Here is a 72,089-nt window from a genome sequence, read left to right on the forward strand (position 1 = left end):
AGCATCACTCCTGATATGGTCAGTGTAAGCTTTTAGAAAAAAAAATTCTCTGAACTCTCAGGGACCAGAACTTGACCAGCATCATAATCTTGGGGTATTTTTTTTCTAATGACTGTCCTTGCTATACATCAAACAGTGTTAAAATTTGAATTAAAATCATGAATTAAAATTAGTGTAAAATTTCGTAAGAGACTTATACCAATAGCACACATACTTTGGGGAATTTATCTAAAATCTTGGAACCACACATGGCCTAGATATCACCTATGATCACGATCATAAATTTAAGTAAAATGATCGTAATTGCTAAAGATATCACACAAAACAAAACCAAAACAAAACAGTTGGAAACATCAAAAAAATATGAGGGTGTGGATTGGGGTTTACAGAATAGAGAATAACGGGAAAAAAATAAAGAATACGGAAAAATGGACCAAAAAATAAAGAATAGAGAATAATTGGCAAAATGTATAAAGAATATAGAAAAATTGCCCAAAAAGTTAAAAGAAAACAGAACTTGATGAAGGAACCCCATCGAGAACCTCAATTATGTATGCATTATAATCAAACATTGAGGAAATGAAACAATAGTGACCCCATATGATAATTACACATGTACGATCATGTACGAATGGTTACCCCAAACACCTTCAAATATGGTTTCTACCGTTATTAGAAATAGAATATACAGCACTGAAAATGAAAGGAAAGTACAAAAAAATCTATTAAGGGAGCTACCATTTGAATTTTATGGGGGGGGGGGGGGGATTTGAAAAAAATAGGCAGGACAGGAGTTTTGAGTAAAAAAAAGGCAGGATAAACACTTTGCAAAAAAAAAAAGGCAGGATGACAATTTATGTAAAAAAAAGTCAGTATAAACTAAAAAAAAGGCAGGACCGAATAGAGTGAAAAATAAAAAGGCAGGACAGAGATCACAAATAAAAAAAAATGCAGGACAACATTTTTCATCCTAGCCCCCCATAAATATCAAATGGTAGCTCCCTAAATGATACATTTATAATCATTTTGTAGATGTAAGGTTAATAACCATAATTAATCCAACATTAATCGTAAAAAACTACTTAATTAACCCTTAACGTAACCGTATTTAGTCTATTAATAGGTACTGTGACATTGACCTTAATATACTGAACAGATATATCATGTTAAGGAGGGGTATTTGCGAAAAATACCAGTCGAGGGAATGTTAAATTTCGCGAGCCGTAAGGCGAGGGAAATTCATTCTCAAGACTGGTATTTTTCTCAAATACCCCTCAAGAACATGCTATATCTGTTTAATTACACCGAATGTTAACTTTCAAAAACGCATTGGTGATCGTGACGTTACAAGCGTCCGGTCGGATAGAGTATTTTGAACAGATATATCATGTTAAGGAGGGGTATTTGCGAAAAATACCAGTCGAGAGAATGTTAAATTTCGCGAGCCGTAAGGCGAGGGAAATTCATTCTCAAGACTGGTATTTTTCGCAAATACCCCTCAAGAACATGCTATATCTGTTTAATTACACCGAATGTTAACGAAACGCATTGATGATCGTGACGTTACAAGCGTCCAGTCGGATAGAGTATTTTTTGGCAAATACCACGGCAGAGAGGGTAAAAAAGGCATATCCTTTTTGCATATACCCCGGCGGCGTTAAAAAATGAACGATAGAAAATGAAAGGATATGGAGAAAATGTACATGGGACAAAATCGCACACAATACATAGAAAACATAGAAAATTATCAATGAACAGGGCTTTTATTCCTGTTCTTCATCTTGACAGTTGATGTAGAGTCTTCAACAATGAACGAAACATTCATACCCTACAACAAGGTCAAGACGGCCCCTAGCGTCGACTTAAGCGGTACTATTGATAAAAATAACCACAGTGCACCTTCTTGCTCCCCACCCGCCTCGGAGTGCCAACTTGTGCGATGCGATATTCATTTGATAACAGTAAATTGGTGAAAAATACGATCGGCACTTAAAGTTAACCAGCGAGGGACGTTAACCACCGAGGGAAGTAATGAATATTCATCTTTACTGGATGATTGACATCGATGTAAATAAAAACATGAGTGTAAATGCCGGAAGTAGTTGCAATTACTGTGTGTCATCGTCAGAGCACATTAGTTTATTTTAATTGTTAGAAATCATGTTTTTGATGAAAATTGAAAAAACAAAAATGAAATTGAAATTGAAATTGAATTGAATTGAATTGAATTGAGCTATACAATACAGTAACAGTAGAAACTTAGCATATTTTGCATGATAAATCGTGCTTTGTGCATGCATATTTGGTTATACTATGTACTCATTGTTTCCATACTGTTTAATGTTCAAATAAGACCTATATGTGAAACATTTATACACGATTAATATAAAGAAATGAAGTGGGTTCATACAGGATCATACAGTTAACGATTTTATAATGTACGAAAGCTAATACTACAATACTGTTTATCAGTAATCAACTTTCAATTGCATGAGTCGTTTGCAACGAAAATCAAAATACATAATAAATGCTTATGCAACTGTTGACAAATCAGCGGAATGTTTAAACAATAAACATATTTATGTTTTAAGAAAAAATATTTTTTTTAATTACATTTTCAAAAATGATCTAAATTTGTTTGATATTTGATAACCGCGTCCACTCTGCACTTCATTTGCGCCTATTTTTTTTTCTTTGTGCCATTTGTTTTTCTTCATTTCATTTGCACCAATTAACAGGTAAACACAAGTCATGAGACATAGAAGATGTATAGAATTTATTGATAAAATAACAAAAATATCCCTACTGGCCTTCTGCCATCTGCCCCTTGTTAACCCGAAACGGGGAGGAGGAAGTGGAATTTTGAGCAGGATAAATTTATTGCAAAAGTTCTAAAACTGTATACATCACACTTAAAAAAGCAATTTATAAAATAAGATAGTAACAGTTTGACATCAAAGCATATTCACAAGTCTTCCCTTGTGATATCTTCTCTACAATATATCATATACTTTTTATTAAAAAAAGTCATTCTTTTCCCTTTTCATGTTATGTTACGGTTGCTGCCACGTTGAGAGATCTGATTATCATGTTTACATATATTAAATTAATGCCTAGATTTTCTTTATGACATCCATAAATTAAAGTAAATGTTCGGGTAACAGAAGTGTTTTATAATTAAATCAATGAGCTTAACATGTATCTATATACATGTATCTATAACATAGACATGTACTCATTGAACTGCTGCGTTTGGTTAACCTAAGTGAATGTAATTATCTAAAATGTATCAGATCTAAACTGTTTGAATTAATTTGGCGCAAATAAAAAATTGATAATTGGCGCAAATGAAAAATAAACTATGATATTTCGATATTTTCAAAATTGGCGCAATTGATATACGCACATAATTTACCGATCACACTTAATTGGTTAGATTAAAAATAATATGATATTTAGATTTAAAAGCACCTCAGGAAATTGATTGATTGTTGTTTGCCATCAGTCCAGCGGCAAATATTTCAGCCAAGTTCGGGGAGAGAACTAAACAATTAATACAATAGGGATATAATGTTCCTGTAATCGGTCAATCGGAGTGAAGTGAGATAAATACGGAAATTTGGACTGCCACTTGCTAATAGTTTGTTTGGATATATCTTTGGAATCGTCCCCCTTTTTTGGATTGACAAGAACTTTAGTCTTGCCGGAGGCGACCTCCGGATACCTCAACAATTTATTGATAGGGTTCTCTAATTGCGGATTTCATTGCACTCTCTCTACTCGAAGCTAACGATTAGACGTATCCCTTATTTAACGTGGATACGTATGTATACATCCTGTACAGCAAAAAGGACACCCCCCTTTGGAAATAATTTTACCAGCAAATTTGAAAATGCCGATTATTTTACTTTAATTTGGACACGTATGTATACATCCCGTACAGCCAAAAGGATATCCCCTTTGGAAATATTTTTACCAGCAAATTTAAAAACCCCGAGTATTCTAACTTTAATTTGGACTTTACCGTTTACAGATGGAAACCTGCATTTCAGCGTTAGGTAACAGTAACCTAAAATAAGACATCTCATGGATTTGAATAGAATTAAGAAACTAAAACAAATGAAACTGTTTATGAATATCGTAAAATTATATTTGTATTGTTAATACCTTTCGATGCAAAAGGAATTAGAATTGTTGAGTTTAAAATTAAATTATCGGTATTATTTTAAGTAGGTGCTTCTACATGAATTAAATTTCGATTAAATATAAGCAAGGGGTAGTTAATGCCAGATACTGTTTATAGACTGCATATTGGAGTACTTTATTGTATTGTATTATATCCGACGGTAAGCATAAACAGATACGACCATTTCACTCCATAAAATTTAGAACGTTTGTAAAAGTAGCCCTACTCTGACAAAAAATAGTGCTTTTGGTGTCATTGTTTACTTTAACTAACCAAATAAATTCCAGAAATGAACTTTTGGCGAAAGAAAGATAAATATATATATAGACTATTTTGAGCTAAAAGTTACTTGTCTATGAGTTTGTATCTAAAATTAGGGATTAATGTGCTCCTTAGATTCCAGAAAACATAGGGATTTAGGTGTACCAATACCACCAAATAATAGTACGTCACATCCGGTTGCATACGAAAATGGGTCGAAAAAAAATATTCCCTTGAATTTGACAGTTGTAGGTAATTGATCCTACATTTCATTGCAGTAAAACATTTCTGGGTCATAAACATATATCTTGGGTATTTCAAAGCACCATTATTTTTTTATTTGGAGTTTCTATAGAATATTTTTGAAACTTGAGGTTACATGGTTACTAAAGCTTGTACACAGGTTAAAAAAAGGGGGGGGGGGGGATTTGATTGGTTAACTTGCAGTGATGGTTATTTTCTTATATGCAATGAAATGTAATGTGAAATTTTTTCCATTCTACTGGACAGGATAAAACTTTACTCATCCCAAGTATTTCTTTATATTAAACAAAGATAAATTCTGCACAATTTTTTGAAAAGTGCAAATTTAACAAAGACTAATAGGGGAAAATCAATGGTGGTATTACACCTTTAGCTTCCTAAAGGCAGTTGATAGACTGTGTAATGGAGCACTGTATTGTATGTTAACCACCGACGGTAGGTATAGACAAATACTGTTGATATACGGTATATAGGAGTACTATATTGTATGTTAACCACCGACGGAAGGTATAGAAAAATACTTTGATAGATAGTGCATATGAGTACTATATTGTATGTTAACCACCGACGGTAGGTATAGACATATACTGTTGATAGACGGTATATAAGAGTACTATATGGTATGTTAACCACCGACGGTAGGTATAGAAAAATATTGTTGATAGACTGTGTAATGGAGCACTGTATTGTATGTTAACCACCGACGGTAGGTATAGACAAATACTGTTGATATACGGTATATAGGAGTACTATATTGTATGTTAACCACCGACGGTAGGTATAGAAAAATACTGTTGATAGATAGTGCATATGAGTACTATATTGTATGTTAACCACCGACGGTAGGTATAGACATATACTGTTGATAGACGGTATATAAGAGTACTATATGGTATGTTAACCACCGACGGTAGGTATAGACATATACTGTCGATAGACGGTATATAAGAGTACTATATGGTATGTTAACTACCGACGGTAGGTATAGACATATACTGTTGATAGACGGTATATAAGAGTACTATATGGTATGTTAACCACCGACGGTAGGTATAGAAAAATACTGTTGATAGACTGTGTAATGGAGCACTGTATTGTATGTTAACCACCGACGGTAGGTATAGACAAATACTGTTGATATACGGTATATAGGAGTACTATATTGTATGTTAACCACCGACGGTAGGTATAGAAAAATACTGTTGATAGATAGTGCATATGAGTACTATATTGTATGTTAACCACCGACGGTAGGTATAGACATATACTGTTGATAGACGGTATATAAGAGTACTATATGGTATGTTAACCACCGACGGTAGGCATAGACATATACTGTCGATAGACGGTATATAAGAGTACTATATGGTATGTTAACTACCGACGGTAGGTATAGACATATACTGTTGATAGACGGTATATAAGAGTACTATATGGTATGTTAACCACCGACGGTAGGTATAGAAAAATACTGTTGATAGACTGTGTAATGGAGCACTGTATTGTATGTTAACCACCGACGGTAGGTATAGACAAATACTGTTGATATACGGTATATAGGAGTACTATATTGTATGTTAACCACCGACGGAAGGTATAGAAAAATACTTTGATAGATAGTGCATATGAGTACTATATTGTATGTTAACCACCGACGGTAGGTATAGACATATACTGTTGATAGACGGTATATAAGAGTACTATATGGTATGTTAACCACCGACGGTAGGTATAGAAAAATATTGTTGATAGACTGTGTAATGGAGCACTGTATTGTATGTTAACCACCGACGGTAGGTATAGACAAATACTGTTGATATACGGTATATAGGAGTACTATATTGTATGTTAACCACCGACGGTAGGTATAGAAAAATACTGTTGATAGATAGTGCATATGAGTACCATATTGTATGTTAACCACCGACGGTAGGTATAGACATATACTGTTGATAGACGGTATATAAGAGTACTATATGGTATGTTAACCACCGACGGTAGGTATAGACATATACTGTTGATAGACGGTATATAAGAGTAATATATGGTATGTTAACCACCGACGGTAGGTATAGAAAAATACTGTTGATAGACTGTGTAATGGAGCACTGTATTGTATGTTAACCACCGACGGTAGGTATAGACAAATACTGTTGATATACGGTATATAGGAGTACTATATTGTATGTTAACCACCGACGGTAGGTATAGAAAAATACTGTTGATAGATAGTGCATATGAGTACTATATTGTATGTTAACCACCGACGGTAGGTATAGACATATACTGTTGATAGACGGTATATAAGAGTACTATATGGTATGTTAACCACCGACGGTAGGTATAGACATATACTGTCGATAGACGGTATATAAGAGTACTATATGGTATGTTAACTACCGACGGTAGGTATAGACATATACTGTTGATAGACGGTATATAAGAGTACTATATGGTATGTTAACCACCGACGGTAGGTATAGAAAAATACTGTTGATAGACTGTGTAATGGAGCACTGTATTGTATGTTAACCACCGACGGTAGGTATAGACAAATACTGTTGATATACGGTATATAGGAGTACTATATTGTATGTTAACCACCGACGGTAGGTATAGAAAAATACTGTTGATAGATAGTGCATATGAGTACTATATTGTATGTTAACCACCGACGGTAGGTATAGACATATACTGTTGATAGACGGTATATAAGAGTACTATATGGTATGTTAACCACCGACGGTAGGTATAGACATATACTGTCGATAGACGGTATATAAGAGTACTATATGGTATGTTAACTACCGACGGTAGGTATAGACATATACTGTTGATAGACGGTATATAAGAGTACTATATGGTATGTTAACCACCGACGGTAGGTATAGAAAAATACTGTTGATAGACTGTGTAATGGAGCACTGTATTGTATGTTAACCACCGACGGTAGGTATAGACAAATACTGTTGATATACGGTATATAGGAGTACTATATTGTATGTTAACCACCGACGGAAGGTATAGAAAAATACTTTGATAGATAGTGCATATGAGTACTATATTGTATGTTAACCACCGACGGTAGGTATAGACATATACTGTTGATAGACGGTATATAAGAGTACTATATGGTATGTTAACCACCGACGGTAGGTATAGAAAAATATTGTTGATAGACTGTGTAATGGAGCACTGTATTGTATGTTAACCACCGACGGTAGGTATAGACAAATACTGTTGATATACGGTATATAGGAGTACTATATTGTATGTTAACCACCGACGGTAGGTATAGAAAAATACTGTTGATAGATAGTGCATATGAGTACTATATTGTATGTTAACCACCGACGGTAGGTATAGACATATACTGTTGATAGACGGTATATAAGAGTACTATATGGTATGTTAACCACCGACGGTAGGTATAGACATATACTGTCGATAGACGGTATATAAGAGTACTATATGGTATGTTAACTACCGACGGTAGGTATAGACATATACTGTTGATAGACGGTATATAAGAGTACTATATGGTATGTTAACCACCGACGGTAGGTATAGAAAAATACTGTTGATAGACTGTGTAATGGAGCACTGTATTGTATGTTAACCACCGACGGTAGGTATAGACAAATACTGTTGATATACGGTATATAGGAGTACTATATTGTATGTTAACCACCGACGGTAGGTATAGAAAAATACTGTTGATAGATAGTGCATATGAGTACTATATTGTATGTTAACCACCGACGGTAGGTATAGACATATACTGTTGATAGACGGTATATAAGAGTACTATATGGTATGTTAACCACCGACGGTAGGCATAGACATATACTGTCGATAGACGGTATATAAGAGTACTATATGGTATGTTAACTACCGACGGTAGGTATAGACATATACTGTTGATAGACGGTATATAAGAGTACTATATGGTATGTTAACCACCGACGGTAGGTATAGAAAAATACTGTTGATAGACTGTGTAATGGAGCACTGTATTGTATGTTAACCACCGACGGTAGGTATAGACAAATACTGTTGATATACGGTATATAGGAGTACTATATTGTATGTTAACCACCGACGGAAGGTATAGAAAAATACTTTGATAGATAGTGCATATGAGTACTATATTGTATGTTAACCACCGACGGTAGGTATAGACATATACTGTTGATAGACGGTATATAAGAGTACTATATGGTATGTTAACCACCGACGGTAGGTATAGAAAAATATTGTTGATAGACTGTGTAATGGAGCACTGTATTGTATGTTAACCACCGACGGTAGGTATAGACAAATACTGTTGATATACGGTATATAGGAGTACTATATTGTATGTTAACCACCGACGGTAGGTATAGAAAAATACTGTTGATAGATAGTGCATATGAGTACCATATTGTATGTTAACCACCGACGGTAGGTATAGACATATACTGTTGATAGACGGTATATAAGAGTACTATATGGTATGTTAACCACCGACGGTAGGTATAGACATATACTGTTGATAGACGGTATATAAGAGTAATATATGGTATGTTAACCACCGACGGTAGGTATAGAAAAATACTGTTGATAGACTGTGTAATGGAGCACTGTATTGTATGTTAACCACCGACGGTAGGTATAGACAAATACTGTTGATATACGGTATATAGGAGTACTATATTGTATGTTAACCACCGACGGTAGGTATAGAAAAATACTGTTGATAGATAGTGCATATGAGTACTATATTGTATGTTAACCACCGACGGTAGGTATAGACATATACTGTTGATAGACGGTATATAAGAGTACTATATGGTATGTTAACCACCGACGGTAGGTATAGACATATACTGTCGATAGACGGTATATAAGAGTACTATATGGTATGTTAACTACCGACGGTAGGTATAGACATATACTGTTGATAGACGGTATATAAGAGTACTATATGGTATGTTAACCACCGACGGTAGGTATAGAAAAATACTGTTGATAGACTGTGTAATGGAGCACTGTATTGTATGTTAACCACCGACGGTAGGTATAGACAAATACTGTTGATATACGGTATATAGGAGTACTATATTGTATGTTAACCACCGACGGTAGGTATAGAAAAATACTGTTGATAGATAGTGCATATGAGTACTATATTGTATGTTAACCACCGACGGTAGGTATAGACATATACTGTTGATAGACGGTATATAAGAGTACTATATGGTATGTTAACCACCGACGGTAGGTATAGACATATACTGTCGATAGACGGTATATAAGAGTACTATATGGTATGTTAACTACCGACGGTAGGTATAGACATATACTGTTGATAGACGGTATATAAGAGTACTATATGGTATGTTAACCACCGACGGTAGGTATAGAAAAATACTGTTGATAGACTGTGTAATGGAGCACTGTATTGTATGTTAACCACCGACGGTAGGTATAGACAAATACTGTTGATATACGGTATATAGGAGTACTATATTGTATGTTAACCACCGACGGAAGGTATAGAAAAATACTTTGATAGATAGTGCATATGAGTACTATATTGTATGTTAACCACCGACGGTAGGTATAGACATATACTGTTGATAGACGGTATATAAGAGTACTATATGGTATGTTAACCACCGACGGTAGGTATAGAAAAATATTGTTGATAGACTGTGTAATGGAGCACTGTATTGTATGTTAACCACCGACGGTAGGTATAGACAAATACTGTTGATATACGGTATATAGGAGTACTATATTGTATGTTAACCACCGACGGTAGGTATAGAAAAATACTGTTGATAGATAGTGCATATGAGTACTATATTGTATGTTAACCACCGACGGTAGGTATAGACATATACTGTTGATAGACGGTATATAAGAGTACTATATGGTATGTTAACCACCGACGGTAGGTATAGACATATACTGTCGATAGACGGTATATAAGAGTACTATATGGTATGTTAACTACCGACGGTAGGTATAGACATATACTGTTGATAGACGGTATATAAGAGTACTATATGGTATGTTAACCACCGACGGTAGGTATAGAAAAATACTGTTGATAGACTGTGTAATGGAGCACTGTATTGTATGTTAACCACCGACGGTAGGTATAGACAAATACTGTTGATATACGGTATATAGGAGTACTATATTGTATGTTAACCACCGACGGTAGGTATAGAAAAATACTGTTGATAGATAGTGCATATGAGTACTATATTGTATGTTAACCACCGACGGTAGGTATAGACATATACTGTTGATAGACGGTATATAAGAGTACTATATGGTATGTTAACCACCGACGGTAGGCATAGACATATACTGTCGATAGACGGTATATAAGAGTACTATATGGTATGTTAACTACCGACGGTAGGTATAGACATATACTGTTGATAGACGGTATATAAGAGTACTATATGGTATGTTAACCACCGACGGTAGGTATAGAAAAATACTGTTGATAGACTGTGTAATGGAGCACTGTATTGTATGTTAACCACCGACGGTAGGTATAGACAAATACTGTTGATATACGGTATATAGGAGTACTATATTGTATGTTAACCACCGACGGAAGGTATAGAAAAATACTTTGATAGATAGTGCATATGAGTACTATATTGTATGTTAACCACCGACGGTAGGTATAGACATATACTGTTGATAGACGGTATATAAGAGTACTATATGGTATGTTAACCACCGACGGTAGGTATAGAAAAATATTGTTGATAGACTGTGTAATGGAGCACTGTATTGTATGTTAACCACCGACGGTAGGTATAGACAAATACTGTTGATATACGGTATATAGGAGTACTATATTGTATGTTAACCACCGACGGTAGGTATAGAAAAATACTGTTGATAGATAGTGCATATGAGTACCATATTGTATGTTAACCACCGACGGTAGGTATAGACATATACTGTTGATAGACGGTATATAAGAGTACTATATGGTATGTTAACCACCGACGGTAGGTATAGACATATACTGTTGATAGACGGTATATAAGAGTAATATATGGTATGTTAACCACCGACGGTAGGTATAGAAAAATACTGTTGATAGACTGTGTAATGGAGCACTGTATTGTATGTTAACCACCGACGGTAGGTATAGACAAATACTGTTGATATACGGTATATAGGAGTACAATATTGTATGTTAACCACCGACGGTAGGTATAGAAAAATACTGTTGATAGATAGTGCATATGAGTACTATATTGTATGTTAACCACCGACGGTAGGTATAGACATATACTGTTGATAGACGGTATATAAGAGTACTATATGGTATGTTAACCACCGACGGTAGGTATAGACATATACTGTCGATAGACGGTATATAAGAGTACTATATGGTATGTTAACTACCGACGGTAGGTATAGACATATACTGTTGATAGACGGTATATAAGAGTACTATATGGTATGTTAACCACCGACGGTAGGTATAGAAAAATACTGTTGATAGACTGTGTAATGGAGCACTGTATTGTATGTTAACCACCGACGGTAGGTATAGACAAATACTGTTGATATACGGTATATAGGAGTACTATATTGTATGTTAACCACCGACGGTAGGTATAGAAAAATACTGTTGATAGATAGTGCATATGAGTACTATATTGTATGTTAACCACCGACGGTAGGTATAGACATATACTGTTGATAGACGGTATATAAGAGTACTATATGGTATGTTAACCACCGACGGTAGGTATAGACATATACTGTCGATAGACGGTATATAAGAGTACTATATGGTATGTTAACTACCGACGGTAGGTATAGACATATACTGTTGATAGACGGTATATAAGAGTACTATATGGTATGTTAACCACCGACGGTAGGTATAGAAAAATACTGTTGATAGACTGTGTAATGGAGCACTGTATTGTATGTTAACCACCGACGGTAGGTATAGACAAATACTGTTGATATACGGTATATAGGAGTACTATATTGTATGTTAACCACCGACGGAAGGTATAGAAAAATACTTTGATAGATAGTGCATATGAGTACTATATTGTATGTTAACCACCGACGGTAGGTATAGACATATACTGTTGATAGACGGTATATAAGAGTACTATATGGTATGTTAACCACCGACGGTAGGTATAGAAAAATATTGTTGATAGACTGTGTAATGGAGCACTGTATTGTATGTTAACCACCGACGGTAGGTATAGACAAATACTGTTGATATACGGTATATAGGAGTACTATATTGTATGTTAACCACCGACGGTAGGTATAGAAAAATACTGTTGATAGATAGTGCATATGAGTACTATATTGTATGTTAACCACCGACGGTAGGTATAGACATATACTGTTGATAGACGGTATATAAGAGTACTATATGGTATGTTAACCACCGACGGTAGGTATAGACATATACTGTCGATAGACGGTATATAAGAGTACTATATGGTATGTTAACTACCGACGGTAGGTATAGACATATACTGTTGATAGACGGTATATAAGAGTACTATATGGTATGTTAACCACCGACGGTAGGTATAGAAAAATACTGTTGATAGACTGTGTAATGGAGCACTGTATTGTATGTTAACCACCGACGGTAGGTATAGACAAATACTGTTGATATACGGTATATAGGAGTACTATATTGTATGTTAACCACCGACGGTAGGTATAGAAAAATACTGTTGATAGATAGTGCATATGAGTACTATATTGTATGTTAACCACCGACGGTAGGTATAGACATATACTGTTGATAGACGGTATATAAGAGTACTATATGGTATGTTAACCACCGACGGTAGGCATAGACATATACTGTCGATAGACGGTATATAAGAGTACTATATGGTATGTTAACTACCGACGGTAGGTATAGACATATACTGTTGATAGACGGTATATAAGAGTACTATATGGTATGTTAACCACCGACGGTAGGTATAGAAAAATACTGTTGATAGACTGTGTAATGGAGCACTGTATTGTATGTTAACCACCGACGGTAGGTATAGACAAATACTGTTGATATACGGTATATAGGAGTACTATATTGTATGTTAACCACCGACGGAAGGTATAGAAAAATACTTTGATAGATAGTGCATATGAGTACTATATTGTATGTTAACCACCGACGGTAGGTATAGACATATACTGTTGATAGACGGTATATAAGAGTACTATATGGTATGTTAACCACCGACGGTAGGTATAGAAAAATATTGTTGATAGACTGTGTAATGGAGCACTGTATTGTATGTTAACCACCGACGGTAGGTATAGACAAATACTGTTGATATACGGTATATAGGAGTACTATATTGTATGTTAACCACCGACGGTAGGTATAGAAAAATACTGTTGATAGATAGTGCATATGAGTACCATATTGTATGTTAACCACCGACGGTAGGTATAGACATATACTGTTGATAGACGGTATATAAGAGTACTATATGGTATGTTAACCACCGACGGTAGGTATAGACATATACTGTTGATAGACGGTATATAAGAGTAATATATGGTATGTTAACCACCGACGGTAGGTATAGAAAAATACTGTTGATAGACTGTGTAATGGAGCACTGTATTGTATGTTAACCACCGACGGTAGGTATAGACAAATACTGTTGATATACGGTATATAGGAGTACTATATTGTATGTTAACCACCGACGGTAGGTATAGAAAAATACTGTTGATAGATAGTGCATATGAGTACTATATTGTATGTTAACCACCGACGGTAGGTATAGACATATACTGTTGATAGACGGTATATAAGAGTACTATATGGTATGTTAACCACCGACGGTAGGTATAGACATATACTGTCGATAGACGGTATATAAGAGTACTATATGGTATGTTAACTACCGACGGTAGGTATAGACATATACTGTTGATAGACGGTATATAAGAGTACTATATGGTATGTTAACCACCGACGGTAGGTATAGAAAAATACTGTTGATAGACTGTGTAATGGAGCACTGTATTGTATGTTAACCACCGACGGTAGGTATAGACAAATACTGTTGATATACGGTATATAGGAGTACTATATTGTATGTTAACCACCGACGGTAGGTATAGAAAAATACTGTTGATAGATAGTGCATATGAGTACTATATTGTATGTTAACCACCGACGGTAGGTATAGACATATACTGTTGATAGACGGTATATAAGAGTACTATATGGTATGTTAACCACCGACGGTAGGTATAGACATATACTGTCGATAGACGGTATATAAGAGTACTATATGGTATGTTAACTACCGACGGTAGGTATAGACATATACTGTTGATAGACGGTATATAAGAGTACTATATGGTATGTTAACCACCGACGGTAGGTATAGAAAAATACTGTTGATAGACTGTGTAATGGAGCACTGTATTGTATGTTAACCACCGACGGTAGGTATAGACAAATACTGTTGATATACGGTATATAGGAGTACTATATTGTATGTTAACCACCGACGGAAGGTATAGAAAAATACTTTGATAGATAGTGCATATGAGTACTATATTGTATGTTAACCACCGACGGTAGGTATAGACATATACTGTTGATAGACGGTATATAAGAGTACTATATGATATGTTAACCACCGACGGTAGGTATAGAAAAATATTGTTGATAGACTGTGTAATGGAGCACTGTATTGTATGTTAACCACCGACGGTAGGTATAGACAAATACTGTTGATATACGGTATATAGGAGTACTATATTGTATGTTAACCACCGACGGTAGGTATAGAAAAATACTGTTGATAGATAGTGCATATGAGTACTATATTGTATGTTAACCACCGACGGTAGGTATAGACATATACTGTTGATAGACGGTATATAAGAGTACTATATGGTATGTTAACCACCGACGGTAGGTATAGACATATACTGTCGATAGACGGTATATAAGAGTACTATATGGTATGTTAACTACCGACGGTAGGTATAGACATATACTGTTGATAGACGGTATATAAGAGTACTATATGGTATGTTAACCACCGACGGTAGGTATAGAAAAATACTGTTGATAGACTGTGTAATGGAGCACTGTATTGTATGTTAACCACCGACGGTAGGTATAGACAAATACTGTTGATATACGGTATATAGGAGTACTATATTGTATGTTAACCACCGACGGTAGGTATAGAAAAATACTGTTGATAGATAGTGCATATGAGTACTATATTGTATGTTAACCACCGACGGTAGGTATAGACATATACTGTTGATAGACGGTATATAAGAGTACTATATGGTATGTTAACCACCGACGGTAGGCATAGACATATACTGTCGATAGACGGTATATAAGAGTACTATATGGTATGTTAACTACCGACGGTAGGTATAGACATATACTGTTGATAGACGGTATATAAGAGTACTATATGGTATGTTAACCACCGACGGTAGGTATAGAAAAATACTGTTGATAGACTGTGTAATGGAGCACTGTATTGTATGTTAACCACCGACGGTAGGTATAGACAAATACTGTTGATATACGGTATATAGGAGTACTATATTGTATGTTAACCACCGACGGAAGGTATAGAAAAATACTTTGATAGATAGTGCATATGAGTACTATATTGTATGTTAACCACCGACGGTAGGTATAGACATATACTGTTGATAGACGGTATATAAGAGTACTATATGGTATGTTAACCACCGACGGTAGGTATAGAAAAATATTGTTGATAGACTGTGTAATGGAGCACTGTATTGTATGTTAACCACCGACGGTAGGTATAGACAAATACTGTTGATATACGGTATATAGGAGTACTATATTGTATGTTAACCACCGACGGTAGGTATAGAAAAATACTGTTGATAGATAGTGCATATGAGTACTATATTGTATGTTAACCACCGACGGTAGGTATAGACATATACTGTTGATAGACGGTATATAAGAGTACTATATGGTATGTTAACCACCGACGGTAGGTATAGACATATACTGTTGATAGACGGTATATAAGAGTACTATATGGTATGTTAACCACCGACGGTAGGTATAGAAAAATACTGTTGATAGACTGTGTAATGGAGCACTGTATTGTATGTTAACCACCGACGGTAGGTATAGACAAATACTGTTGATATACGGTATATAGGAGTACTATATTGTATGTTAACCACCGACGGTAGGTATAGAAAAATACTGTTGATAGATAGTGCATATGAGTACTATATTGTATGTTAACCACCGACGGTAGGTATAGACATATACTGTTGATAGACGGTATATAAGAGTACTATATGGTATGTTAACCACCGACGGTAGGTATAGACATATACTGTCGATAGACGGTATATAAGAGTACTATATGGTATGTTAACTACCGACGGTAGGTATAGACATATACTGTTGATAGACGGTATATAAGAGTACTATATGGTATGTTAACCACCGACGGTAGGTATAGAAAAATACTGTTGATAGACTGTGTAATGGAGCACTGTATTGTATGTTAACCACCGACGGTAGGTATAGACAAATACTGTTGATATACGGTATATAGGAGTACTATATTGTATGTTAACCACCGACGGAAGGTATAGAAAAATACTTTGATAGATAGTGCATATGAGTACTATATTGTATGTTAACCACCGACGGTAGGTATAGACATATACTGTTGATAGACGGTATATAAGAGTACTATATGGTATGTTAACCACCGACGGTAGGTATAGAAAAATATTGTTGATAGACTGTGTAATGGAGCACTGTATTGTATGTTAACCACCGACGGTAGGTATAGACAAATACTGTTGATATACGGTATATAGGAGTACTATATTGTATGTTAACCACCGACGGTAGGTATAGAAAAATACTGTTGATAGATAGTGCATATGAGTACTATATTGTATGTTAACCACCGACGGTAGGTATAGACATATACTGTTGATAGACGGTATATAAGAGTACTATATGGTATGTTAACCACCGACGGTAGGCATAGACATATACTGTCGATAGACGGTATATAAGAGTACTATATGGTATGTTAACTACCGACGGTAGGTATAGACATATACTGTTGATAGACGGTATATAAGAGTACTATATGGTATGTTAACCACCGACGGTAGGTATAGAAAAATACTGTTGATAGACTGTGTAATGGAGCACTGTATTGTATGTTAACCACCGACGGTAGGTATAGACAAATACTGTTGATATACGGTATATAGGAGTACTATATTGTATGTTAACCACCGACGGAAGGTATAGAAAAATACTTTGATAGATAGTGCATATGAGTACTATATTGTATGTTAACCACCGACGGTAGGTATAGACATATACTGTTGATAGACGGTATATAAGAGTACTATATGGTATGTTAACCACCGACGGTAGGTATAGAAAAATATTGTTGATAGACTGTGTAATGGAGCACTGTATTGTATGTTAACCACCGACGGTAGGTATAGACAAATACTGTTGATATACGGTATATAGGAGTACTATATTGTATGTTAACCACCGACGGTAGGTATAGAAAAATACTGTTGATAGATAGTGCATATGAGTACTATATTGTATGTTAACCACCGACGGTAGGTATAGACATATACTGTTGATAGACGGTATATAAGAGTACTATATGGTATGTTAACCACCGACGGTAGGTATAGACATATACTGTCGATAGACGGTATATAAGAGTACTATATGGTATGTTAACTACCGACGGTAGGTATAGACATATACTGTTGATAGACGGTATATAAGAGTACTATATGGTATGTTAACCACCGACGGTAGGTATAGAAAAATACTGTTGATAGACTGTGTAATGGAGCACTGTATTGTATGTTAACCACCGACGGTAGGTATAGACAAATACTGTTGATATACGGTATATAGGAGTACTATATTGTATGTTAACCACCGACGGTAGGTATAGAAAAATACTGTTGATAGATAGTGCATATGAGTACTATATTGTATGTTAACCACCGACGGTAGGTATAGACATATACTGTTGATAGACGGTATATAAGAGTACTATATGGTATGTTAACCACCGACGGTAGGCATAGACATATACTGTCGATAGACGGTATATAAGAGTACTATATGGTATGTTAACTACCGACGGTAGGTATAGACATATACTGTTGATAGACGGTATATAAGAGTACTATATGGTATGTTAACCACCGACGGTAGGTATAGAAAAATACTGTTGATAGACTGTGTAATGGAGCACTGTATTGTATGTTAACCACCGACGGTAGGTATAGACAAATACTGTTGATATACGGTATATAGGAGTACTATATTGTATGTTAACCACCGACGGAAGGTATAGAAAAATACTTTGATAGATAGTGCATATGAGTACTATATTGTATGTTAACCACCGACGGTAGGTATAGACATATACTGTTGATAGACGGTATATAAGAGTACTATATGGTATGTTAACCACCGACGGTAGGTATAGAAAAATATTGTTGATAGACTGTGTAATGGAGCACTGTATTGTATGTTAACCACCGACGGTAGGTATAGACAAATACTGTTGATATACGGTATATAGGAGTACTATATTGTATGTTAACCACCGACGGTAGGTATAGAAAAATACTGTTGATAGATAGTGCATATGAGTACCATATTGTATGTTAACCACCGACGGTAGGTATAGACATATACTGTTGATAGACGGTATATAAGAGTACTATATGGTATGTTAACCACCGACGGTAGGTATAGACATATACTGTTGATAGACGGTATATAAGAGTAATATATGGTATGTTAACCACCGACGGTAGGTATAGAAAAATACTGTTGATAGACTGTGTAATGGAGCACTGTATTGTATGTTAACCACCGACGGTAGGTATAGACAAATACTGTTGATATACGGTATATAGGAGTACTATATTGTATGTTAACCACCGACGGTAGGTATAGAAAAATACTGTTGATAGATAGTGCATATGAGTACTATATTGTATGTTAACCACCGACGGTAGGTATAGACATATACTGTTGATAGACGGTATATAAGAGTACTATATGGTATGTTAACCACCGACGGTAGGTATAGACATATACTGTCGATAGACGGTATATAAGAGTACTATATGGTATGTTAACTACCGACGGTAGGTATAGACATATACTGTTGATAGACGGTATATAAGAGTACTATATGGTATGTTAACCACCGACGGTAGGTATAGAAAAATACTGTTGATAGACTGTGTAATGGAGCACTGTATTGTATGTTAACCACCGACGGTAGGTATAGACAAATACTGTTGATATACGGTATATAGGAGTACTATATTGTATGTTAACCACCGACGGTAGGTATAGAAAAATACTGTTGATAGATAGTGCATATGAGTACTATATTGTATGTTAACCACCGACGGTAGGTATAGACATATACTGTTGATAGACGGTATATAAGAGTACTATATGGTATGTTAACCACCGACGGTAGGTATAGACATATACTGTCGATAGACGGTATATAAGAGTACTATATGGTATGTTAACTACCGACGGTAGGTATAGACATATACTGTTGATAGACGGTATATAAGAGTACTATATGGTATGTTAACCACCGACGGTAGGTATAGAAAAATACTGTTGATAGACTGTGTAATGGAGCACTGTATTGTATGTTAACCACCGACGGTAGGTATAGACAAATACTGTTGATATACGGTATATAGGAGTACTATATTGTATGTTAACCACCGACGGAAGGTATAGAAAAATACTTTGATAGATAGTGCATATGAGTACTATATTGTATGTTAACCACCGACGGTAGGTATAGACATATACTGTTGATAGACGGTATATAAGAGTACTATATGATATGTTAACTACCGACGGTAGGTATAGAAAAATATTGTTGATAGACTGTGTAATGGAGCACTGTATTGTATGTTAACCACCGACGGTAGGTATAGACAAATACTGTTGATATACGGTATATAGGAGTACTATATTGTATGTTAACCACCGACGGTAGGTATAGAAAAATACTGTTGATAGATAGTGCATATGAGTACTATATTGTATGTTAACCACCGACGGTAGGTATAGACATATACTGTTGATAGACGGTATATAAGAGTACTATATGGTATGTTAACCACCGACGGTAGGTATAGACATATACTGTCGATAGACGGTATATAAGAGTACTATATGGTATGTTAACTACCGACGGTAGGTATAGACATATACTGTTGATAGACGGTATATAAGAGTACTATATGGTATGTTAACCACCGACGGTAGGTATAGAAAAATACTGTTGATAGACTGTGTAATGGAGCACTGTATTGTATGTTAACCACCGACGGTAGGTATAGACAAATACTGTTGATATACGGTATATAGGAGTACTATATTGTATGTTAACCACCGACGGTAGGTATAGAAAAATACTGTTGATAGATAGTGCATATGAGTACTATATTGTATGTTAACCACCGACGGTAGGTATAGACATATACTGTTGATAGACGGTATATAAGAGTACTATATGGTATGTTAACCACCGACGGTAGGCATAGACATATACTGTCGATAGACGGTATATAAGAGTACTATATGGTATGTTAACTACCGACGGTAGGTATAGACATATACTGTTGATAGACGGTATATAAGAGTACTATATGGTATGTTAACCACCGACGGTAGGTATAGAAAAATACTGTTGATAGACTGTGTAATGGAGCACTGTATTGTATGTTAACCACCGACGGTAGGTATAGACAAATACTGTTGATATACGGTATATAGGAGTACTATATTGTATGTTAACCACCGACGGAAGGTATAGAAAAATACTTTGATAGATAGTGCATATGAGTACTATATTGTATGTTAACCACCGACGGTAGGTATAGACATATACTGTTGATAGACGGTATATAAGAGTACTATATGGTATGTTAACCACCGACGGTAGGTATAGAAAAATATTGTTGATAGACTGTGTAATGGAGCACTGTATTGTATGTTAACCACCGACGGTAGGTATAGACAAATACTGTTGATATACGGTATATAGGAGTACTATATTGTATGTTAACCACCGACGGTAGGTATAGAAAAATACTGTTGATAGATAGTGCATATGAGTACTATATTGTATGTTAACCACCGACGGTAGGTATAGACATATACTGTTGATAGACGGTATATAAGAGTACTATATGGTATGTTAACCACCGACGGTAGGTATAGACATATACTGTCGATAGACGGTATATAAGAGTACTATATGGTATGTTAACTACCGACGGTAGGTATAGACATATACTGTTGATAGACGGTATATAAGAGTACTATATGGTATGTTAACCACCGACGGTAGGTATAGAAAAATACTGTTGATAGACTGTGTAATGGAGCACTGTATTGTATGTTAACCACCGACGGTAGGTATAGACAAATACTGTTGATATACGGTATATAGGAGTACTATATTGTATGTTAACCACCGACGGTAGGTATAGAAAAATACTGTTGATAGATAGTGCATATGAGTACTATATTGTATGTTAACCACCGACGGTAGGTATAGACATATACTGTTGATAGACGGTATATAAGAGTACTATATGGTATGTTAACCACCGACGGTAGGCATAGACATATACTGTCGATAGACGGTATATAAGAGTACTATATGGTATGTTAACTACCGACGGTAGGTATAGACATATACTGTTGATAGACGGTATATAAGAGTACTATATGGTATGTTAACCACCGACGGTAGGTATAGAAAAATACTGTTGATAGACTGTGTAATGGAGCACTGTATTGTATGTTAACCACCGACGGTAGGTATAGACAAATACTGTTGATATACGGTATATAGGAGTACTATATTGTATGTTAACCACCGACGGAAGGTATAGAAAAATACTTTGATAGATAGTGCATATGAGTACTATATTGTATGTTAACCACCGACGGTAGGTATAGACATATACTGTTGATAGACGGTATATAAGAGTACTATATGGTATGTTAACCACCGACGGTAGGTATAGAAAAATATTGTTGATAGACTGTGTAATGGAGCACTGTATTGTATGTTAACCACCGACGGTAGGTATAGACAAATACTGTTGATATACGGTATATAGGAGTACTATATTGTATGTTAACCACCGACGGTAGGTATAGAAAAATACTGTTGATAGATAGTGCATATGAGTACTATATTGTATGTTAACCACCGACGGTAGGTATAGACATATACTGTTGATAGACGGTATATAAGAGTACTATATGGTATGTTAACCACCGACGGTAGGTATAGACATATACTGTTGATAGACGGTATATAAGAGTACTATATGGTATGTTAACCACCGACGGTAGGTATAGAAAAATACTGTTGATAGACTGTGTAATGGAGCACTGTATTGTATGTTAACCACCGACGGTAGGTATAGACAAATACTGTTGATATACGGTATATAGGAGTACTATATTGTATGTTAACCACCGACGGTAGGTATAGAAAAATACTGTTGATAGATAGTGCATATGAGTACTATATTGTATGTTAACCACCGACGGTAGGTATAGACATATACTGTTGATAGACGGTATATAAGAGTACTATATGGTATGTTAACCACCGACGGTAGGTATAGACATATACTGTCGATAGACGGTATATAAGAGTACTATATGGTATGTTAACTACCGACGGTAGGTATAGACATATACTGTTGATAGACGGTATATAAGAGTACTATATGGTATGTTAACCACCGACGGTAGGTATAGAAAAATACTGTTGATAGACTGTGTAATGGAGCACTGTATTGTATGTTAACCACCGACGGTAGGTATAGACAAATACTGTTGATATACGGTATATAGGAGTACTATATTGTATGTTAACCACCGACGGAAGGTATAGAAAAATACTTTGATAGATAGTGCATATGAGTACTATATTGTATGTTAACCACCGACGGTAGGTATAGACATATACTGTTGATAGACGGTATATAAGAGTACTATATGGTATGTTAACCACCGACGGTAGGTATAGAAAAATATTGTTGATAGACTGTGTAATGGAGCACTGTATTGTATGTTAACCACCGACGGTAGGTATAGACAAATACTGTTGATATACGGTATATAGGAGTACTATATTGTATGTTAACCACCGACGGTAGGTATAGAAAAATACTGTTGATAGATAGTGCATATGAGTACTATATTGTATGTTAACCACCGACGGTAGGTATAGACATATACTGTTGATAGACGGTATATAAGAGTACTATATGGTATGTTAACCACCGACGGTAGGCATAGACATATACTGTCGATAGACGGTATATAAGAGTACTATATGGTATGTTAACTACCGACGGTAGGTATAGACATATACTGTTGATAGACGGTATATAAGAGTACTATATGGTATGTTAACCACCGACGGTAGGTATAGAAAAATACTGTTGATAGACTGTGTAATGGAGCACTGTATTGTATGTTAACCACCGACGGTAGGTATAGACAAATACTGTTGATATACGGTATATAGGAGTACTATATTGTATGTTAACCACCGACGGAAGGTATAGAAAAATACTTTGATAGATAGTGCATATGAGTACTATATTGTATGTTAACCACCGACGGTAGGTATAGACATATACTGTTGATAGACGGTATATAAGAGTACTATATGGTATGTTAACCACCGACGGTAGGTATAGAAAAATATTGTTGATAGACTGTGTAATGGAGCACTGTATTGTATGTTAACCACCGACGGTAGGTATAGACAAATACTGTTGATATACGGTATATAGGAGTACTATATTGTATGTTAACCACCGACGGTAGGTATAGAAAAATACTGTTGATAGATAGTGCATATGAGTACTATATTGTATGTTAACCACCGACGGTAGGTATAGACATATACTGTTGATAGACGGTATATAAGAGTACTATATGGTATGTTAACCACCGACGGTAGGTATAGACATATACTGTTGATAGACGGTATATAAGAGTACTATATGGTATGTTAACCACCGACGGTAGGTATAGAAAAATACTGTTGATAGACTGTGTAATGGAGCACTGTATTGTATGTTAACCACCGACGGTAGGTATAGACAAATACTGTTGATATACGGTATATAGGAGTACTATATTGTATGTTAACCACCGACGGTAGGTATAGAAAAATACTGTTGATAGATAGTGCATATGAGTACTATATTGTATGTTAACCACCGACGGTAGGTATAGACATATACTGTTGATAGACGGTATATAAGAGTACTATATGGTATGTTAACCACCGACGGTAGGTATAGACATATACTGTCGATAGACGGTATATAAGAGTACTATATGGTATGTTAACTACCGACGGTAGGTATAGACATATACTGTTGATAGACGGTATATAAGAGTACTATATGGTATGTTAACCACCGACGGTAGGTATAGAAAAATACTGTTGATAGACTGTGTAATGGAGCACTGTATTGTATGTTAACCACCGACGGTAGGTATAGACAAATACTGTTGATATACGGTATATAGGAGTACTATATTGTATGTTAACCACCGACGGTAGGTATAGAAAAATACTGTTGATAGATAGTGCATATGAGTACTATATTGTATGTTAACCACCGACGGTAGGTATAGACATATACTGTTGATAGACGGTATATAAGAGTACTATATGGTATGTTAACCACCGACGGTAGGTATAGACATATACTGTCGATAGACGGTATATAAGAGTACTATATGGTATGTTAACTACCGACGGTAGGTATAGACATATACTGTTGATAGACGGTATATAAGAGTACTATATGGTATGTTAACCACCGACGGTAGGTATAGAAAAATACTGTTGATAGACTGTGTAATGGAGCACTGTATTGTATGTTAACCACCGACGGTAGGTATAGACAAATACTGTTGATATACGGTATATAGGAGTACTATATTGTATGTTAACCACCGACGGAAGGTATAGAAAAATACTTTGATAGATAGTGCATATGAGTACTATATTGTATGTTAACCACCGACGGTAGGTATAGACATATACTGTTGATAGACGGTATATAAGAGTACTATATGGTATGTTAACCACCGACGGTAGGTATAGAAAAATATTGTTGATAGACTGTGTAATGGAGCACTGTATTGTATGTTAACCACCGACGGTAGGTATAGACAAATACTGTTGATATACGGTATATAGGAGTACTATATTGTATGTTAACCACCGACGGTAGGTATAGAAAAATACTGTTGATAGATAGTGCATATGAGTACTATATTGTATGTTAACCACCGACGGTAGGTATAGACATATACTGTTGATAGACGGTATATAAGAGTACTATATGGTATGTTAACCACCGACGGTAGGTATAGACATATACTGTCGATAGACGGTATATAAGAGTACTATATGGTATGTTAACTACCGACGGTAGGTATAGACATATACTGTTGATAGACGGTATATAAGAGTACTATATGGTATGTTAACCACCGACGGTAGGTATAGAAAAATACTGTTGATAGACTGTGTAATGGAGCACTGTATTGTATGTTAACCACCGACGGTAGGTATAGACAAATACTGTTGATATACGGTATATAGGAGTACTATATTGTATGTTAACCACCGACGGAAGGTATAGAAAAATACTTTGATAGATAGTGCATATGAGTACTATATTGTATGTTAACCACCGACGGTAGGTATAGACATATACTGTTGATAGACGGTATATAAGAGTACTATATGGTATGTTAACCACCGACGGTAGGTATAGAAAAATATTGTTGATAGACTGTGTAATGGAGCACTGTATTGTATGTTAACCACCGACGGTAGGTATAGACAAATACTGTTGATATACGGTATATAGGAGTACTATATTGTATGTTAACCACCGACGGTAGGTATAGACATATACTGTTGATAGACGGTATATAAGAGTACTATATGGTATGTTAACCACCGACGGTAGGTATAGACATATACTGTCGATAGACGGTATATAAGAGTACTATATGGTATGTTAATTACCGACGGTAGGTATAGACATATACTGTCGATAGACGGTATATAAGAGTACTATATGGTAAGTTAACTACCGACGGTAGGTATAGACATATACTGTTGATAGACGGTATATAAGAGTACTATATGGTATGTTAACCACCGACGGTAGGTATAGAAAACTACTGTTGATAGACTGTGTAATGGAGCACTGTATTGTATGTTAACCACCGACGGTAGGTATAGACAAATACTGTTGATATACGGTATATAGGAGTACTATATTGTATGTTAACCACCGACGGAAGGTATAGAAAAATACTTTGATAGATAGTGCATATGAGTACTATATTGTATGTTAACCACCGACGGTAGGTATAGACATATACTGTTGATAGACGGTATATAAGAGTACTATATGGTATGTTAACCACCGACGGTAGGTATAGAAAAATATTGTTGATAGACTGTGTAATGGAGCACTGTATTGTATGTTAACCACCGACGGTAGGTATAGACAAATACTGTTGATATACGGTATATAGGAGTACTATATTGTATGTTAACCACCGACGGTAGGTATAGAAAAATACTGTTGATAGATAGTGCATATGAGTACTATATTGTATGTTAACCACCGACGGTAGGTATAGACATATACTGTTGATAGACGGTATATAAGAGTACTATATGGTATGTTAACCACCGACGGTAGGTATAGACATATACTGTCGATAGACGGTATATAAGAGTACTATATGGTATGTTAACTACCGACGGTAGGTATAGACATATACTGTTGATAGACGGTATATAAGAGTACTATATGGTATGTTAACCACCGACGGTAGGTATAGAAAAATACTGTTGATAGACTGTGTAATGGAGCACTGTATTGTATGTTAACCACCGACGGTAGGTATAGACAAATACTGTTGATATACGGTATATAGGAGTACTATATTGTATGTTAACCACCGACGGAAGGTATAGAAAAATACTTTGATAGATAGTGCATATGAGTACTATATTGTATGTTAACCACCGACGGTAGGTATAGACATATACTGTTGATAGACGGTATATAAGAGTACTATATGGTATGTTAACCACCGACGGTAGGTATAGAAAAATATTGTTGATAGACTGTGTAATGGAGCACTGTATTGTATGTTAACCACCGACGGTAGGTATAGACAAATACTGTTGATATACGGTATATAGGAGTACTATATTGTATGTTAACCACCGACGGTAGGTATAGAAAAATACTGTTGATAGATAGTGCATATGAGTACTATATTGTATGTTAACCACCGACGGTAGGTATAGACATATACTGTTGATAGACGGTATATAAGAGTACTATATGGTATGTTAACCACCGACGGTAGGTATAGACATATACTGTCGATAGACGGTATATAAGAGTACTTTATGGTATGTTAACTACCGACGGTAGGTATAGACATATACTGTTGATAGACGGTATATAAGAGTACTATATGGTATGTTAACCACCGACGGTAGGTATAGACATATACTGTCGATAGACGGTATATAAGAGTACTATATGGTATGTTAACTACCGACGGTAGGTATAGACAAATACTGTTGATATACGGTATATAGGAGTACTATATTGTATGTTAACCACCGACGGTAGGTATAGAAAAATACTGTTGATAGATAGTGCATATGAGTACTATATTGTATGTTAACCACCGACGGTAGGTATAGACATATACTGTTGATAGACGGTATATAAGAGTACTATATGGTATGTTAACTACCGACGGTAGGTATAGATATATACTGTTGATAGACGGTATATAAGAGTACTATATGGTATGTTAACCACCGACGGTAGGTATAGAAAAGTACTGTTGATAGACTATGTAATGGAGACTGTATTGTATGTTAACCACCGACGGTAGGTATGAATAAATGCTGTTAATAGACAGTGCATAGTACTATATTATATGGTTACCACAGAGGGTGTTTGGATATGATGGTATACTCTATAGAGACTGAAGATACAAGTACTGTTATATATGGTAACCACTGAGAGTAGGTATGGTTATAACGGTATACTTTAAATAGACTGTAGATACAAGAACTGTTATATATTTGGTAACTACTGAGAGTTGGTATGGACATAACGGTATACTCTATATAAACTGTAGATACAAGTACTGTGATATATTGTAACCACTGAGGGTTGGTATGGACATACCGGTATACTCTATATAGACTGTAGATACAAGTACTGTAATATATTTGGTAACTACTGAGGGTTGGTATGGGCATAACGTTATACTCTATATACTGTATATATACTGTAGATATAAGTTCTGTACTATATGGTAACCACTGACGGTAGGTATGGACATACAAGTATACTCTATATCGACTGTTTATACAAGTTCTGCATTGCATGTTAACCCCTGAGGATGGGTTACATTATACTTTCATCTGTTGTTTCCTTTTTTAGCCACACACACATTATCGACTGTTGATATGCTTTTCGTGATCATGGAAACGTTGTACCCGCCACATTATGTGTGTACCTTTCCCAAGTCAGTAAGTAGTCTTTAATTCAGTGGTTGTTGTTGGTTGCTGTTTTTGATATTGGTTTTACGTTTATTGTTTCAGCATTACTCGGGCTGTTAGTTTTCGTTTTTCGTCACATCTAGTCAGGAATGGGTTTTAATAACATTCTACATCATTGCATAGGAGTACTACAGTCTATATTAGTACATGTATACGTATGGTTACTCATTGTTGATTCACGTTCGTTTGTCTTCGGTGGATAGTTTACTACCTTTTCTCATTGGCAATCATACCACATATCTTCTTATTTTCATTGCATCATCTAAACATGGAAAATACGTATACAGAAAATATATACGTATAGATAATATATATATAAGATCTATACAATACATACAGACCATATATCGAAACCATATATACTAAGCATTCAGGCAACCATACAAAATGCATTTTAGAACCAAAGGTTATTTTGACAATTTATATGGGTCAGAGATACAGTTTTTATACAGACTGTATGTAAAAATTAGACCCATAGACAAAGCATACAAAAAATGCATACAGACTGTTTTAAGAACCACAGGCAATGCACACACTTTATCTTGCAGTAACAAGCAAAACATACAACTGTATCTTCAACTTAGAACAACTTACAATGCATACATACTTTATATCTGATCCATAGACAGTGTATACCGACTAAATCTAAGATATACCGACAACAGAAACTGTATCTTAGAATCATAGTCAAAGCATATAAACAATGTATATAGACTAAGTACCACGAACAATACATAAACTTAATTTAACTTACAACAAAAGACAATGCATACAGACTGTATCTTGGAAGCACAGACAATAAAATTGAGAATGGAAATGGGGAATGTGTCAAAGAGACAACAACCCGACCATAGAGCAGACAACAACCGAAGGTCACCAATGGGTCTTCAATGCAACGAGAAACTCCCGCACCCGGAGGCGTCCTTCAGCTGGCCCCTAAACAAATATGTATACTAGTTCAGTGATAATGGACGCCATACTAAACTCCAAATTATACACAAGAAACTAAAATTAAAAATGATACAAGACTAACAAAGGCCAGAGGCTCCTGACTTGGGACAGGCGCAAAAATGCGGCGGGGTTAAACATGTTTTTTGAGATCTCAACCCTCCCCCTATACCTCTAGCCAATGTAGAAAAAACAAACGTACAACAGTACGCACAGTAAAACTCAGTTTAAGAGAAGTCCGAGTCCGATGTCAGAATAGGAAACAAAAGAAAATAAACAAAATGACAATAATACATAAATAACAACAGACTACTAGCAGTTACTGACATGCCAGCTCCAGACCTCAATTAAACTGATTGAAAGATTATGTCTTCATCATTTGAATATCAGGCACAGTCCCTCCTGTTAGGGGTTTAGTATTATACCATCATAAAATATATGAGAAGAACATAACCCGTGTCATCCCAACAACTGGTTTTAGAATAAATTTGTTTAATTCCGATGCAAAGACCCTATAAGTGAATCAATATTAAAGCCAAAATATGCAATCTTTAATGACCTGACAACAGTATCGTAATTATATCCCTTCTTAATAAGTCTGTTTAAAGGTTTTGTTAGCTTTTGAGGTGAATACTGACATTTTTGTGCTTTGTAAAGAATATTACCATAAAAGATTGGATGTGAAATACCAGAACGTAAATAAGATGTCTGCATGTTGAGTTATATTTACGAATGATGTCCTTATACCGATGATAAAATTTAATAAATGTTTTGACTAGTTTATGATATCGAAAACCCTGGTGTAATAATTTTTCATGCATTGATTTTGTCTAATTAAAGAACCTTTGTGAGCAGGCTCACATACCCCACAGCCCGACATTGTCACTTAGCAAGCAAAATCTCAACATATTATTAAGTTCAAAGACGCATAACTCCTTCAAAAGCCAACTGATACAATTTTCTTGTGGATATGCACAAAGTTCAAAGGCATAATTCCTAATTCCAAACAAGAGTGCACATGCACGCTGAAAAGTCTCGCCTTCTTTACTAACTATTGATATTATGTTGATAGTTCTAAATATAAAGCTTTACTACAACTATAAACTTAACATGACAATGGCGGATCATATGACCTTGACCTCATTTATTGGATCATGTCCAAGAAAATGAGGTCAAGGTCATATGACCAAAACGAGAAATACATATACACCTTACAATCATTCAATACCCTTAATATAGTTGACCTATTGCTTGTATTTTCTAAGAAACAGACTAAACCAAGAAAACTAAACATTGACAAATGAACCACCAAAATGAGGTCATGGTCAGATGAACCATGCCAGGCAGACATGTACAGCTTACAATTCTTCCATACAACAAATATAGTTGACCTATTGCTTATAGTTTAAGTAATCAAAACAGACCAAAACACAAAAACTTAACACTGAGCAATGAACCGTGAAAATGAGGTCAAGGTCAAATTAAAACTTGCGAGACTGACATGTACATCATAAGATATTTCCATACACCAAATATAGTTGACCTATTGCATATAATATTACAAAAAAAGAACAAAACTCAAAAACTTAACTTTGATCAATGAACCAAGGAAATGGGGTCAAGGTCAGATGATACCTGTCAATTGGAAATGTACACCTTACAATCATTCCATACGCCAAATATGTAGACATATTGCATACAGTATAACAAAAACAGACCAAAACACAAAAACTTAACTATAACCACTGAACCATGAAAATGAGGTCAAGCTCAGATGAAACCTGCCAGTTGGACATGTACACCTGACAATCCTTCCATACACCAAAAATACTAGACCTACTGCTTATAGTATCTGAAATATAAACTTGACAACCAAAACTTAACCTTCTTCACTGATCCATGAAATGATATCGAGGTCAAGTGAAAACTGTTTGATGGGCATGAGGACCTTGCAAGGTACGCACATACTAAATATAGTTACCCAATTAATCATAAAAAGAGAGAAATTAACATTACAAAAAATCTTAACTTTTTTTCAAGTAGTCACTGAACCATGAAAATGAGGTCAAGGACAATGGACATTTGACAGACGGAAACTTCCTAACCTAAGGCATCTATATACAAAGTATGTAGCATTCAGGTCTTCCACCTTCTAAGATATAAAGCTTTTAAGAAGTGAACTAACGCCGCCGCCGCCGCAGCCGGATCACTATCATTATGTCGAGCTTTCTGCGACGAAAGTCGCAGGCTCGACAAAAACAAGAATGTGCCCACAGTACACGTTTCCCCACTCGCACTATCATTTTTTATGTTCAGTTGACCGTGACATTGGGGTAAAAACTCTAATTTGGCATTAAAATTAGAAAGAACATATCATAGGAAACATATGTACTAAGTTTCAAGTTGATTGGGCTTCAACTTCATCTAAAATAACCGTGCTTGACCAAGTAATTTAACCTGAAGCGGGACAGACGGACGAACGAGCGGAAGACGCATAGACCGGAAAACGTAATGCCCATCTACTATCGTGGGTAGGGCATACAAATATAATCATAATTTTCTGTCGATATGCACATCGACATAGCATGTCCTAACTATCTAAAAAATTTCATAAAACTCTGTTGTGTACTTTCAGAAAGTTGTGATGACAAACTGTTGTAGGAGTATATTAAGGCCAAAATTCTCATAACTAATAGAAAATCAATGAATCGATAATTTCATAATTTCCTGTCGATATTATCTACAAAGATTTATAAAATTCTGTTATATGGTTTCAGAGGAGTTGAGATAACGAGAACAGGACAGACAGACTGATGGGTCAAAAACATTGTACCCTTAGGAAATTTGTTTGGTTTGGTATAATAAAGGGTCTGCCAAATAATGTACGGCTCAGATTAATTAGTCAATTGGTCACACCAGTTTTTGGTGAAGTTCGTTTTGCTCAGTCTTTAGTGTTCTTTGTTGTGTTTTGCATACTGTTGATTGACTTTTAATTTTTCTCTTTTTTGCCGTGGTTTTGTTAGTTTATTATTGACTTATGAGTTTGAATGAGCCTTTGTTATCTTTCGCCTCTCTCTTCGATCAATTTGATTGGGAGTTAGGACATACTGATTTAGGCCCAAACTTGTTTCTGATTGTTCAGTGATTATTGCAAATGTAAATCATACTAGCCTTTACAAGGTTCTATATGGTATGTTTTTGCTCATTGTTGAAGGCTGTATGGTTGCATATAACTGCTTACATCCACTTCATTTGATCTTGAGTGGATAGGTGTATCATTGGCAATCATATCACATCTCCTTATTTTTACAGTATTGTATTAGTACTGCTACAAATTTGGCTACTTCCTGTTTATGAGGCCGGTGCCTTAGAAAAGAATTGTAACAATGGATCCAATCTTTCAAAAACTAAAGACTAACTTTACTAGGAGCAGCAGTTAGTTGTCATAGATACTCATGAATAAATAGGCAAAAAAAAACATCTGCCACTTTTATAAAAGGGACTACACATAGTTTTTGAAAGGGTATAATCGGTTTGTGCCGAAAATAGTTTCCTTTGTCCCGAAACTCATTTGTGCAAAATGGTAATATCAACCCACATTTTCGTGTTACTTGGTCTTTAGTTTTCTATGTTGTGTCTTGTGTACTATTATTTGTCTGTTTGTCTTTTTCTTTGATAGCCATGGCGTTGTCAAGTTTATTTTCGATCTATGAGTTTGTCCATCTGGTATCTTTCGCCCCTCTTTTATGACTGGCAGTTCCCTCAGGCTGATATTTGTAGTTTTTATCAACAGCTTGCACTTTTCTAAATTATATTTGCTTCTTAAGACTGACCAAAACTGCTTTTTATCAGTGTAATTTGAATAAGGTAGTGTTTATCAAACAACTGTTGGAAATATTTTGGACAACCCTCTTATTTACAATATTATTTGATTAACACATAGTGATCTTTGATGGTATCTTGCATAACATTAATAAAGTCTTTTTTAACAGGCAACTTGAATTTATTGGCCCCTTATTAATGTGCATCTATAGCACATGCATGTACTGCTGATCTGCATATATGATAGCAATATATTGTAACGCTGCCTCTCTGACGTTAGAGTCGGCCACCAGAGATCACAGGATCACGTAAAAAGGGATCTATTAGAGGTCGAGAAAGGTGTCTTAATTAAAACCACCGATCTAAACCCGAAATAGGACGAAGGAAAAATATATAAATATATATATTTATATCAGTGTGCTAGTATAATTCGGTTTTCGTGAGGTTTATTAAAGTAAAAGATAATAATTTATAAAGTTCAACATTTTATTAACGAAATAAAATACTGGGGGAAGGCTGGACTCTCGGTTCTGTCACTGGTCAGTGGCCCCTGGTATGGTTGGTCTAACAACAATTAACACGAATGTGAATTATAATCATAACATAGCATTTCTTTACAACTAGTCCTTTATACAAAGGTAACTATCATATCCATAACTAATTTTAACCAAACAAGATAAAAAGCCTGACCTTTGCCAAACTGTTCATAAAACATACATATGCTTCTCCATAAACTATTTATGTCACTACCTCAATAACTATAGCTATATCAACAGTAACTTACACACGTGAATTCATCAACTCCAAATCTGGTGACAAAATTATTTAGTCACCGTCACCGACAGTTATAGTCACCGTCACCGACAGTTTTTAGTCACCGTCACCGTCACCGAGATTAGTCACCGTCACCGAGATTTAATCACCGGGACTTATATTAGTCACCGTCACCTTTTACTTATTAAAATAATATTATTATTTCACAATACTAACTTTTATACTCATAACATCAGACATAATTCTATTTAGTTTCTACTTCCAGTGCTCTATCTCTTTGATTTTACTATCTCAACTAATGCGAGCTATCTCCCTTGATGCAGCCAACCACACGTATTTATATTCCAAATTGACCAATGAGAGTTGCGCTTATATAATGACATCCAATCACAAGCCATCACTCTTATTAGGGAAATTCCCTTAACGGTGATGCAATTGTAAACAATGCAATGTTCTTCACGAATAAATATAATTTATGTGTTTAAAATGCAACTAAAAGCTTTGAAAACGTTTGTGATGGGTAAAAACAGATACAAACTACTGTATCTTGCAATCGATAGTGAACAGATAACGAACATTTAAACTAAAACACATCAAACAAGTAAGTATCACCTATATCGGTGACAAACCTTAAAAATCGGAACGAGAGTTATTTAAAGTCTCCAAATGCTCCGTGCAATTAGCAATCATAATCAAACGAAACCCAAACAGGAAAAATAATAAGATGTAAAAAATAGAACAACATGAATCACAATATTATTATTATTTACAACCGTAAATAAAAATCTATGGCCTACTTTCACTTTCCAACAGTTCGAAAATAAACGTTACATGTCTCAAAAACAATACTCCACAGGTTTAAAAGTCATCCGAGATAATAGTTTTATAAGTACAAGCATAAGCATCTCCTGACTTATCAAACACTTTTGACAACCAACTTCTGGTTATGGATCATAACAACGACGAAAAAAATGCATATCAAAACAACACTGAATAAATACGGGGAGCCGGCATAACATTGCCCCCTTCCTTAAGGATTTGGTCCCCAAATATATTAGCTTGGTGAGCTGATTTATACTGTTTAGGAAATACTGATTAAAAAAAAAAAAAAAACTCTACTATTCTTGGTCATTCTTCATCGAGCTCACAGTATGTCAGTACTATGTGGGTTTAACAACAAAGATATTTTTCATTCACAAGATAAATTTTACTAATTATATCAACAACAAACGTCAAAATCTATCCAAAATCAACAACAAAGTTTAGAAGTTACTCAGTCTACATGCACACAAATCATTTAGTCTCTCTTGTACTGTTGTAACAAGTCCAGACAGTTTATAGAACTTTGCCTCCTGGAGCAGCTCGTACAAATAGACATGCTCCCTAGGGAGATATCTTTTTTCCACGGTACAATTGTTCCTCAAATAGTTAAGGATTATCTTGAAGTGAGCAGGGTCTCGATCGAAGAAGTAGACGTTATTAGAAGGACGGAATGGACTTAAAGGCTGCAACATCAAGGCGAACACACAAGAAGGGTCGGCTCTTAGGGTGTTTTTACTTGTCTCTACCTTCATCCCTCCAACGTTGAGAGTAAGTGTGTTTTCCTGTGTGTCCTGTAGGGATTGTAGGAAGGTTTCCACCAATTCTGTCTTAGCTGAAAACTCAACATTTCTTATTGGTTCAATTTCAGTATCAAGAGGTTTTACCACGACGTTCTCTGCCTTTTGTGACATACTAGCTGGAGTTGATTTCTTGACTGTCCCTGATGAGCTTGACGAGCTAGACGACGATCCGGATGAGGTTGTTGATGAGGATGAACTCATGTGAGATTTATCTGCTCTTTCTAATGTGCTCACTTCTTTTTCTGATACATGCAGTTCGACTTCCTCTAAGATTTGACTCTTTCCTTCTGTTTTATCTGCTTCCGGTTCTAAACAAATTGTTATTGTCTCACCACTCTCACTCATTAGATCTTGAATAACATCTTTGATTTTCTTCAGCTTTTGTTCTTTTGTCTCTGAGGGCTTACTAACTTTTGCAGGAGTTGGCCCTGAGATGTTGTTATTTTCTTTGTTCTCTATATCTGTCCTTTTTCTGGATGTTTCTTTCAACGAGCTTCCTCTCTTACTATTACATGTACTTTTATTGCTGGTGTCACCTATCTCGGATCTAGCATATCTGTTACGTCTAGATACAACTTCAACCTCATTCCCATTATTATCAACCAACCTTATTTTCTTCGGCATTTCATCTCTTTTAAATTTCTCCAGGTCTTCTTCGGCATCTTTTCCCCTACGTCCGGTGCTGTTTTGAAAACAGATCATTTGATTTTCATGTACCTTGCACCCATGGTTGGTATTACGTCTTTGGAACAGTTTTTTACATTCTGGACACTTCCAGGCAAAGTCTGAGTGCCTTTCTAATATGTGTCGCTCCAGAAACCACCTCTTTTCAAATGTCATGTCTTCACATATAACACACATCCATTTACTCTATAAAAGAATAGAATAACAATCATAAGAAAGGGATAAATAATTATGGACCTATCATTATAATTATTAATATTTTTACAACTCAACACATATACAAAGAGTCGTAAAACTTAGTTAATTAGTAATACATGTCATACCTATACATGGTAGGACAGTTTTAGTATTCAATATTTTCATCATATGTCTTAAATATAAAAAAAATCATTCGATCAAAGTTCAACTAAATTTGATAAGTTATCAACTATGAAAACCAGGTTGGACCATGATCTCCCAAATAAGGTTTAAGTTTATCATGGTGAACCACTTTCGGTTTCATTCTTGGACCCAGCTGAATTCTATATAAGACGTCATTCAGTCGATGGGTAACAACAAATGGACCATGCCAAGGTCTCTGAAATTTAGGATTTACACCAACCTTCCGTTGGTATTGGTAATACCAGACTGGATCACCAGGATTGAACAGCTTTAAGTGAATGTTATGGTCATAGTTTTTCTTCATAACATCACTAGCAAAATTTAAATTGGTTCTTGCAAATTCATGAACAGTCAACAATGTATGTTCAAGATCATTAACAAAGTCCGAAATAGAACTTTTAGGACCGTCCGGAGATTTACCAAACAATAAATCTACCGGTAGATTGATTTCACGTCCATACATCATTCTACAAGGTGACACACCCGTACTTTCGTGTTCAGCGGATCGATATGCCATCATTAGAATGGGCACAAATTTGTCCCAATCCTTTTGATGGTTCGATACAAACGAAGACAACATATTTTCCAGTGTTCTCATAAACCGCTCAGCCATTCCATCAGACTGGGGTCTCATAACCGTTGTTCTAGTCTTGTCAATATCTATCAATTTGCAAAGTTCTTGAAATAAATGGGACTCAAAATTAGCCCCTTGGTCCGTATGTATTTGTAAGGGAACTCCAAAGATTGATATAAAATTATCTACTAATGTTCGGGCTACAACCTCTGCCTCTTGGGATTTCAGGGGAATAGTATGAACAAACTTAGTGAAATAATCACCAATTACTAGTAAATAATTATTTCCCTGAATTGACCTAGGCAAAGGCCCCATTATGTCCATAGCAACTCTTTCTAAGGGGGCACCGGAATTGTATTGTCTCATAGGTGCTTTTGGTTTTCTATTTGGTCGCTTTCGTGAAGCACATACATCACATTTGCTACACCAATTTTCAATATACTTTCGTACCCCAAACCAAAAGAATCTTTGTCTAACTTTGCTTAAGGTTTTCTTGATACCTAAATGGCCACCAGTGACACTATTGTGTAACTGCTTGAGCACACATTCTTTCAAATTATCTGGAATTACTTTTTGCCACGTGACATTATCCCCTCTTTCACTTTCCCATTTTCGACATAAAATACCGTCTCTTATCTCAAATGATTCAATTCTATTCCAGAAGTATTTGATAATTGGACTGAATTTAGATATTTCCGGCCAAATGGGTTTCAAATTGTTTAGTAGCCAATCCCTAATTATCTTTAGTACGGGGTCATTTTCTTGTTCACTTTCTAAATCGAAATCTATCTCAACAAATTGTTCATCGTGCATCGGAGATGACGAGCTCGGTTTTTGTTGATCCAACTGAGGAGATTTCATGCTTCGAGTTTTAACTACTCCTATGCGTTGGTTTATAATGTTTTCATCGGTCTTAAATTTGCAAACATCAACTGATGTTTCTCTTGCAAATCTATTTTTCCCTTTCCTTTCCTCAGACCTTTTCAAATTGGGAACATTAAAAGTTTCGGAACTACTTGATTTGCCAACATCAGTTGATGCCTTTAAAGCAAATCCACTTTCATCCTTCACTTTATCAGATATGTTCATACTTTCCTTGTCAAGTTTTGTACAAGATTTAGAAGCGTTTAAATCGTCTGACCTATAACTAGCATATACTTGTGTTGCTTCGTTTTTCTTTCTAGTCTCTAGACGTTGACTACCTTCAACCTTAACGGCGCCTGTTAAAGTATTCGTATCATCAACTACTACTGACTTTACCACTTCTTTAGTTAAAATCTCGTTATTTATTTCAACCTCTCCTAAACCTACGTTTGAAAATTTATCCTCAACTTTAGAGCAATAAGAACAATCATCCGGACAGGGTCTACGACTCAATGCATCAGCATTCGAATGAATGCGACCAGGGCGATGTATTATTTGGAAGTCATATGCACCAAGTGTTTCCAACCAGCGGGCAAGCTGACCCTCTGGATTTTTGAAATTTACTAACCACCTAAGAGACCCGTGATCGGTACGAACTGTAAAAGATCGACCATAAAGATAGTGATGGAAATTTTTAACTGCACTGACAATAGCCAGCAGTTCTTTTCGGGTGACACAATAATTTCTTTCACTTTTCGAAAACGTTTTACTAAAATAGCCAATCACTCGTTCTTCCCCATCTTGAATTTGAGATAGAACGGCCCCCATTCCCACATTGCTAGCATCTGTATCAAGAATAAAGCCGCCATCATTAATTGGATAACCTAAGATAGGTGCAGATATTAACAACTTTTTCAGATGCTCAAATGAGCAATTACAAGCTTCTGTCCATTCAAATTTCTTACACTTCTCGGTTAATTGATGTAAAGGCTTTGCAATAGTAGAGAAATTTTCTACAAATCGACGATAATATGAACAAAGTCCGATAAAGCTACGTACATCTTTTACATTCTTGGGAGTGGGCCAATCTTGCACGGCCTTAATTTTTTCATCGTCAGTACTTATGCCTTCGTGACTAACTTTATGTCCTAAAAAGGTTACTTCCTTTTGAAGAAGGAAGCACTTCTTAGGATGTAATTTTAAATTTGCTGATCTTAGCCTGTCACAAACTTCACTTAAATTTTTGAGGTGTTCATCAAAAGTTTTGGAGAACACAATGATATCATCAAGATACACTAAGCATATTCTCCAAGTTAAACCAGAAAATATTTTCTCGACCAACCGCTCGAAAGTTGCTGGAGCACCACATAGTCCAAAACAAAGCACTTTAAATTGCCACAAGCCACTACCAGGTATTGCAAAAGCGGTTTTCTCTCGATCCTTCTCATCTAAACCACATTGCCAGTAACCACTGCGCATGTCCAGTGTGGAGAACCACTTACTGCCGCTTAAAGCGTCCAGCGTGTCCTCTATACGAGGGATCGGTTGACAATCTTTTTCAGTTATATCATTAATTTTTCTAAAATCAATACAGAATCGAATACTTTGGTCTTTCTTTTTCGTGACCATGACAACCGGTGAACACCAAGCACTACTTGAAGGTTCTATGATGCCCCTTGATGCCATGTCTTGTATCTCTTTCTCTGCAACCTCTCTTTTTGCCAAAGGAAGTCTATATGGTTTAAGTTTAATGGGTTTTGCATTCCCCGTATTTATTTTATGGTTAACAATTTCAGTATGCCCAATATCAGATGGGGATTTTGAAAAAACATCTTGATAAGAACATAAAAACTCTTTTAACTTCTTGACTTCAATATTATCCAAATCTTTGGAACTTTTCTCAAATACACACTTTAAATGATCAGGGATGCCTACTTCAGTCTTAATCTCTGCACAATTGACCCGACTCACAGTGCTCACTTCAAACGTTTCTATGTCAACAGGTTCAAAAGTACCAACTATTGTGTTTTTATAGACTTTGACAGGCTCTGTGCTAAAATTAGCTACCCTTAAAGGTATGATATTTGAATTTGGCTGGACCACTACTCTGGCTAATAACAAACCAGTTTTCTCAATAAAAGACTTGTTCGTCTCTACAAGACCTACTTCATTAAATATAACAGGGCCACATGGCATCCCTTTTATTAACATTTCACTATCAGGCGGAATATCAACAGTTTCCGCAATTGAAATTCGACAACATGAGCTATCACCTTTATTTGTAAAACAGGTAATAAACTCATCCTTAATTCTCAGGCAACCTTTGCTAAAAAGAACATCAATACTATTAGTCATCAAAAAGTCCATACCCAGTATGGCCATATCTTTGATTTCAGCCAACAAAAATTCGTGTTTGAAAATATGTGTCCCTAATTTTATTTCTAAGTTAACTTTCCCAATAAACTGTGAAGCTTCTCCAGTTGCTGTTAATAAATTCATTCTGACTGGCATAACTTGAGGTCTATTCTCAAGTACAAGACTATCAAAGAAATCTTTTCTCAAAATGGAGACGCTCGCCCCAGAATCAACCAACATATTTACAGACATAGAATTTATATTAGCAACTACAAAATATCCATTATCTTTCCCCCAAGAAACATTTGAAATAACCGTGTTGGGTCTTTTTATTGTGGTCGAGCCGCGACCCCCGCACTCGACGCTTGGTAGTTTTCCGAGCTGTTATAATTTTGGTTGAAATTTCTATTACCAAAATTATTTGATCCTCTTTGTTGACGTGAACCATTGTTGTTATTATGGTTATAACGTTGACCATTATTATTATTTTTCTTAATGGCCCCTACATCATTTTGTAGATTTCTTATGCCTAATTTTATTTCTTTTATTTCACTGACTATTTTACTATCATCAGCGTCACATGCATCAGCTGTTCTCACCGATCGCCCTTTTTGTCTGTCTGCCAGTCTTAAAGCTTCAAGACGAACAGCAATATTTTCGGCTTCATAAATTGTTTTTGGCCCTACTTCTCTCAACCTTAGACGAATGTCAGTTTCAGTTATAGCATCAATAAAATAATCAAGCGCCAGTGTATCTCTGACAATAGGGGAAGTACCAGGATATGCTCGCCTTGTAAGTTTTTTAATTGCCTGGGCCAGTTCAGGCAAACTTTCGTTCCTTAACCGAACCCTAGTCTGTAGCTCAGCTCTGAAAACTTCTGACCGATTTATGGAACCAAATCTGCTTTTAAGCATTGTTACTAAACATTCAAAGTCATGCCTTTCACCCTCTGTCATTTCATTTAAAAGAGCACGAGCACTGCCTGTTAAGCTACTTGCCAACAATAAAGCTTTAGATCTTAAGTCCCAATCGTTAAGTTCTGCCAGAAGATAAAATTGTGTGAGATACTCTTCTAGATCGTCTGACCCGTCATACAGCTGAGGTTTAATTTTACATTTTATGTCAGGTTTAGCTCTGATGTTCTCAGTGAAATGGCTATTATTTAAGTCTTGTTTACTTTGTTTGGCTTCCCCACTCGCACTTATAGACGAACTATCATACCCCCTTCCTAAAATAGGGGTGATTTTATTTGTTATATGATGGTCAAATTTTGCCAACATACTGTCCATTCTCTCAGAAAAATCTGAAAAACATTTGTCTACCATAAATTTCATTTCCACTTTAGCGTCAGAAACCATTCTCTCTGCGGTTAGATTCTTTTCACTACTAGAAGCTATTACTTCATTCGATAGTGTTTCATCTACCTCGTCTCTATTCCCAGTATTGGGACCGAACATAACTACATTTGAATCGTCCATATCTATTTTTACAACAACTTTAAATTTTTATATACAAACAATAGACTCTAATATATTGAAAGTGGTATCCCACCGCTGCCACCAATTGTAACGCTGCCTCTCTGACGTTAGAGTCGGCCACCAGAGATCACAGGATCACGTAAAAAGGGATCTATTAGAGGTCGAGAAAGGTGTCTTAATTAAAACCACCGATCTAAACCCGAAATAGGACGAAGGAAAAATATATAAATATATATATTTATATCAGTGTGCTAGTATAATTCGGTTTTCGTGAGGTTTATTAAAGTAAAAGATAATAATTTATAAAGTTCAACATTTTATTAACGAAATAAAATACTGGGGGAAGGCTGGACTCTCGGTTCTGTCACTGGTCAGTGGCCCCTGGTATGGTTGGTCTAACAACAATTAACACGAATGTGAATTATAATCATAACATAGCATTTCTTTACAACTAGTCCTTTATACAAAGGTAACTATCATATCCATAACTAATTTTAACCAAACAAGATAAAAAGCCTGACCTTTGCCAAACTGTTCATAAAACATACATATGCTTCTCCATAAACTATTTATGTCACTACCTCAATAACTATAGCTATATCAACAGTAACTTACACACGTGAATTCATCAACTCCAAATCTGGTGACAAAATTATTTAGTCACCGTCACCGACAGTTATAGTCACCGTCACCGACAGTTTTTAGTCACCGTCACCGTCACCGAGATTAGTCACCGTCACCGAGATTTAATCACCGGGACTTATATTAGTCACCGTCACCTTTTACTTATTAAAATAATATTATTATTTCACAATACTAACTTTTATACTCATAACATCAGACATAATTCTATTTAGTTTCTACTTCCAGTGCTCTATCTCTTTGATTTTACTATCTCAACTAATGCGAGCTATCTCCCTTGATGCAGCCAACCACACGTATTTATATTCCAAATTGACCAATGAGAGTTGCGCTTATATAATGACATCCAATCACAAGCCATCACTCTTATTAGGGAAATTCCCTTAACGGTGATGCAATTGTAAACAATGCAATGTTCTTCACGAATAAATATAATTTATGTGTTTAAAATGCAACTAAAAGCTTTGAAAACGTTTGTGATGGGTAAAAACAGATACAAACTACTGTATCTTGCAATCGATAGTGAACAGATAACGAACATTTAAACTAAAACACATCAAACAAGTAAGTATCACCTATATCGGTGACAAACCTTAAAAATCGGAACGAGAGTTATTTAAAGTCTCCAAATGCTCCGTGCAATTAGCAATCATAATCAAACGAAACCCAAACAGGAAAAATAATAAGATGTAAAAAATAGAACAACATGAATCACAATATTATTATTATTTACAACCGTAAATAAAAATCTATGGCCTACTTTCACTTTCCAACAGTTCGAAAATAAACGTTACATGTCTCAAAAACAATACTCCACAGGTTTAAAAGTCATCCGAGATAATAGTTTTATAAGTACAAGCATAAGCATCTCCTGACTTATCAAACACTTTTGACAACCAACTTCTGGTTATGGATCATAACAACGACGAAAAAAATGCATATCAAAACAACACTGAATAAATACGGGGAGCCGGCATAACAATATTCTTATGTTTTCAATCACCCCTTATTTCTTCACTCCATTTTATAAGATAACAATCTTTTTTATTCCATATTTTATTAGTTTTTTAAAAGGTATCATTATTTAGACATAAAGACAAAACTAAGCACAGTGAAAAAGTCTACTCTGTCCTGTAAAGTTTTAGATGTTTTTGTCGTTCAATCTTTGACACTTGTATGGAAACACTAAATCCTGATTACCTACAACAGAAATATTATCACTTTTAATAAATAAGTCCAATTCAGTTGCTGCAATTAACATACATGTAATAAGGAAAATGACAAAATTTAATAGACAAGATCAGATCTCCACGTGAAGAATATTCAAAAATATATCAAACATAAAAGCAAAGAACAGTAAGTTTTATTTGCCATTTAAGGACAAATAGGACCATTCCACCATTTGAAGGGAAAAGATTACATAAAATTTCAATGCAGAAATACAATTTATGTGCAACACTTTTCATTTAAATAAATAAATTCTATACACAGTATTTGTCTATACCTACCGTCGGTGGTTACCATACAATACAGTACACCTATACAAAGTCTAAATACAGTATTTGTCTATACCTACCGTCGGTGGTTCCCATAAAATACAAGACTCCTTTACAAAGTCTATATACAGTTTTTGTCCATACCTACCGTCGGTGGTTAACATACAATACAGTACTCCTATACACATTATATATACAGTATTTGTCCATACCTCCCGTGGTTAACATACAATACAGTACTCCTATACACAGTCTATCAACAGTATTTGTCTATACCTACCGTCGGTATTTACCATGCAAAACAGTACTCCTACACAAAGTCTATATACAGTATGTGTTCATACCTACAGTCGGTGGTTACCATACAATACAGCACTCCTATACACAGTCTATATACAGTATTTGTTCATACCTACAGTCGGTGGTTACCATACAATACAGTACTCCTATACACAGTCTATATACAGTATTTGTCTATACCTCCCGTCGGTGGTTACCATACAATACAGTACTCCTATACACAGTCTATATACAGTATTTGTTCATACCTACAGTCGGTGGTTACCATACAATACAGTACTCCTATACACAGTCTATTATATATACAGTATTTGTCCATACCTACCGTCGTTGGTTACCATACAATACAGTACTCCTATACACAGTCTATATACAGTATTTGTTCATACCTACCGTCGGTGGTTACCATACAATACAGTACTCCTATACACAGTCGTTATACAGTATTTGTCTATACCTACCGTCGGTAGTTACCATACAATACAGTACTCCTATACACAGTCTATATACAGTATTTGTTCATACCTACAGTCGGTGGTTACCATACAATACAGTACTCCTATACACAGTCTATCAACAGTATTTGTCTATACCTACCGTCGGTGGTTACCATACAATACAGTACTCCTATACACAGTCTATCAACAGTATTTGTCCATACCTACAGTCGGTGGTTACCATACAATACAGTACTCCTTTACACAGTCTATATATACAGTATTTGTCCATACCTACAGTCGGTGGTTACCATACAATACAGTACTCCTATACACAGTCTATATACAGTATTTGTCCATACCTACCATCGTTGGTTACCATACAATACAGCACTCCTATACACAGTCTATATACAGTATTTGTACACACCTACTGTCGGTGGTTACCATACAATACAGTACTCCTATACACAGTCTATATACAGTATTCGTCCATACCTACCGACGGTAGTTAACATACAATATAGTACTCCTATACACAGTCTATATACAGTATGTGTCTATACCTACCGTCGGTGGTTACCATACAATACAGTACTCCTACACACAGTCTATATACAGTATTTGTCCATACCTACCGTCGGTGGTTACCATACAATACAGTACTCCTATACACAGTCTATATACAGTATTTGTTCATACCTACCGTCGGTAGTTACCATACAATTCAGTACTCCTATACACAGTCTATTTACAGTATTTGTTCATACCTACCGTCGGTGGTTACCATACAATACAGTACTCCTATACACAGTCTATATATACAGTATTTGTCTATACCTATCGTCGGTAGTTACCATACAATTCAGTACTCCTATACACAGTCTATTTACAGTATTTGTTCATACCTACCGTCGGTGGTTACCATACAATACAGTACTACTATACACAGTCTATATACAGTATTTGTCCATACCTACCGACGGTAGTTAAAATACAATACAGTACTCCTATACACAGTCTATATACAGTATTTGTCTATACCTCCCGTCGGTGGTTACCATACAATACAGTACTCCTATACACAGTCTATATACAGTATTTGTTCATACCTACAGTCGGTGGTTACCATACAATACAGTACTCCTATACACAGTCTATATACAGTATTTGTCCATACCTACCGTCGTTGGTTACCATACAATACAGTACTCCTATAAAAAGTCTATATACAGTATTTGTTCATACCTACCGTCGGTGGTTACCATACAATACAGTACTCCTATACACAGTCTATATACAGTATGTGTCTATACCTACCGTCGGTAGTTACCATACAATACAGTACTCCTATACACAGTCTATATACAGTATTTGTTCATACCTACAGTCGGTGGTTACCATACAATACAGTACTCCTATACACAGTCTATTATATATACAGTATTTGTCCATACCTACCGTCGTTGGTTACCATACAATACAGTACTCCTATACACAGTCTATATACAGTATTTGTTCATACCTACCGTCGGTGGTTACCATACAATACAGTACTCCTATACACAGTCGTTATACAGTATTTGTCTATACCTACCGTCGGTAGTTACCATACAATACAGTACTCCTATACACAGTCTATATACAGTATTTGTTCATACCTACAGTCGGTGGTTACCATACAATACAGTACTCCTATACACAGTCTATCAACAGTATTTGTCTATACCTACCGTCGGTGGTTACCATACAATACAGTACTCCTATACACAGTCTATCAACAGTATTTGTCCATACCTACAGTCGGTGGTTACCATACAATACAGTACTCCTTTACACAGTCTATATATACAGTATTTGTCCATACCTACAGTCGGTGGTTACCATACAATACAGTACTCCTATACACAGTCTATATACAGTATTTGTCCATACCTACCATCGTTGGTTACCATACAATACAGCACTCCTATACACAGTCTATATACAGTATTTGTACACACCTACTGTCGGTGGTTACCATACAATACAGTACTCCTATACACAGTCTATATACAGTATTCGTCCATACCTACCGACGGTAGTTAACATACAATATAGTACTCCTATACACAGTCTATATACAGTATGTGTCTATACCTACCGTCGGTGGTTACCATACAATACAGTACTCCTACACACAGTCTATATACAGTATTTGTCCATACCTACCGTCGGTGGTTACCATACAATACAGTACTCCTATACACAGTCTATATACAGTATTTGTTCATACCTACCGTCGGTAGTTACCATACAATTCAGTACTCCTATACACAGTCTATTTACAGTATTTGTTCATACCTACCGTCGGTGGTTACCATACAATACAGTACTCCTATACACAGTCTATATATACAGTATTTGTCTATACCTATCGTCGGTAGTTACCATACAATTCAGTACTCCTATACACAGTCTATTTACAGTATTTGTTCATACCTACCGTCGGTGGTTACCATACAATACAGTACTACTATACACAGTCTATATACAGTATTTGTCCATACCTACCGACGGTAGTTAAAATACAATACAGTACTCCTATACACAGTCTATATACAGTATTTGTCTATACCTCCCGTCGGTGGTTACCATACAATACAGTACTCCTATACACAGTCTATATACAGTATTTGTTCATACCTACAGTCGGTGGTTACCATACAATACAGTACTCCTATACACAGTCTATATACAGTATTTGTCCATACCTACCGTCGTTGGTTACCATACAATACAGTACTCCTATAAAAAGTCTATATACAGTATTTGTTCATACCTACCGTCGGTGGTTACCATACAATACAGTACTCCTATACACAGTCTATATACAGTATGTGTCTATACCTACCGTCGGTAGTTACCATACAATACAGTACTCCTATACACAGTCTATATACAGTATTTGTTCATACCTACAGTCGGTGGTTACCATACAATACAGTACTCATATACACAGTCTATATACAGTATTTGTCCATACCTACCGTCATTGGTTACCATACAATATAGTACACCTATACACAGTCTATATACAGTATTTGTCTATACCTACCGTCGGTGGTTACCATACAATACAATACTCCTATACACAGTCTATATACAGTATTTGTCCATACCTACCGTCGGTGGTTAACATAAATTACAAGACTCCTATACACTGTCTATATACAGTATTTGTCCATACCTACCGTCCGTGGTTAACATACAAACAGTACTCCTATACAAAGTCTATATACAGTATTTTTCCATACCTACCGTCGGTGGTTACCATACAATACAGTACTCCTATACACAGTCTATATATACAGTATTTGTCCATACCTACCTTCATTGGTTACCATACAATATAGTACTCCTATACACAGTCTATATACAGTATTTGTCTATACCTACCGTCGGTGGTTACCATACAATACAGTACTCCTATACACAGTCTATATACAGTATTTGTTCATACCTACCATCGGTGGTTACCATACAATACAGTACTCCTATACACAGTCTATATACAGTATTTGTCCATACCAACAGTCGGTGGTTACCATACAATACAGTACTCCTATACACAGTCTATATACAGTATTTGTCCATACCTACAGTCAGTGGTTACCATACAATACAGTAATCCTATACACAGTCTATATACAGTATTTGTTCATACCTACTGTGGTTAACATACAGTACAGTACTCCTATACACAGTCTATATACAGTATTTGTCTATACCTACTGTCGGTGGTTACCATACAATACAGTACTCCTTTACACAGTCTATATACAGTATTTGTCTATAACTACCGTCGGTGGTTACCATACAATACAGTACTCCTATACACAGTCTATATACAGTATTTGTCTATACCTACTGTCGGTGGTTACCATACAATACAGTACTCCTATACACAGTCTATCAACAGTATTTGTCCATACCTACAGTCGGTGGTTACCATACAATACAGTACTCCTTTACACAGTCTATATATACAGTATTTGTCCATACCTACAGTCGGTGGTTACCATACAATACAGTACTCCTTTACACAGTCTATATATACAGTATTTGTCCATACCTACCTAGGGTAGTTACCATACAATACAGTACTCCTTTACACAGTCTATATATACAGTATTTGTCCATACCTACCGTCGGTGGTTACCATACAATACAGTACTCCTATACACAGTCTATATACAGTATTTGTCCATAACTACCGTCGGTGGTTACCATACAATACAGTTAGAGTATTAGGAGTAAATCATATATGTATGATAAGTATCACAACTATTTTACGCAACAAATGGTATAAATGAATATTGTATTATTTTTTTAAATATTATCATTTTACCCAGTGAATTTTTATTTTTTCTGTTGATTAGTTTTCATTGATAAATTTATCAGGACTGCGTTGAAACGAACCTTCAGATTTTGAAGGCTGTATCAGGTACTAGGATTGTATTATAAAATTTTACTACCTGTTAACCCATGAGTTAATCAATTTTATAAATCAACAAGCTATCAGCTTAACAGGCTAGGTAAAATTGTTCAACGATTGTTTCATTGTTCTTTTTAATAAAAAAAAATTACCTGTTTCAGTAGACTGAAAATAATATTATTTTATAAATGAGGATGCATTTAGATCAAATTGTGACATGAAAATGTCAAGATTCATTCCAAATTATGGACAAATGATAATGCTATTAATAAAACCAAGTTGTAACCATTGCCTTTCTCTTTTCTATTTACATTATTTATGACTAGGTAATAATGATTACTTTTTTCAACTATTTCATACTATTTTGTTTTCTCTACTTTTCTATCAAGGACATAATTGTTTATTGCAAACTAAACATCTGCATATTTAAACTATTCCTGACTATACTCTACCTCAAATTCTGGAAACTGCAACATTTTTCTTATCATGCTTATGCAGTTATGTCATGACTGGTAGCTGAACAATTTCTATTTTTTGGTAATCTGGATTAGTCTTTTGCCACTGTTCTGCCCATTCTGGGGCTACATAAAAAAAACCATGACAGAATTATTAAAATTATTTGTGTATAATGTTTGTGTCCCATTCTGGGGCTACATAAAAAAAAACCATGACAGAATTATTAAAATTATTTGTGTATAATGTTTGTGTACAGTCATGTTCTTAAAAGGACAAAAAATATTTTTAGTGTACAAATAAATAATTGTGATTTTAATATCTTAATATTATAAAAGAAAAGATTCAGTTTATATTTTAATTAAAAGATGAATGAGCACATATAAATCAACCTTTTACTCAGATTTAAATCTATCATCACGTATTATAATTACTAGCTATGACTATCATCATCTAATTTTACAATACAGTATTTATTTTGGTGTCTTCCCGATTGTCCCACTTTTTGAAATTACAAGTAAAAAGTAATGAAATTTTGTGGGACAATCGGGAAGATGTTTGTGGGACAATTGGGAAGTTTAAATGTGGGACAATTGGGAATTGTTTTGATAGTGATTCATTTGTTTTTAAAGAGTGTTGCAGGTAATTACAGGTAATTATGTAACTCAAAAATTTAAAATAAACATGGAGAAAAGATGGTATTTACATATTTTATCTTATTCTGTGATATTTTGTTAAACTACTGACTGTCCAAATAAAGAACAATTATATAAAAAGTTGGAATTTGCTGCTTCTCCTCAAAGCACGCTGAATTTTGGACTAAGAGCAAAGACTGGTCAGTCCTTACTTAGAATGATGTGTCTGTGCAGGATGACATGTCTTCCTGCGGACTGTTATCTTGTGAACTAGCATGTTAAAAATTCAGGTTGATGACTGTGTCGGTCTAGTTATTTTCAAAGAGAGTTTCGTATTCATCTGACACCAACATGTTCTCGTCCTGCTTAAAGCGGCATTTAACTTGCCACTGGACGTTTAACAGTGTATATGTTCAAATGACTCTGATGACATTACTGGGGCACGTTTTTCTCTTTTCCCTAAGTGAGAATATAGGTTGAGACCTTGCCATCTATTTTATCAAATTGATTATATCAATTCTAATTATTAGGTAAGAAAATAGCTTGTGCTTATGTTACATTGTGATTGTAATTGATTGTTTCTTAAATAAGTCTCTAGACCTTTCATTCTGAGCGCTCTTACAAGTGAAAAGAAGTCAAAATTGCGTCTATGTGTTCAAAATTTAAATAACAACTTTAAAATAAAAAAAATATTGATATCAATTTATAAATATTATATTAACCTTACATTATAGATATCGTTTATTATACATATACATGATATATGGTATATTGTTTCATCAAAAGTTCATTTCAACTGATGATTTTATTCAACAATTCATATTTACATTTACATTTAAAATTTATAAAATGGATATCAACTACTAGTATGCTCATGCAATATTTACTTTTAATTAGATATTGCAAAACAAACAACGATTATATTGTTTATCTAAGAATATTTAAGATATAAAAATAATGTGGGACAATCAGAACTTTTCATGTGGGACAATCAGAACTCTAAAATTTTAAAAAGTGGGACAATCGGGAATAAACCTTTATTTTAGTGGCACATCCTCCACAATTAGTATGATATGCCTTAGGTGTCATTTTGATGCAATCACATTGCAGGTGGTTCATGTCTTGGGTTTTTATTAATGAATAAATTACAGTTTAGGCTGACCTGAGGTCAATAGGCATAAACAATGTCATCAAACTATCTGTTATTACTGTAATATAATGATATTGTGACATTTATGGGAAAGAGCATAGGAGTTGGTCATATTGGTCAATAAATTTGAAAGTTTATAATTAAGTTAATATTAATTACATACTAATTAAATTACCTAAACAATCAGTTCAAAGATTGCTCTCAAAACATTTTTTAGATCAGAGCCTGTCTGCAATATATTCAGGGGTAGTCCAAATAATTATGACTTCTTAAAAGGTTATATTATGTTTTTTTTGCTGCAGTAGAAATACTTCAAAGCCAAAAAAAACACATAAAATAGGATTTCAAGACGTCATTATGATAATAATTTGAACTAATTTGGGATAATAATACATTTAACTTCCTTTGATGTCCGGAGGGGGGGGGTTCGTTTTGACAATTAATGATTCTTGAAAGTAACAATAATTATTTCTTATTGACTATTGTAACTTTGTGCAGCGAGCGCGATGGCCGATGTGTGGTTCTCGAGTTATTTTTTAAAAAGGGGGAGTGTTTGTTACCTATATCAAATTTACCCAGTTTTGATTCAAGAAAGAATTACAATCTAACCATAAACTCCAAGGTTCCTTTTTTTCTGAGCAGAACAAAACACGAGGCATTCTCGTCTCTAATATAAACAATAGTTACTCTCTTCTTACAGGTTACTTTAATCAGCTGTTTATCTGTTTACCATGTTTAAACTGGTCCGCCATTCCATCGTAGTGCAGCGATAAATAAACACAACAGGGGTCCAGTTTATTTACGGGTAACGTCTGTAAACCAAGAACAATGATAAAACATTGTCGACAGTCCCTCAATTCCGTATACTTTTCTTATCTTCATACTAAAGAGCTCCAAAAGTAGGCGTGCATAGTTGCACTGGGCGTGTCTAAAAACCGACCCTCGGTGGTTAACGTCTCTCGCTGGTTAACTTTAAGTGCCGATGGAAAAATACACTGGCTATCAACCAATCAAAACCCAGGATTCTTACATAAGGTGTAATTATTTGGCAAATACCACGGCAGAGAGGGTAAAAAAGGCATATCCTTTTTGCATATACCCCGGCGGCGTTAAAAAATGAACGATATTCATTTGATAACATTAAATTGGTGAAAAATACACTGGCTATCAACCAATCAAAACCCAGGATTCTTACATAAGGTGTAATTATGACTAAAATACCACTAAGCTTTTCACTATGGCACGTCAAACGTTTCAATACAACTTTGCTTTCTTTTAGAAAAGAAATGCAATACGTGAACCTTAAAAGCTGTTTTCAAAATTGAAATTTGAGATATGTTCATTGTTATCTGAACAATGGCTTGGTATTGATCATTGTTAAAAGCTTTATGCCTGCTCTGCAAGGTTTTTGTGATGCTTAGGGTAGTAAGTATTGGCATTTTTAAGTTGTGTGCTTCGTGCTCTTAATGTTTTAGATGACAAACCTCTGTTGTTAAAAACAAAAACTTTTTAAAACCTTTTACACACTTTGGGGATATCGCTGAATTTTTTCTGAATAATCCAAAAATATTCGTTTCAGAATAACCTTTAAACGCTAGTCACTTTTTATTTGATGTCATATATTTTAATTTGTGTGTCATGAAAAATGGCCTGCAAATATAGTTGTAAATATATCCAATTTGAATTGCACTGTAACCTCTTCACCTTCATGACGAAAACCAATTCATAAAGAAAGCTATTAATAGCTCAGGCAAAACAGTTTACACCTATTACTTGAAAATAATCAAACAAAAATGATAACAACGACAAAATAAAAAAGACCTAACATGCTCAAACACGAAAATACCACTGAATACCCATCTCCTGAATTTTAGTTTAATTAAGGGCCATATTTATGAAGTGTTGGAAGGTGTTCCTGTTTTATCTGAACACGACTTTTTCATTAATTTTTAAAGGGTGTCTTTTAAGTGGTAATGTTACACTATTGTCTTAAGGTTAGCATTAAAAACGTTTAAACCAGCTGCATTTGTATGTAACTGTCCTAAGTCAGAAGCATGTTGTTTAGTGGTTGTTGTTTTTTTGATGTAGTTCATATGTGCTTTTCGTTTCTCGTTTTAAGTTAAATTGAACTGTTGTTTTTTTCTTGTTTGAATTGTTTTATAATGGTCTTTTTGGGTCCCCTTACTAGCTTTCCGTTCGATGTGAGCCAACGCTTTATGTTGAAGGCTGTACTGTAACCTATAATTGCTTATTTTGACAACACTGTGTCTTGATGGAGAGTTGTCTCATTGGTATTCCTATCACATATTTTCTTATTCATAAAGATATTCCCTCCGACACCTGTCCTAAGTCAGAAGCATGTTGTTCAGAGGTTGTAGTTTTTTGGTGTAGTTCATATGTGCTTTTCGTTTCTCGTTTTGTATTTAAATTAGACTGTTGGTTTTTCCTGTCTAAATTGTTTTACAATGGTCATTTTAGGGCCCTTAATAGCTTGCTGTTCGATGTGAGCCAAGGCTTTGTGTTGAAGGCTGTATTGTAATCTATAATTGCTTACTTTGACTACACTGTGTCTTGATGGAGAGTTGTCTCATTGGTATTCCTACCACATTTTTTTATTTATAACGATATTCCCTCTGACATTTGACAAATCTATTAGAATATACTCTAAATACTGAAATTAATCTGTTTTTGCCTTGGAGGAATCTCTCTTATTGAACATTCTATCCTTTTGTTCTCTTGCTTGAATCGTTTTATACTGGTCATTTGGGGACCCTTTGTAGCCTACTGATCAGTGAGAGCCAAGGCTTGCATTGAAATTAAGATTAAAGTATTAAGGAAGACAGGAATTGATTATTATTTTTGCGAGCAACCATTTGATGAATTATAAATGGGTATAATATAAAAGTTTTAAGGAAAGCAGGAGAGAGAGAGTTTTTTTGCGAGCGACCATTTGATGAATTAAAAATGGGTTTAAGATTAATATATTAAGAAAGGCTATTGTCTCACTCGTAATGCCTACACCCCACTCCACCTGCATGGCCTTTGAATATAGCCATTGTGTCAACAAATGGTAACAACATGTGTCTCTCTGAATAATTAAGATTATCTCACTCAGTATCAATTATGAATAATTTTATACTCAATTACTGTCTTGAAAATTTATTAATTAGTACAATACCGTACAATAACCGTAGGTGTTATATAAGACATCATAGAAAGTTTAGTTTACACAATTATGAATACAGTTGACCAGGAGCTTTTGATTAATTAGATAACGCAGGGGCGGATCCAGCCATTTATAAAGGGGGGGGGGGGAGGGTTCCAACTATATGTCCCCATTCAAATGCATTGATCGTTAAAAAAAAAGCGGGGTCTAACCACCGGACCCCCCCCCCCCCCCCGGATCCGCCACTGTTGCGCGTTTACAACGGTACATTGTCAGAGCTCTGCTACATTGTGGTCCAAATTATAATCAAAGTACTGAAGTACTGAACATCGGATGACCGCAAGTTCTTGTGGATGGTCACAAGCACTTGTCTCAGAAAAAAAAATCACAACTGTATACCTGAAAGTGAGGTTTATGTACAGATATATATTTTTTTCTGAGACAAGTTCGAATAAATGACAGGGAATTCAACGTCACCGTAATAACTATTATATTGTAGTGATACAAATCAGTATACTCTGGTTTGTTGTCATGTATTATATATTATATTAATGTTTGCATATAACAGTTACATGTATATATAATTTTCATCCATTTGCATATCATTCTATTCTACTATTCTAATAATAGTTCAGTGCAAGTGCATGGTGGATACTCTTCTGTAATAATTCGATTTTTCTAATAGATTGGATTTTCCCGCAAAAAGTTGATTCATATTGCCGCAATTTGTGCTGTGTACATACTATTTTTTATTTATATCTTTTAATATTTTAACGCAATAAAGACATTATAAACCCTTATTTAATTCACCTTAACTAATTTTATTTTTGAATTATATTCTATCATATTGTAAATATAAAGATATCCGCTTTTTCGGTTAAGTAAATATTTTAAAATTGCTCATCCGATAAGCGGAGTGCTCCGAATGTAAACGGAGGTCCATACCTGAACAGAACAGAACAGAACAGATATTCTTCCGCATGCGTTAACACAATTTTTCTGTACGTGTGCATAGATATTACCAATGATTTTTTACTTATATATATATTTCGAACGACAAAACATTTTCATTTCATTTATTTATGTTCTAAACAAAAATATCTTTATGAGTTTTCATTGAAGAAATGAATTTATAACAATTAAGCGATTAGGAATGTTATTTTGCACTCGATAATGTCCGCGTATATAGATCGGTTATATAGATCGCGTATATAGATCCACGTATATAAATCGGGTAAATAGATCGGTTACCAGTCAAACACGAAAGTTACGTAAGTAGAAATCTCGTCGGCAACAATACATCGGAATGCCCTCACGGTCATCGCGATGTAAAAATCTAACATAAACAAACAATTTCCAAATCTCCTAAAAATTATTTTACAATTTCGTATTTATCAGATTAAAACCGAATATTCATCATCATGTCGTCTTATAGAAATATATATTATTTGTTTTTTTTTATATTTTGATGAAAATTTTGATGAGCCTCAATTACTATAAATAGAAATTCGTTTTCTTTTTTCTGCCTGCATCTATCATCACTCCGTGTCTATAAATAGACATGTGATATATATCGCTGACCATGTTAAGTCTGCTAATATTGCATGCATAATTAACTTTGATGTTATCGATCGTAATTTACGCGGCACATTTAATTAATCTTCCTAAGTCGTCATTTCATTGCTTAAAATATTTTCATATCTTACATCTGCCTGGTCAAATGTAATTTTTTTTAAATATATTTTAGATTTATACCTATTCACTTTTTGATAACGAAAAAGGATCCAGAGGTACCTATAACAATCTGATTTTGTAATTTTAACAAAAAGGAAATAATGTTGCAATATTTAAACAAAAATAAATTACTGTAACTATTTCATTTTGCAATTTTAATTAAAATAAAAACTGAAATTTACTTTCATAATTAATTTTAACGTATTTTAGATAAACGAAAATTTGTAAAAAAATCCTCGTCTTTATTACATCTATCCTAGACGTAAAATTTTATTAAAGTGCAAGAAAGACTTCCTTTTAATTTCAGTATTAAAAAAAATGAAATTCCTTGCTAGATGGACTTCTTTTTTAATTTCAGTTTTAACGAATCTTAAATACGCATAACTATAGAGGTATTTCTATTTTAAACTGTCTAGCAAAATTATATAGCTCTATCTTAAATAAAAGACTAATAAAGCATTATGAAAATAAGTTCTCCAGTTACAATTTGGATTCCGTTCAAACCATAGAACGTCTGATAGCATATTTATTTTAAAAACTCTTGTCACCAAATACTTGAAAAAAAATAAGACAAAGCTGTTTGCTTGTTTTGTAGATTTGCGTGGTGCTTTTGACTCTGTTTGGCATAATGGCCTGTTGTATAAATTGATAAATGATGGTGTTGGTGTGAAATTTTATACTACTTTGAAAAATATGTATAGCTTATCCCAGTCTGCACTGAAGATTGGTAATGAACACTCTTTGTTTTTTCCAATTATTAGAGGTGTAAGACAAGGGGACAGTTTAAGTCCTACTTTGTTTAATTGTTATATTAATGATTTACATTCAATTTTTGATGAAACTTGTAACCCTCCAGTTCTTGATACTTCAAGAATTCAAACTCTCAGTTACGCAGATGATTTAGTGTTACTGTCTGAGACACACCAGGGGCTTCAAAATGCGTTAGACACACTAAATAAATATTGCATTAAATGGCAGTTGAGCGTAAACACAAACAAGACTAAAATTCTAGTTTTTCAGAATATTTATAAACAATCCCCACCCCTCTTGTTCAATGATAAATTTTTGACTGAAGTTAAGGACTTTAAATTTCTAGGGAATATTATTAACTATAGGGGAAATTTTACAAAAACTACTGAAGAGCTGTCTAAAAAAGGTATTAAAGTTTTATTTTTATTGAGAAAGTATATGTCCAATTTTAATTTTGTTCCCACAAATTTGTCATGTAAATTATTTGATACTCTTATAAGACCTATTTTGACATACAACTCTGAAATTTGGTTTATGGATAATTTTCAGTCAGCTTTCAGGGCATCTAATAGAGCTGCTGTAAATAATACTTTTTGTGCTACTCTTGCATTAGCAGAAAAATATCCTTTTGAGAAGGTTCATTCTAAATTTTGTAAAGCAGTATTAGGACTGAAAAAGACAGCCACTAACATAGGTGTTAGATCAGAATTAGGTAGATTTTCTTTGGACTCTTATATAAAAACTCAAACACTCATGTGTTTTTATAGAATAAACTGTAATGATATTAATCCCCTGGTTAAAGAATCTCTACAAACAAACATAAATTTACATTCCGCAGGAATTTATTCTTGGTACTCATTTGCAGATAAAATTTTTAAAGATATGAAAATAAACCCAGAAAATTACTCTAATATTAATGTACCTTTTAAACAATCAAAAAACGTGTTAAAATGTAATATTAAAAAGTGTGTTTCAGAGGAATATGAAAAAACTACTTTAAATAAACTTTCAAAATTGGATTCCTCATCCAAACTTTGTCTCTATGGGAAATTAAAAACTAATTGTCAGTCTGAGGAATATTTAAATTGCAATAATTTTATACATAGGCAGTTTCTCTCAAAATTTAGACTCAGTGATCATTCCCTAGGCATTGAATTGGGAAGGTACAGAAACATTCCAAGAGCACAAAGATTATGTAAAAAATGTGGAGTCCTAGATGACGAATTTCATTTCTTTTTGTATTGTGACATTAACATATCATTGCGTTCCAATTTTTTTGCTTATCTAAAAGACTATGTACCATTATTTCAACATCTTGATCCATTTAATAAACTAAAACACATTCTAAACCCCATCCCTGAACTTGTTTGTCATATTGGAGTCTTTATTAAGCAGTCTTTCGAACTGAGGGGGTCAGACCCATGTCAGACAAGCTAATGATTGTGTTTTTTACATAAATTTAAAATTGAACTCTTAAAATATGTTCTATTATATTGTATTGTATTACATTGTATTGCATTGTATTTAAAATGTGTAATTGTTTGTATTGCTTGACCCTTATGGGTGTAATTTTGCAATAAAGATTATTAATCATAATCGTTTCAAATATATCGAAGTCCATCTAGCATTTCATTTAAGATTTTACATCTAGGGAAGATGTACAAAACAAGGAATTTCATTTTTTTTTTTGCACTTTAATAAAATTTTACGTCTAGGATAGATGTAATAAAAACGAGGATTTTTTACAAATTTTCGTTTATCGATTTTATAGGAGCGCCAAATAGACAGGATTGTTTTTAAAGACTTTCAATCAAAATTGTATATGAATGTTATTATGTATATATATTATAACATTACTCTACATTCTTTATGTCTGACACTCTAAAAATCTCAGAAAGTTTTAGAACAGTTGAAATTTTTCAAGAATTAATTATCACTTCTAAAGTTAAGTTAAAGAATTAAAACCAACAGAATGAAAAAGGCTGTGACTACCTTCACTTGTCAATTAAACACATTTTCCATTTTCCTCCAAATTATCAATCTGTGATTATCATTGCAACAACAGTTAATGCAACAGTTCAAAGCACATATTTGCATGAACAGTTATTGTCAATGCCAAGAGTATCAGGACATCTTCTGGGTGTAACATTTATTTCTTTTACCTTTGAAAGTTTTTACAATGACACTAGGCTAAACACAACTTAAACATGAAAACAATAATACATTTTTGAAAAAAACAAAATTGAACTATTTTTTCAATACCTGTTGGTTTTTACATTTTGGAGCTGGTAGGTCCTCTAAATATTTAATTATTTCGTCGTCAATTACAATGGCTTTGTCTCCAAATTTTGTTTTTTGTTCTTGAATAATGCTTGTGAGTCCGTTAATAATGACAACACAAGCATTTTCAACTGTCAGAAATGGAAGAGCCTGTAAACACAAGTTTTCATGTAAGAATGCACTCAAATCTTGAAAGATAAAATAACACTCATTGTCAATTTGGGGATAAGATTTTTTTCAGTATTTAACTGAACACACAAATAACAAAACTCTTAATATCCAGAAACGAATTCTCTATTTCTTTTCTATTAATACCGTCGTCTTCTGACATATTGCTGTCATAAAAACAATGTCAATGAATAAAAAAGAAATGAATTAAAAAAAAACTACTGAGCGTTGAAGCTATCCATTGTGAAATATTTATTATCAGAACATGTCGATTCCCTATTGAAAATTAAAATGATAGAACTTGAACAAAAATATTCGGATTGTTTACTTACTTAAGAATTAATAAACTAAAAGTTTGACAGCATATGAGAGTATCGGCATTTAAGAGATAACTGTATTGTATTTGAAGCTTTGCGGACGTCCATCGGTAGTTTTACTGTCGCAAATATCCGCTACGCGTCGCCATGCAGGTAAACTCAATTTGCGACAGTAAAACTAACGATGGACGTCCGCAAAGCTTCAAATACAATACAGTTATCTCTATTCTAATGCAAAATAAACCAATCGTTGATTTTAGTCATTATTTCAGTGTAAAATTTTCATTAAACAAAAATTCCGCGAAATGATGTTATCTTCTTTGGCGCCTAAACTATGTGACGTCATAGGCAGAGACATATAATACAAGAGATTCGCAACTCTAGTACATTTGGAAAGCAGGTCACGGTTTGACCCCAAGTCTATCAGCAACAATAGAGTCACGAGACCGTGAAAATTCAGTAAAACTACGGATGAGACAAACCTCACTTTTACTCACTAAAATACCACTGTCATAGTAAAAACTTATAGATCAAAATAATTATAGAATAACTAATCGAAGAATTCAAATAGAGAAAAATATTCAACGAGTGAACGAACAACACATTAATTCACGAATGCGCGTAGCGCATGAGTTAATTATCAGTGTTGTTCGGTCACGAGTTGAATATTTTTCGATATTTGAATTCTTTGATTAGTTATTCTTTTTATTACATTTGCAAATTGCTTTTTTTTAATGAAATTAATGTAGAAAATGTAAGGAACTATATCTTTTTTCTACGCATTCACAATTTGTTTTGATCCAACGTTATCGACGTCTTGACAACGCCTATTGTCGTATGACGTCAGAGAGTGAAATAACCACGTTTATTTCACATGTGAAATTATCGGTTTTTATTTGATTGGGAAATCAATGTAATTCATTGCTACCAATGTAATAATCTTGAATATTCATAGTTTTAACTTACACATCAACTCAAAGTCCTTTATTCTTTATTTTATCTTCAAACTTGAAGTTTGTGTGAAAATTGTCAAGGCTCCTGATCGAAAATCTAAATATTTTCGAGGAAACTAAAAATGATGGGCTGAATTTAAATTTAATAAAGCATCTCATTAAGACAAACACTCGATATGATTATCTAGGCAATACAGTTTTGGATACGCAAACGTCAAGTTATGATCAACACGAAGCGGTGGTTTTTTTGCCGATTTGTGCAAGTGGTTATCTCCCCTTGATATCACCAGTCAAAAATAAAAACCCACCAAAATGAATAAAAAGGAGTTTAATTTACAAAAATCAAGCAGAAAATAAAAGAAAGTCGATTAACAACTATGTTTTTATAATATTAAGAAGAGATACTTCTCTACTTTTCAGAGAAGGATTACAGGTAAAAATTAAAAGACATAAAATTGGTAAAAATTATATCTAGAAACCTAGCTGAATTGATATAAATTAGCCCTGGCTGATGAAATTTACTTTCAGTTTGTAATTTTTATAATGGGATATGGGATCACTCCTAATGTAACTACTTCTAACAATGTTTAATTCAATAAAACATACTGTATACAATTTAAATAATCTTTCTGAAAAAAAATAGTACTGACCATTTATATTTTATATTTTAATAAAGTGGGACCAAGAGTCACAATTTAGTTTCTTCAAAGTAAAAAAGCCTTTTAACTCAAGCCTATGTTTCTTAGTTGAACAGTACAGTACTGCCTAGAAAATATCATACAGAAAAAGGATAAGTTTACCAAAAAAACTGACAAAAATTCTGTAAAAAAATAATGCTTAAAATTATAAGTGAAAGTGACATAATTTTAAATTTTAAAATCATTATTATGTAAAATTTAACTAATAGATTAGCTAGCATAGTAGCCCTTGTCCAATTTCTCAGGGTATTTTATAGTCCAAATAATTATGTCGTCTTGGAAGGCTATTTTAAACGTTTGCATTTTATAGATTATGAAAGTAAACATTTTGAAAAAAAATTGGGGCTTCTTCTCTTCAGGTTGCTGTATCTGCTGCTTTACGTATATTTATTAACAAAGTATTTTATATTTTACCTGAATCATTGGATATTAATCTCAGAAAAGAAAGTTGGTATGACAAATCTTGTGCATTTTACTTTAATAATGATCAATGATGATTAAATTTGACAAGATTTTGCCATTTGAATAAATTCAATTTTGTAAGCACACATCTCTATGAATTAATTTCTTGTTTGACTTGAAAAGCTAGTGTTTGCTCTTATTAATGTAGCTTACTTAGTAAAGAGATAATTGATAAGCAAGGTTTTTAACTTATAAAATATAAATATAATTAACTGACCTTCATTTCCTTTTTTCATATGTTTTTTCCTCCAGAAATTTTCTTTGCAATGCATTTTCTATTGCTATTTTTGTGCTTTTGTTTATCCATAGGCCATCATTAATTTGTCATATTTGCTTCCAGTATAAATGAAATTTTCTTAGACCTATAGTTTCAAACGCCATAAAGAAGAACTTTGTTTGTTGTTTCACTTGTCCAATGTGTAAATTTTCACTATGCACATGACCCTGACACATATTTTGTAAAAAGTAAAATCACAAAAATACTGAACTCCGAGGAAAATTCAATCGGAAAGTCCCTAATCACATGGCAAAATCAAATGACAAAACACATCAAACGAATGGACAACAACTGTCATATTCCTGACTTGGTACAGGCATTTTCAAATGTAGAAAATGGTGGATTGAACCTGGTTTTATAGCGCTAAACCTCTCACTTGTACGACAGTCTTATCAAATTTCGTTATATTTACAACGATGCGTGAACAAAACAGACATTATAAATAAAATAGTCAAAATATGGGTACAGCAGTCATCACTGTGTTACAATATCAAAACAAACAATTATTTACAAAAAAAGCACAAAAGCATCTATCAAATTAAGACCCACATTCATTGCTTCGCGTGTCTGACGTCAGAAAATGTAAACGTCACATAAGAAAAAAGTTTGTCATTCAATGTCTATTCAAAACAATTTTATAATTTCACATGGGGAATGTTGGTATACAGGGTTAAAAAATCAAAAGTTATGTTAGAATTAATTTCAGAAATAGACCGAGATTTATAATTGTCCAGAAGTTCTTCAGAACCCTTAAGAATCCACATATGGTAAATACCACTACGCGAGTAAAATAAATTTGTCGTTTGTCGTTCAAAGTATTTTCAAATTTATAATAGAACAATAACATAATGACATATAATAGAACAATAACATAATGACGGGATCTTTTAAAGTACAGAGTCACGTTATAAGAACCACAGAAACACAAAAAGTCGCATATACAAAACACACCAGTAAAAATTAAAGATAATACAAACACATTGACGGGATGTATAAGTACCTAGCCACGTCAAATGGATATCACAGAAAACAAACCAAACAGTAAAAGTAATATTAATAATAGAACAAAGACAAATGAAAGAACAATATTACACGTTGTTAAGATGATAAACAACGTCAGTATGCAGAATCTATACTTCAAGACCATCATGTATTGTTTGTGAAGTTGATACGGAATATTTATCAACAAGGTCTTGGTACCTTCCGATGAACTTTTTTAGAAAAAGGACGAGACGTTCTTTGACATACCCCTGGTTCATCAACTTTCTGCTCAGACACTGGTGACGTTTTACAAAGTCTGAGTAAGAGCTGCAAGCTCTTGAATATCGAATAAGTTGGGAAATGTATATCCCATATGCAGTAAACGTTATATATGACGTATGTTGAAAAAGAAAACAATGTCACCGTCAATTTGTGTAGGGGATCAAAAAGGGGTTTAATTACTTTAAAATGGAGATATCGTATGAAATTGTGAAAAACAACAATTTTTAATCACAATTTCATTCATATCTATAATAAAATCAGTATTTTAGAGTACTTTGGAAACAGGTACAATGAAAAGAAGTTGAACTTTACTGTTTTGAAGTAGAAACGCAGCCAAAACCAGGTACAAATTGACATGACTGGTGGTCACCAAAATTGATATATAATAGTAAAAAATGATAGCTTCATAATTGTGTAGAAATTTGAAATAGGTTACCCGGTTTCATTTAAGATTTTTAACGTTCTATTCCGTATTTGGATACGCAAACGTCAAGTTATATAAATTCGATGTTTTTGGCGAACAAAAAAGATGGCTGATCATTTTTAGAACGGACAGGATAAAGTAACAGCAAATAAAAGTTATTTTCGACAATGTTTCAATGTCGTATTGAAACTATATTGTTCACAAAATCTAAAAACTTTAAAAATCAATTATAATAAAAGCATGACAAGTTGAAAAAAAAAGTTTAAACGTCGATTTTTTAGCCGATTTATTTCGCGGACTTTTTGACGTCACCGACGACTGTAGCGCCACCTAATTAATTCCCCCTGCTATTGTTGCTGATAGAGCTTGACGACAACGGACGTTTCCAAGGACTTGCTTTCCAACTGGTAGAGTCTATATAACAGCCAATGAAATGAAGTGGCCACCGGAAAGCCGATTAATCCGATGGATTTATGGGTAAAAATCGCTATTGTTGTGAAAGGTTTTACGCCTCACGATTTGTCTAATGGATAATGCCGATACCTTTCACAGCTAAAGCATGCAAGTATATTTAAAAGTTACAAAAACTAATTCTAATAATTTGTTATTGATAAAATATGTTCTAATGATGAGATTAATCAAATACAAACAAAGTTAAAACTCGGCCCATTTTACTTCACCTCCTATTGCCGTAGAAACCATTTGATCTCCCAATTTTTTCTTATAAAACTTGGAAATATGCTAATAAACATATAATTTTATGGGGCAATAATACTCCCAAATGTTGTTTCGTGAAAATAAGACTATTTTCGTAAAATTTGATCCAATAGTGTGTTTTTTTTTCTTCAAAATTATCAACAAATGTGGCGATTTTTTCTTATTGAGACCCGAAGCCAGCTGTGCTGGTACTATCATTTTATCTCGTAAAACTTGGAAATGTGCGAATAAATATTCAATTGTATGGGGCTATATTACTCTCAGATGTTATGTCGTGAAAATAAGACCAGTTTCGTAAAACTTGATCCAACATTTATTTCTAAAAATATCAACAAAGGTGACTATTATTTTGTTATTTATACACAAAGCCAGCTATGCTAATTTTATCAATCTGTTTCGTCAAAACTATAAATTTACAAATAAATATGTCATATTATGGGGACATATATTACTCCCAATTTCTTTTTTTTTTGTTTTTTTTTTTTTTGTTTTTTTATATTAAACTGGTTAAATATTGAAATTGTTCATGGACAAATTTCCTTAAATCAGTTCTTCATTTTTGTGCACTATGAAATTTATAGCCTGCATTTTGTTATGCAATTTATTCATTTTCATTCTGTTTATGGCAAAGTTGTTTATTTTCTCCTATTCTGAAGTCATTGTTTTTTTCTTCTTTGTAGGGTGGCGTGCCAAAGATGAACGAATGCAGTAAATTTACAAAAGGAGTAAAATTTTCCTAGTAAAGGAAACCTTCTGCTGGTCGTAATACTATGAATGAGCTTCATGCATCTGTTGTCGTTTCAGACTACGCTTCTCATTCAAAACATGAACCTAATTCATTTTTAAATTAAAATCGTATTAAGGACATTTCAATGGTGACTGCAAAAGATATATATATATTTGATAATAAAAGATTTTATTTACACCAAGGATTTGTTTATGTATACACATAAACAATCTTACTTTCAAACTGCCATCTCTTTACCCCAGAATAAAAAAGACAAAAACCACTACAAATGATTGTCTCGTGGAAATAAGGTTAAAAAAAACTTTTGAAATAGTGTACTCCATGTTGCTTTGATGTATGACCTCGGCTCCCACTTCAATGTTGTGTGTTTTTTTGGTTCATTCCTCCTATTCCCACTTTTTATAAATCTGGTAAGAAAAGTTAAAATTTCATGTGGGAATAGGAGGAAAACTTGTACAAACAAAGGATTATACTGTATAAACATTGTTTAATCAACTTTTAATTGACCAGTGTTTTTTTATGATAGGTAATAGGTTAGTTTTGTATGTGTATGAATTCTGTGTTTCTAATTTAAATAAATATGAAAGAAATGGAAACAAATACAGTAAATTATTTTATTTCTTTTATAACACAAATTATGAGGCTGCATTTTTATTAAACTATTGAACGTAAATAGGTGAAAGGCTGCATCACCAAACTGTACTGTTGTGACTTCCTCATTGGGGTATCTGTCCGTAATCTCTTCTAATCTGTTGTTGATTTCGACATACTTTCGTTTTTGGGCTACTCTCTTTCCACCGGCTGCATATACTGGATCATGGTCAGGGCGTAGCTTCCTCAAATTTCAGTAGTTTTATGAGTTTAAAGATACGGATATGCTGCATTTCGGATGACGACTTCATAGTCCAAGAAGATAGTGGTAGGCTGAAGTTGTAGTTGGTGGCATACATCTTTGAGTAAGTCAGGAATCTTGTGTATACTAGTTCGCTCTTGGCTGGAAATAAACTGTGTACGAGTGGATACATTGCGCCGTCAACTATTACGTGAAATGTGTAAAGTTTGAAAAATACCCTTGGACAGGAGTAAAATGTACATTTACCATACTAATATGTGAAATCTGCTACTGCTAATGAGTTAGATTCTTTTGAGTTCTGAAGATTATTACACACCAAACTATGTTGTCGTCTGTTAGCAAGAATGGGTCACCTTTGGTAGTACGTGCCCAAATACCATCGATGTTGATTTCATCAACCTTTTTTTGGTGAAACTGTTAGGTTCGTTTTGCGTTTTATGTACATGGAAATCTTGCAAGATGGGAAAGTTTGTTTTTATATTATCTATCATCAATTTATGTGTTCAGATGAAAAAAAATTAGGTTTACAAATTCAATGATTTTTTAATCGTATATTACTTCTGTTTATCTGACTTATTCTTTATTATAAGGTAATTCTTTGAAGAAGAAAAAAACCTTTTACAAATAAAGAGTGTGTTAATTTATTTTTTTTTAAATAATATACTTAAACAGTGTAAGAAATATGTTTCCTCTTAAAAAATACAGGTAAATCTTGGGTGATTTTTAATTAACCTTGATTGTTATAAAAACAAATTATTTATCAAAATATCTATTGTTCTTCTTCCGTTGGTTTACTCCTGGTTTGCCCACTTTTAATTATACCAATTATCTATTAGTAAAGAAAACAAAAAAGACAAAAGGTTTAATGAACATACAATTGTATAGTCTGTTCCAACTTAGGTATATAGTTTATCAGTGTTTTCTATATATTCAGGTATTTTTCATTGTGTAGTTCCATTTTCATTAGTATAGATAAATGATAAATTAATCAAATATTTTTTTTTTCTCAATAAATTTAACATGTTTAATATCAATTCAATCTATTCATTTAACATACATGTACAACTAATGACAAAACAATAACATTCATTTATAAAAGTGTCTTAATAATTCATTATTAATATGAATCAAATTTATACATGCATTGCATAAGGAATTAAATAAAGCACTATGGTTTTTCAATCTTTTATATATATTTCAAAAGTCACAAAACATTATATTCACAAAGTTGGTGGTAGAGTGCTGTCTTGCAGGAGTAATATGTAAAGCTTGGCTACTGAACAGTTGGTGGTAGAGTGCTGTCTTGCAAGAGTAATATGTTAAGCTTGGCTACTGAACAGTTGGTGATAGAGTGCTGTCATGCAGGAGTAATATGAACAGTTGCATTTGTATTTTATTTGTTAGAATTAATTGGATATTTTTTTATATTAAATTTCAGAACAGTGCATTTATCAAAATTTTAAAAAATAAATAAGGTGAATAAATGAAAAGAAATTTAAATGACACTTATTTAAATCTTCAGTTTCATTAATTTACTTTTTACATTTTTTTTTAGAATTTACCAACAATGAAAACAATTTGTTGATAAATTGTCAAAATAATAAACATTTTTGTATACATTTTTTTTATATTTGACAAATTCAATACATTTTCCTGTTAAAAAATATAAAATACAAAATATTTTTGCACTTTTTCCTTGATTTAATAGCAGAATTAAGTATGTTTTATAAAATTTTACAGGTAAAATAAAGGTAAAAAATATGAGTATAATTCAGAAATAAACTATTTGTTAAAACAACAAAACATCCTATGTTTTTATAAACCTGCAATTAAAAGTGGGCAAACCAGGATGACACCCTTCCGTTAATACCCATATATCAGAACCTCATATTATTCTCATAATAATAATAACAAGAAATAGTAAAGTGCAATACAACACGACAGAGCCGATGGCAGGTTTAATTACCATTTAATAATATATTACATATACAGAATCCTAAACATCTTTATAATGTCCTCATATAAATATGTAAATAGTTCAATGAACACAAACACTTATGTAAAGGGAACAAATCTCTTAATGCATGATACAAAAATCTGAAATAACGAGTATTAAAAAATTAACGTGACCGATCGAGTAGACCCTGTCGTGCCGAATGATTTAACCGCCAAATCACATAAAACACATAACCTAAAAACGCCACCTATGGGCAGACAATTCAGAAGAAAATAATTTCATTCTAATTCTTAAAATCAACCGATTGAAATTATATTTATTTGCATGTGGGAATAGAAGGAATGGTGATTTTTAAAAAGTGGGAATAGGAGGAAGACACCGTTTTTTTATAGATTTTTTGTTGCTTCGAGGACACACATAATTATCCATCTCTGTATGCAGTATTGTCAATTGTTTTTGTTGGTGGGTCTCTCGCTTATGTCTTCGTCACCTTCACTATCAACAAAGAGTTCGTTGTCAGTTTATTCAACTAGGAGAATATCTAAGTCGTAACTATTAAGATTGTCAACCCACGAAATAAAATCGGAATTTTCCATATTGTGTGCACATGAATGAAGCTTTATTCAATGAGAAATTAATTGTAATTTTCTTAAATATTAATTCTCAATACACACTTCGAGCATGAAGAAACCGTAAATTTACCGACAATCAATTAAAAAACAACTCAATGCAAGCCCATGATGTAACTGTCAAACAATCGTGTGTGGACACCTGTGGTGTAACAACTTCTTGTTTACAAGGTGTCAATTAAACTCATTATTTATAACATGTTCGTGATTTACCTGGTCATCGAATAATTCAAACCTAATATACATGTCACACTGTGAAATTATGTCTCCGAGACAGGTGTATATTCAATAGAAACCCATTATGAAAGTATCAAATAAAATGAACTCTGATACAATTTATCAAGTGTTAATTATTTATTATCAGTTTTTTTTTATAAAATATCAAATTATGTCTCTTTTTCAATAATACAAATCTAAAATCAAAATTACATTAAAATAAATAATTACATATGAACTCAAATTATTTAATTAATTATGATAAATTTAACACTGAAACAGTTTATGTTATGCTTAAACATTCGTCCTTACTTTGAGTACTTTTAATACTTTTATTCATGACTTTATTACCTAAGGAGATCACGCGAGGTATAACTAGTGGCCGCGTGTTTTTACGGGATTTCGCCGAGTTGCGAATCTCTTGTATTATAGGTCTCTGTCATAGGTAAGCTTCCGGCATCAAACGTAAACACCGGGCGTTTTCTGGCTTCTTGTTCGCTTCAGAATGGAATAAAATTTGATAAAAAGAAAATTTGTAAGTTTTTTTGCTTATTATTGGAGAAATAACATGTCAATACATTACGGAATTCAAAATGTCGGCTTCCTTAGTTACAGACAAGGAGATAGAGAATTTTACGCTTACTGTCATCCAATCAGAACCATTGATACAAAAAAAATTGCATTAGAATTGCCTGTATAATGACGGTTTTGCCGTATCCTGTTGAAAAAACTACAAGTACATCCTTCTTCTTTTGGCATTCTGCTATTGCTGAGGTTTGTTAACCTTTTAAAAATAAATGTTTAGTTGTCATTACTTAGTTCATTCTATTTAAAATCACAGAAACGTCGTCTACAGACGCAGACGACATTTTTAACTGGTACCGTTTATCGACGTTGACAAACCAGGAACTTGGCCGAAACGTTCAAGTTCAAGGTCATCATTAGCTCATACCGACCGTTAATATTTATATATTCCGAAGGCATACTCCGGGATATTTTACGGAGGGAACCAACCTAGAAACAGAAAAGAGAAAATTTTCCAAATTGCCGCCAATTTCAATTTTCCGCGAAATTAACGCAACTTCAGAATGGCGGGATTTAGTATTAGTCACATTGTTGTCTTTAGAAAGTATCAACAACGGTCGTTTCTAAGGGCTTGCTTTCCGACTGTCTAGGCTAACAACAAGGTAAGAAAGCAGACTTGTATGATCTGTGGTATTTTATTTTCTAGATAAATGGAATGGAAATGATAAATATGGTAGTCAAGTAGGGTGCCCAGTCAACAAATTTGATCGATTTGGGTTAACGGAATAACATACGGTTATAGTTCATATCATTGGAAAGAGGAGAACAAGTCTCGTTGAAATATTGATGTCGTCGTTGTCTACAGTGGTCACGATTTTCTTAACACTCTCAGTCCTAAATAATTATCGTTTTCATACATGGAAAACCCTATTTTTTCGAGGTAAAATACATATTTTCCGCATATTTTGAATACACATTCCTGACCTAGTATGCCTTTATTGATGTATTTGACTTTGTAAACATTAAGTTTACATAGTTGACATTATAGAAACATTGTTATTTTATTTTCAAAATGTACCCTTAAAGCATATGACGTCATCAAAAAGAGTGTTATTCGTGACGTTTATGTGTAAGAAATAAAGTAGCTTGCAGGTACTTGAAATTACCCATAGTAAGTGTTGTACAGTCAACGGCTTGTAAAACGGTTACAGTTTTATCGATTTGCATAGTGTAAAGTGTTATTGATTACAAAAATTCTTTTGCCATCCTATCAGAGTTTCATTTTTTTTTTAAATATATTTGATATTTGCTGAAATATATTCAAC

At 34.1% G+C, this 72,089-nt stretch overlaps 2 protein-coding genes across 2 annotated transcripts; both read right to left on the reverse strand.

The window, feature by feature from the left end:
• Positions 1–35,867: 35,867 nt before the first annotated feature.
• On the reverse strand, positions 35,868–43,860 carry LOC127712627 (uncharacterized). Its single transcript, XM_052219187.1, has 2 exons — positions 41,478–43,860; positions 35,868–35,991 (listed from the first exon to the last, which is right to left on the reverse strand). The coding sequence occupies exon 1, from the start codon at positions 43,035–43,037 to the stop codon at positions 41,889–41,891; it is 1,149 nt and encodes a 382-aa protein (XP_052075147.1). The 5' UTR covers positions 43,038–43,860; the 3' UTR covers positions 35,868–35,991; positions 41,478–41,888.
• Positions 35,989–43,895, reverse strand: LOC127712622 (putative uncharacterized protein DDB_G0277255). The gene is made up of 2 exons (XM_052219181.1): positions 43,859–43,895; positions 35,989–37,571 (listed from the first exon to the last, which is right to left on the reverse strand). The coding sequence occupies exons 1-2, from the start codon at positions 43,880–43,882 to the stop codon at positions 36,342–36,344; spliced, it is 1,254 nt and encodes a 417-aa protein (XP_052075141.1). The 5' UTR covers positions 43,883–43,895; the 3' UTR covers positions 35,989–36,341.
• Positions 43,896–72,089: the final 28,194 nt, after the last annotated feature.

Source organism: Mytilus californianus, unplaced genomic scaffold (assembly GCF_021869535.1).
Source record: "Mytilus californianus isolate M0D057914Y unplaced genomic scaffold, xbMytCali1.0.p SCAF_8, whole genome shotgun sequence".
NCBI lineage: Eukaryota > Metazoa > Mollusca > Bivalvia > Mytilida > Mytilidae > Mytilus > Mytilus californianus.

Coding starts and splice junctions, on each gene's coding strand:
- LOC127712627 (XM_052219187.1), bottom strand. CDS start 43,037: ATGGACGATTCAAATGTAGTTATGTTCGGTCCCAATACTGGGAATAGA.
- LOC127712622 (XM_052219181.1), bottom strand. CDS start 43,882: ATGTCTGATGTTATGAGTATAAAA. Junction 37,572..43,858: donor CTGATGTTATGAGTATAAAA/GTTAGTATTGTG, acceptor ATTCTTTTATAG/AGTAAATGGATGTGTGTTAT.